This window comes from Bos grunniens, chromosome 21 (assembly GCF_055505025.1).
Source record: "Bos grunniens cultivar Pamir isolate PY7600 chromosome 21, Bosgru_T2T1.0, whole genome shotgun sequence".
In the NCBI taxonomy this organism is placed as follows: Eukaryota; Metazoa; Chordata; class Mammalia; order Artiodactyla; family Bovidae; genus Bos; species Bos grunniens.
This window is the reverse complement of record NC_141185.1, coordinates 36,680,634-36,743,310: the sequence shown is the minus strand read 5'-3', so window position 1 is coordinate 36,743,310 and position 62,677 is coordinate 36,680,634. Positions and strand designations below refer to the sequence as shown.

Sequence of the window (62,677 nt, the reverse complement as noted above, 5' to 3'; positions counted from 1 at the left end):
TCACCACACACTAAGGAATAATAAAACGAACCATACAAGCAGCACATCTCACCTACCTCCTGACTTTGAATACCTCTCTTCCTCTCATTCCCACTCGCCCAGCCAAATGGACCTTCTCGGGGAAGAATGAGGGATTAGTCTGGGCACAGGGGCTTCTTGGGGCATCTCCTACCACCACCACCACTGAAGTAACGTTAGAGTTCTTTCCTCACAGTATTTTTCACAGGGAAGAGAGAACTTAGATTGTTGGGACAGAGCACCCACCTCACCCCACCCTCCCCACATACAGAAAAATATATCTAGAAGGGAAACTAGGGTGTCTGGAGAACCTAGAACCTTTCACCCTTAACTCTTGCTTGTCTAGATCTAATAGAACTGATCACATATTATTATCTAGTGATAATCTGCTTTCTTCTAGACTATATGTCTAATTCAGCTTCACATTTCTGCCAGTGCTCAGCTGACATTCAAGCAGTAATAGCAGATAACATTTGTTTGTTATATACTAAATACAAAGGGCTTCCCAGGTGGTGCTACTGGTAAAGAACCTGCCTGCCAATGCAGGAGATGTAAGAGATGTGGGTTGAGACGATCCTTGGGTTAAGATCCCCTGGAGGAGGGCATGACAACCCACTCCAGTATTCTTGCCTGGAAAATCCCATGGACAGAGGAGCCTGGCAGGTTACAGTCCGTAGGGTCGCAAAGAGTCAGACACAACTGAAGCAACTTAGCACACATGCACAAATACTAAGCTAACCCTTTGCAAGAATTCTCAAGATAACCCTATGAGATAGTGAAAGTCGCTCAGTCGTGTCTGACTCTTTGCGACCCCATGGACTATACAGTCTATGGAATTCTCCTGGCCAGAATACTGAAGTGGGTAGCCTTTCCCTTCTCCAGGGGATCTTCCCAACCCAGGGATCCAACCCAGGTCTCCCGCATTGCAGGCAGATTCTTCACCAGCTGAGCCACATGGGAAGCAACGCTATGAGATAAGTACTGTCATTAGCCCCATTTTTTGAGATAAGAAGAATGGATGTCCAAAAGGTAACAGGTTCAAGAGCACAGAGTTCCAATCTGCTATACCTCCTCCCTTGTCGAATAAGTTAACGGGTGAATAAATGCTTGATGTCTCTTCCACAGGGAAGCATACAGAACCCAGCGGTCTTCAGAGATAAATGGGTGGACAAGGTTCACATTGGGGATACATTGAATAGAATTCCATTCGTTCTTCCTGGTCCAGCAATGTCCTAGGCTGGGCAGACAAGGTGGTGGCAGGACAGCCCCGTGTTGTGTGGACTGCTCTCCTCTCAGGCTGCAGACGGCAAAGATCTCTGCATGCTGCCTGTCACACTGTCATAGAATCATTGCCTCTTGGCCAGAGCTCCTAAAATCTTGTAATATCCTAAGCAGTGAGACTACTCGGAACATCTTTTGTTCTAATATTTGGTCTTTCACCCTGGTTCCTGACACAGAACCCCTAAATCCCTTGGAATTTCCTGGGTGATGGGAGCATCTTTTGTCCTAATGAGGCAACTGTTGGGGGGCTTCTGGATAGCACTGAGATGGGGGCTGGTCACCAGAAAGATGAAGCCACAATTAGAAGCTTTGAATCTTCAGCCACATCTCCTATCTTATAGTGAGAGGAGAGATTGAATTAAGGGTTGATCATGCCTGCATGATGACACCTCCCTGAACTGAAAGTCCCTGAACTGAACTTCCCTAGTGATCCAGGGTAAAGAATCTGCCTGCCACTGTAGGGGACAAGGGTTCGATCCCTCATCCGGAAGGATTCCACATGCTGCGGCACAGCTAAGCCCATGCTCTGCAACAAGAGAAGCCAGAGAAGCCTGCACACCACAAAGAAGAGTAGTCCCCACTTGCCACTAGAGAAAGCCCAACTGCAGCAACAAAGAATCAGTGCGGCCAAAATAAATAAATAAATAATTTAAGTCATAGTATTTAAAAAAATAATCCTGAACTGCTGGTTTAGAGAGCTTCAGTATTGGTGAATACATCGCCTTATCAGAAGGGTGACAAACCCCAGCTTTACAAGAACAGAAGCTCCTGCACTCAGAACCCAGACCTTGTCTTATGTATCTCTTCAACTAGGCATTCATCTGTATCCTGTATCACCTTCTTTACTATATATTAGGCTGATGCAAATATAATTTGTTTCAGATTGTGAACTCTAAGTCACATTGTTGTTCAGTCACTAAGTCATGTCTGACTCTTTGCAATCCCATGGACTGCAGCATGCCAGACTTCCCTGTCCATCACCAACTCCTGGAGTTTGCTCAAACTCATGTCCATCAAGTCGGTGATGGCATCCAACTATCTCATCCTCTGTCGTCCCCTTCTCCTCCTGCCTTCAATCTTTCCCAGCATCAGCATCTTTGCCAATGAGTCAGTTCTTCACATCAGGTGGCCAAAGTATTAGAGTTTCAGCTTCAGCATCAGTCCTTCCAATGAATATTCAGGATTGATTTCCTTTAGGATGGACTGGTTGGATCTCCTTGCAGTCCAAGCAACTCTCAAGAATCTTCTCCAACACCACAGTTCAAAAGCGTCAATTCTTTGGTGCTCAGCTTTCTTTATAGTTCAACTCTCACATCCATACATGACTACTGGAAAAACCATAGCTTTGACTAGACGGACCTTTGTCAGCAAAGTAATGTCTCTGCTTTTTAATATGCTGTCTAGGTTGGCAATAGCTTTCTTCCAAGGAGCAAGTGTCTTAATTTCATGGCTGCAGTCATCATCTGCAGTGACTTTGGAGCCCAAGAAAATAAAGTCTGTTACTGTTTTCATTGTTTCTCCATCTATTTGCCATGGGATGATGGGACTGGATGCCATGATCTTCATTTTTTGAATGTTGAGTTTTAAGCCAGCTTTTTCACTCTTCTCTTTAATTTTCAGCAAGAGGCTCTTTAGTTCCTCTTCACTTTCTGCCATAAGGGTGGTGTCATCTTCATATCTGAGATTATTGATATTTCTCTCAGTAATCTTGATTCCAGCTTGTGCTTCATCCAGCCTGGCATTTTGCATGATGTACTCTGCATGTAAGTTAAATAAACAAGGTGACAATATACAGCCTTGACGTACTCCTTTCCCAATTTGGAGCCAGTTTACTGCAGCGTAAAAGTCCATGCCTTGGGATTCGATGAACTCTTGGAAAGCATTTTCTGCCTCCTGCTGTTTGTGGAAGCATTTTCCCCTGCAAAAACTTGTCGAGATGCTTGAAGTGGTAGTCGATTGGCAAGAGGTCAGGTGAATATGCCAGATGAGGCAAAACTTCTAGCCCAATTTGTTCAACTTTTGAAGCATTGGTTGTGGGACATGCAGTTGAGTCTTGTCCTGTAGAAGAATTGGCCCTTTTCTGTTGACCAATGCCAGCTGCAGGCATTGCAGCTTTTGGTGCATCTCATTGATTTGCTGAGTATGCTTCTCAGATGTAACGTTTTTACCAGGATTCAGAAAGTTGTAGTGGATCAGACTGGCAGCAGACCACTAATCAGTGACCATAACCTGTTTTTGGTGCAAATTTGGCTTTGGGAAATGCTTTGGAGCTTCTCGGCCCAACCACTGAGTTGGTCGTTGTCAATTGTTCTATAAAATCCACTTTTCGTCATGTCAGAATACAGTCAAGAAATGGTTTGCTGTTGTTGAATAAGAGAAGACAACATTTCAAAATGATGATTTTTTTGATTTGTGGTCAGCTCATGAGGCACCCAGTTATTGAGGTTTATCACCATTCCAATTTGCTTCAAATGCCAAATGACTGGAGAATGGTCAACACTGAGTTCTTTAGCAACTTCTCATGTAGTTGGATGAGCTTTGATAATTGCTTTCAATTGGTTGTTGTCAACTTCCAATGGCCTCCCATTATTTTCCTCATCTTCAAGGCTCTTGTCTCCTATGCAAGACTTCTTGAAACACCACTGCACTGTACATTCTTTGGCAGTTTCTGGGCCAGATGCACGGTTGATGTTGCGAGTTTTAACTGCTACTTTACAACCCATTTTGAACTCAAGTCAGAAAATCACTTAAATTTGCTTTTCCTCTAACAGCATTTCCCTAGTCTAAAATAATAATACACAGCAAGTAATGCGGAGAAGGCAATGGCACCCCACTCCAGTACTCTTGCCTGGAGACTCCCATGGACAGAGGAGCCTGGTGGGCTGCAGTCCATGGGGTCGCTAAGAGTTGGACACGACTGAGCGAGTTCACTTTCAATTTTCACTTTCATGCACTGGAGAAGGAAATGGCAACCCACTCAGTGTTCTTGCCTGGAGAATCCCAGGGACGGGGGAGCCTGGTGGGCTGCCGTCTATGGGGTCGCACAGAGTCGGACACGACCGAAGTGATTTAGCAGCAGCAGCAAGTAATGTCATTAGCAAAAAAAAAAAAAAAATACCAACACACACACATACAAACATTAAGCGAGAAAAGCACATTAAAATGATGTAACATAAGCACATTTATTTAAGAATGTATTCCAGTATCAAACGGCAAAGTTCAACAATGCAAAACGGCAATTACTTTTGCACCAACCTAATGATAAGCCAGTAAATGTGTTTCTCTGAGTTCTAGAAGCCATTCTAGCAAATTATTAAAACTAAGGAGGGGGGTGATGGGGACCTTGATTTACAGAAGTACAAGTGATGACAGCCTGGGATTTGCAATTGGTCTCTGGAGTGGGGGCAGTCTTGTGGGACTGAGTGTGTACTTAAGCTGTGGGATCTGATGCAAAATCCAGGTAGATAGTGTCAGAACTGAATTGAATGACATCCAACTGGTGTCAGAAAATTGATTAGTGTGGGGAAAAAAAACCCCTGTATGTCTGATCACAGAACTGTTTTGTGTCACTAGTAAAGATGAAACACAAGTGTGCTTACACTGTGATTGGAGAGGTAGCCATGGGGGGTTAGGGGTAAGAAGTTTCTAAGGGTACACAAACATAAATCCCTCCTGTTCTTCCACTTGAGGATGTTTCCTGGAAAAAAAAAAAAGTTGAGCTGGACCCTCAGAAAAGTGGATGAGGTAAATAGTAAATATTTCATAATTATGAAATATCTGCTTGGTATCTGCTTGGTACTATGTTAGTGCCAGAAATACAACAGTGAGCAAAACAGATGCTATTCCTGCCCTTGTGGAGATTACAGTCTAGTGGGAGAAACAGACATAAATAACCATCTTTACACATATGTAATTACAATCTGCTATAGGTATTATGAAGGAAAGGCACAGGGTTTCTGTTGTGGGGGAGGGGCTGATATAATCTATACTGAAGAGTGGCTACTCCTGAGGAAGAGATCCATAAACCTGGATTTGAAGAATAAGTAGGAGTTAACTAGGGGATGATGAGGGCATGGGCTACGAGCATACCAAGCAGAGGGAGAGTCCAGTACAAAGGTCCTGAGACAGGCAAAGGAACAAATAATTTTGAGGACCTGAAAAGCCACTAGGAGGGCTGGGATGCTCAGGGGTGGGGTGTAGTGGAGGGGAAGGCACAAGAAGGAATGGGAAGGATTGATAGGTGAAGGGCAGATATTACAAGTCTTAGAGGTCAAACTAAGAATGTGGATCTTTATGGAAAATAACTGAAAGATTTTAAACAAAGTTCCGTAGTGATTTTGCCCCATTTGAATGGATCTCTGATTACAATATGAACAACAAAAGACCAATTAGCAGCCCTGTACTCGTCCAGGGGAAGGTATGGAGGAGTGGCTGGACTCAGTTACAGCAGAAATGTACAAAGACATGAATAAATAACTTGAGTTTGTGGGGAATGAGTCAGCCATTTCCCATATACTGATGGCTCTATTGCTGAACTCCCTCATTCATTTAATAAATGCTGGATGCCCAGGTTAATCCCAGCTCAGGCCCTAAACCTGTCTGAGCTCAGGGATCCTCAAGCCTAAGGCGATAAAACTTGACATCGGGGGTCAAGGCCTAAGAGAGGCAGGGCTCAGCTAGTATGGGGGACAGCTGCACAGTCCATTCTTCCGAAAAGATCCTCTCTGCTCGGCCCCTACCAACAGAACCCTTTCCTAGCTTGGTGAAGTCCTCTGGGTCGGGAATTCCACTCCCCACTCCCCCCGTTGGCTGGAACTCCTGTCCCCTACCTGAACCAGAGCGTATTTCCCAAATTTGACCTCCAAGAAAGCTGAAGGGGTTAAGTTTCCATCCCCACTTTTGGGAGTTTACTTTGAGGAGTTTCTAACACTATGTTGTAACCTATCTGAACGAGAGGCAGCTGGGAACGGCTCCAGCCACTCTTCCGTCTCCCAAGTTCCTCGGTGACTCGCCGACCACTGGAGCACAGACACACGGAATAAGCGGACGGAAGCGAATGCCCACCAGGCTCCACAGTGGGTTGGGCAGGAGGGCGGAGCGGACTTCTGTGATGTCATACGACCACGCCCCTCTGGGAGGACGTTGCGCCTGCGCCAGAACGGCTGCCTAGCTCCCGGAAGTGGAGGGCCTGCACGGAGAGCGCCGCTGGGTCTGGGTGCCCGGAGGCAGAAGCGCTCTCGGAGCTCGCTCGTCGGCCCCCGACCGCCATGTCGTCCTTCGACACCAACCCCTTCGCGGACCCAGTGGACGTAAACCCCTTCCAGGTAGAGCCCTCATCTTACAGCTCTGTCCAGTGCCCAAAGGCCGCCGCCCGGGCCTCTTTCGCCAGAGCCGGGAGACGTGGCGTAGGAGGGACGGGCTCTCTGCCCAATGGGAGAGCGGGCTTCTAGGGGTGTCCTATCGTAGCGCCTGGGGGGCGGGACTAGCAGCAGGTGGAACAGCGGAGGGGGCGGGGCGCTGTACTCTGGGAAAAGGGTGGGACTGTCTAGCTCCCAGGAACGTAGCCCTTCTAACTGGATACCGCCGGGGAAGGGGACTGGCGCAGACAGGATCAGGGAAGCCCCCAGCTTCAGGGAGATAAGCGGCTTCACCTGAGGGGAAAGTGTGACTACCACATCCCGCAGTCTTGAGGAGACGCTAGCCTTGAGTCACTTTAGGAGAGAGGGTGACAGCAACGTAATGAGGTGGAAGCCTCTAGAGGGATGGAGAAATGTCAGAAAATCCAAAGACCATCCCCCGCAACACACACACAGCCAACTAGTCTATAAGATATAGGAGAGCCCCTGAGATTTGTCAGAAAGGGAAGGCTGGTAACCCAAGTTGAATTATGGCCTTGATAACAATTTCACACCTTGGCCATGGATCTAGTTTGGACTGGGCTCTGGCTAGATGAGAGAGCCCAGGGTAGAGACGGGGGAGAAATGAGGAGCCTCTGAGGGGCTTGAAGTGCAAGGAATGTTGGTCTGATGGACCTGTGTGTGGTGACAGGGTAGATGAGATGCACTGATCTATGAGCTGGCCAGACCTTTTAACAATTGCCCAAGGAAAAAGAGACTTCCTTTTAAAAGCCGAAACCTTCCCGCCTTTGAGCAAAGAGCGTAGGGGTATTCTTTTCCATGATGGAGGGTTGGGACTCCTTTAACTCCAAAGCTCCGGTGCCTCTTGTTTTGTGTATGCTCAAAACCAGTTCTAGGGAAGCTTGCTTGTGCTGACTAGTGATTTATGAGTCTCGAGCTTTCTGCTTTGTCAGGATGTCACCAGGCATGTGAACTCTTCCTGCTTGTTCTTTATTTTGGTCATTGGCAACTTTAAAGTTTCCTGCAGGTGTAGGGGAAGTCCTTGGAGGGGGTCCTTCCTGCAAGACACAGCATGAGCTTTTCCACCTTGAATCCTTTCTTTCAAGGGTCAGAATAAACACAAAGGAGACTAGAATGAATGTCGGTTTACTTCTCTTTCTTGGTTTAAGGTGACTTAGCCAGTGGGAGCCCTTGAGGCAAATTTTGATAGCTTGGTAACATCAGGGAATTCCTAACATTCCTCTAGTAGCTTCATGCTTCTTGACAGAACTGTTTGGAGGACCTTATCTTTTATGTAAGGCAGTAATCTCTATTTGAGTAAAGAAAGAACATTTGCATTTTTTTTTTTCTTTTCCTGTGCCATTGTCTTCAGATAACTGTTTTGCTTTAGTTATAAAAATGCTGCATGATACTGGAGTTCGGGTGGCTCGGATGGTAAAGCGTCTGCCTACAATGTGGGAGACCTGGGTTCAATCCCTGGGTCAGGAAGATCTGGAGAAGGAAATGGTAACCCACTCCAGTATTCTTGCATGGAAAATCCCATGGACGGAGAAGCCTGGTAGGCTACAGTCCCTGGGGTCGCAAAGAGTCAAGGACACGACTGAGCGACTTCACTTTCAGAAGCATTTTCGTATGTGTGCTGTGTAATCATGTGCCTTTTTCTTTCTTTTTTTTGTACTCTCAGAATCAGAAATCAAATATCTGCTGCTATCTGAAAGAGGCAGTCAGATATCCAGAGATGCCGAGAGCTTGTCCTCAGTGCTAGCAGTGGGCTAGATAATTGGCCTAAATTTTGCCCTATATTAGTAGCAGCTTGAAAGTCTTAAACCACATCTCCAACCCCAGAAATGATTGTGCAAACTGTGGAAGAAGTAACTTCTACATTGAAGCAAGACAGTCTGTACATCAGGCAGCCCCAGGATATGGCAGGACAGGAAGCAGCTGTGGTCCTGTAAAGAGTAACATCTGGTGGGGAAGCCTGTGGGGGAAGGCGAGAGCCGGTTGGCTGCAATTCTGCTCCTCCTGATTCTGGGCTGGGTTTTTCCTCTTGGCACACAGCTGTGGAGGGAGAAGGAGCCTTGGGTGTGAGGCCCCCAAACTTCTTTTCCTGGAGAGCTGCCCTCCCTCTCCTTGTGATGGTGGTTTCTGCTTTTCTGACTGCCAGGGTTGGGACACTGGGAAGGCACAGCCCTTGCGGGGCTGGGTGTGAGCCCAACTTCATTTACTTAGGGTGTTGGCACAGAGCTCAGAAGAGAGAATGTGGAGAGGCTATAGACTCAGAAACTGTCACACCTAACTGGCCTTCAGAAGTCTTTTTTTTCCCCCTTCTCTCCATGGTGGTTTATGAAAATGTACTTAGTGTTTGGAGTTCCATGGTGGATTTTTAGAGCTGGGAACATCCTCAGAAATCTCTTCTAACCCTTTCGGTTTAGAGATGAGAAACCAAGAATGCAGTGAGGATGGGACATGGCCAGAGTCACTAGCTAATTGAAGCAGGAAGGGACTCAGATCTGGGTCTTCTTCTCTGGATAGTGCTGTTCTTAAGATTTTAAACTGCCTTGGCAGTTACTTAGGCCAGCTAAGGAAAGAATGTAACATCATCACCACTGTTACCATTCTTAAAATGAGAGTACTGGTAAGGGTGAAAGTAACAAATTAGGTGAGCTTTTTTGTTGTTTTTCAGTGTGTGGGGGTGGAATAATATGGATTGTATTTTGCTTTTTTTTCGTTAAGATGTATTTATTTTTGGTTGCTCTGGTCTTTATTGCTGTGTGTTGGCTACTCTTTGTGGTGGTGCTTGGGCTTTTCATTGTGGTGGCTTCTCTTGTTGAGGAGCATGGATTCTAGAGCGCAGACTCAATAGTTGCTTGACACGTGGGCCTGCTTGCCTCATGGCATGTGGTATCTTCCAGATCCAGGGATTGAATCCTTGTCCTCTGCACGGGCAGGTGGGCTCTCCTCCATTGAGCCACCAGGAAATCTCCTGTATTGCATTAGATGATATTTTAACATAGCATGTTTTCTGAGTAATGCCAGTCCTGAAAGGTGCTCAGGGTTCTGTGGTCAAATAAAGTCAGGAATCATTTTCCTGAAGGTTGACCAGGCTTGTTCATTTGTTAAAGGCTCCGAGAAATCCTGCAGTAAAGATATTTGCTCCACTTTGTTTGATCCAGCCTTTCTCAGAGTTTTGCAACCATGGAATCCTTCTTCTAATTCTTGCAATATCCCCTGAAGCTCCTGGTGTGCTTTTAGGTTAACTTCCTTATACACATTTTTTATCTTCACTCTGTTCCATCCCCACCTGAACTGTGGCTGTGGGCTTTTATGACTTCCTCCTTGTGTACAGTTATAGTGGGATTATTAGAAAACTTCCTGCAGAGTCGGACTGTAAGTGGAAAGTTGTCACAAGAGTGCAGCAGAGGTTTTTTACCAAACTCCTAGGAGGAAGCAGGAAAGTGCAAGCCGAGAGTGGCTGGTTTCCCAACCTCCCCTGGCACTCCCTAATCCCTCTGTGCATTATGGTGCATCTGCTGTGTACCATCTGGGTATTCTGCTTTCTACTAATTCCAGTATGTCTGTTCCCAAAAGTTTCTCAGAAAGTCTTGTTGGATGATGAAGAGGTTGAGGGCTCCAGATGGGTGTTGTCCTCCCCATTTTCTCTTTCAGCAGTCCACTGAAAATCAGCGGACCCCAGCAAGTGCCTGGGCTGCTTTGCCGCTTGGTGTTTCTGTTAGGTTACCCCAGGCAGTCGACATTGATCTGGGCGTGGACTAGCTGGTGGTTCCAAACAGAGAAAACCTTTCAGCCTTCGTGAGTCGCCAAATCACACCATATCACTTTCACACATTGTCTCCTTGCACTTAAAAGATAATCTTGGTGGTATGGCTGCTTCCCAAGGATTTAAGACATTTCTCTCCTGTGGGAGGAGAAAGTGATGGCAGAAATGTGATTTGGGCATGAACAGTCACATGGAGTTCCCTGCAGAGACACTGAGGGCTGTGTCACTTCCCCTGATAGGGTGGACTTCAGTTTGACTGCAGCTTTGGGAATTCTCAGAACCCCCAGTTGGACCTGGTAGAACTTTCCTGGGGAACAGGAGCATTGTCTCAAGAAACTTGAAAATGGCAAGGTTCATACAGTTTAATTGAGTCCACGCAGCTGCCCAGGTTGGAGTGGGGAGGGATTTTTGCCTTAATGGTTGGCACCTGGAGGTAGTCTGGGTGTTAGAAAGCCCTTGGCCAGTGATACAGCTGAACTTTGACCCTACTTGTCTATTAAGTTTTCTTTGGAGCCACTTGGAGTAGGACAATCCTGGGTTCAGAGAAACGGTAATATTTAACCAGGACAAACAAGGGGTACTTGCTGCTGGTCCAGAGAAGAGTGCTGTGCACATTAATTCGAAAGGTGTGACCCGTCCAGCAGTGCTCTTATGAGATGCTGACACGTTCATGCACATCACTGAGCCACTGCTGCTCTGAGGGCCTGTGCAGGAGACCAGGATAAATGGGCACATGGCCTGCTAGAGCTTCTAATCTGACAGGAGAGCTAAGAAACGCTCACTGATCATGACAGCATGCCCTGGCACGATAAGGGCAGTCAAAATTTGCCAAAAGGACCTGTGAGGGATCTGAGGGAGAACGGGGCAGAGTCCTATGGTAGGAGGTCCTGGGAGCAGAAAGCCTATGGCACGAGAAGGTATTCCAGGTGAAGGAGCACCAACTTAAGTCACTTCCGCACACTCTCAGCTCCACGCCCCCAGGCGCCACCTCACTGTGGACTCTCTGGGATCTGTGGGTCCGCTGCTTGTGGTGCACCAGCTTTTCTGACCAGTCTCCTGGAAGTTCTCTCTGTCCTTGGCCTCTTTATACTAATAACTCTCACCTCCTTCTGCCTGTTTTCTCTTCTTTTCTCCTGCATTTCAGGGTGTCCTAGAGTTCTGTCCTTGGCTTTGTTCTCAGTGTACCTCTCCGAGTAAGTCCTCCCACTTCCATGGCCTCAGAGTAGCATCCACATTCCAGTGGGCTCAGATCCAGAGCTCTAGCCCTCATCTTCTGAGCTCCAAACCAGTATTTCCAGCTCTTACCTGGACATTTCCACCCATTCCACCCAGATGCATTTTATCAATCTCTCTGATGCGAATCAATACCTTCCCAGATCCTCTCCCTGCTCCCACACCCCTGCTCCTGAAAATCCTGTTTCTCTTCTCCCATGACTGCCTGTCTTGCTCAGTGGTGGCACTGTTTGCTGGTCCCCCGAGCTGGCAGCCTCAGTCACTCCACCCCTTCCCTTCCCTTCCCCTCCCCTGTGTCCTTGTCTTGCAGTAACTCTATACCCCGACCATCCTGTGGAGTGGTCAAGCCCGTAGCGTCTACCTGAGGAGGGTCTCTGGAGCCCGTTCCCTCTTCTCCATCCTCTGTGTCATCCCTTAGCTCAAGCCTCACTATCACCCATGTGGACTCTGTGTCCCAGGCAGTCTTCCTGCCATCCTCCTTCCATGAGCACTGCAGTCTCCTCACTGCTGGCAGAGATGATCACTGCTCACAATCTCTGAGGGCTTCCCAGGTGGAGTGGTGGTAAAAATCCACCTGCCAGTTTAGGAAACGCAAGAGATACAGGTTCAATCCCAGGGTCGGGTAGATCCCCCAGAGAAGGAAATAGCAACCCACAGGGACAGAGAAGCCTGGTGGGCTACAGTCCACGGGGTCACAAAGAGTTGGATATGACTAAGCACACAGGCTTTGCACAATCTCTTGTTGCCCCCATTGCCACAGCCTGCAGTCTGGCCCAGCCATCTTCAGGCTGGGTCCCTGGTGCTTCTCTCTTTGTATATAACACTTTGCTCTGTAGTCTCCTGATCCTTGTCACTGAATGTATGCAAGGTCTTTTTAAAGACCCCATGTCTTTGCAAATGCTGTTCTCCTCTCCCTCTTGAGTGCTTGCTTAATTTCTTTCCTCTCTCGAGATCCAGCTCAGATGCCACCTCAGAGAAGCCTTCCCTGAGTCTCCGACAGCCTCTTCGCTCCCTCCTCTGTGAGCCCTTTGCCCATGCCCTTGTTCAGCACTGGTCACATGCTGTCACTTCTTGCCCTGGCTTCTGTTGTGTTCTCTGTCCTATTTGCTTCTTGAGGGCAGGAACCAAGGCCTTTTCTTGGTGCCCTCACCCTGCACTGGTTGGAATGGTTTGTGTAGGGAGTAGATAGACCGCGGTGGAAGGAGAGGGCAGAGGGCTCCATTTGATGGGGAACAGGCTGCACCTGGAGGAAAGCTGGTGCCAGGCCATGGAGCGCCTCAACGCCAGGCCAGGGACTTGGCCTCTCTTTCCTGGGAGCCTCTGTACATCACTGCTGTGGCAGGGAGGGAGGCCCCAGGGTGCACCTTGCTCATTTGATGGCTTCTCAGGCTCTCTTCTTAAAAAAGAAGTGTGTATGTATTTGTTTAACATCAGATCAGATCAGTCGCTCAGTCGTGTCCGACTCTTTTCGACCCCATGAATCGCAGCACGCCAGGCCTCCCTGTCCATCACCAACTCCCGGAGTTCACTCAGACTCACGTCCATCGAGTCAGTGATGCCATCCAGCCATCTCATCCTCTGTTGTCCCCTTCTCCTCCTGCCCCCAATCCCTCCCAGCATCAGAGTCTTTTCCAGTGAGTCAACTCTTCACATGAGGTGGCCAAAGTACTGGAGTTTCAGCTTCAGCATCATTCCTTCCAAAGAAATCCCAGGGCTGATCTCCTTCAGAATGGACTGGTTGGATCTCCTTGCAGTCCAAGGGACTCTCAAGAGTCTTCTCCAACACGACAGCTCAAAAGCATCAATTCTTCGGCACTCAGCCTTCTTCACAGTTCAACTCTCACATCCATACATGACCACAGGAAAAACCATAGCCTTGACTAGACGAACCTTTGTTGGCAAAGTAATGTCTCTGCTTTTGAATATGCTATCTAGGTTGGTCATAACTTTCCTTCCAAGGAGTAAGCGTCTTTTAATTTCATGGCTGCAGTCCCCATCTGTAGTGATTTTGGAGCCCAGAAAAATAAAGTCTGACACTGTCTCCACTGTTTCCCCATCTATTTCCCATGAAGTGGTGGGACCGGATGCCATGATCTTTGTTTTCTGAATGTTGAGCTTTAAGCCAACTTTTTCACTCTCCACTTCCACTTTCATCAAGAGGCTTTTGAGTTCCTCTTCACTTTCTGCCCTATACAGTGGAAGTGAGAAATAGATTTAAGGGCCTAGATCTGATAGATAGAGTGCCTGATGAACTATGGAATGAGGTTCGTGACATTGTTTATTATAAACATAACGTAATCACATTATAGAAAATTTGAAAGACAAAATAAACCATCCCTGTTTCTACTAGTGTTTTGCAGCCATTGTTTTGATGTGTGTTCTGTTACGAGTACTTCTGACAGAATCGTCATTTGATACTCGTATAACCGAGCTGTTTCCGTATTGCTGCCCTGTGTTCATAACTGTGATTTTTAGTGACTGTTTAGGCCATTGAGGGGATATGTACCAAAATGCACTGGAACTCACTGTCGCTGGGTATTTAAGTTGTCCCCTGCTTTTTTCCCCCCTGTTGTAAATACCAGCGCAGTGGATACTTTCGCAGATGCAGATTTTCACATGTTTTTGTCATGTTTCCTTTGGATGGCTTCTCAGGCTGTCTCAGAGAAACCAAGGTTAACCGTGGTGCCTCGTTTGCCTGGGACCGAGCCGGCCAACGTGGGGGTGACCGCTCCTTCTTGTGCTGTGACACTCAGCCTTGTCACTAAAGCAAACAGGACTTCACAGACGATCCAAAGTAGTGGTGACTCTTGGCCTCTCAGAGGGAGTGGCCAAGTTTTGTTTTTGTTTTTTAGTCTATGAGGTATTTATTTAATGTGTTTGTTTGAAGCCTGAAATAAACCTCACATTGAGAGCCTGGGCGGAGTGGAGGGTGGGAAAGCAAGGAAAAGTCGCAGTAAACTCAAGCACAGCCGAGACCTGGGAGATGCATGGAGAGGGGTTGCCAAACCAGTGAAAACAAGTATGTTTTTCAAGGCCCTCCCCCTGCCGCCGCAGCAGAACTCCAGCCCAGCTGTACCGCCTCGTTTTCTCAGCCCCTCACAGCCCAGCTCCACCCAGTGCCCCCTTTCCTGGAGCTGTATGGCCTGAGCTTGCCTGACCAGGCCTGTGCTCGCCTTCCTCCGAGCCCGCCCAGCCTCCTCTCCCCTCCCATGGTCACTCGTGCTGTGTGCTTGTCTCAGCTCCCAGACTGTGGTCTCCTGAAGGGTAGGAGCTGCACTCTGTTCCTCTTGGTGTGTCCCTCACCCTGTGTGTGGCTGCTCACTGCATGAAAGGAACTGAGACCAGGCGCGTTCTTCTTGTTATAAATTCAGGCAAGGGCATGAGCCGGTTGAGTCCTTTAGGCACTGAGGGGGTGTCAGCTTACTTCTTGGTAGGTGAGACTTAGCTTTCACCATGCTTTTAAATGCTTGACCCACTTACGAGCTGGCTGAGGCTTGGTGAGTGGGAAGGAAGATTCCTGCTGTTGGCTTATTTGTGACTCGAGGGGAAAGCTGAGGGTCTTCATTCAGGCCAGTCAGTGTGGTCCTTACTCACAAGATTCTCTGCCAGTGTCCTTCCAAGGGTGTTCACCCAGAAGGACTGCTTTGAAGTTCAGGAACAAATAGCCGAGCAGACCCAGTTGTCCTGGTTGACCCCTCAACCCCATGTTGACCGAGCATCTTCCATCGGTCAGCCCCTGAGCTAGGCTTTGGGGAGACTCTGCCCACACAGGTTTACCACTTGTGTTTTTGGAGAAAGACAGATTTGGATTCAAAATTGGGCTCAACCACTACAGTCCCTGAGGTCTTGGAGGAATTACTTCCTCTCTCTGAGCTGGGCCTTTCTTCATCCTCATACTCCTCCTTCACAGGATGGTTGTAAGGTTGAATGAGGAGGTAGGCTGTAGCTTTTCTCAGCCAGGGCCTCTCAGCTGAGCCGCAGAACACAGAAGCTGATTGGAACTACTGTTTTCTCCATTTTCCCAAGGATGGAACATCACCAGGACTGTTCTGATACACAGGAAAGAAGGCAGGTCATTGCAGACAGTGGATGGCCTGGGGCAGTGGGGCTTGACTCTCTCGAGGAACCAAGTTGAGAAAGGCTGGTAGAGCCTTCTTTTCTGGTGGTGTGACACAGTGGCTGGTTCTGGGATGACTAGCAGCAGTATCATTGCGTGATGAACCTGTGCGTGGTAGACACTCTGCGTGTCGGCTCCCGTGTCCGTCCCTCCTCCTCCCTTGCTCTCTCAGTGGGCCTCAGCTTCTCTTGAAACCACACACATCTGTCAGAAAGTGCCTAGTCTCCTCAGATGGAAAGCACCCATGTCTCCCAGTGTTCCAGGCTCCTTTCCCCAAGCAGAGTCCTCCTAGGCCCTGGGGCTGCCCCTCTGATGCAGGCGGCCCTCCCCTTCTCTGTGCCTTGGCGCTTGGGTAGCACCTCGTAGAGAAAGCAGAGAAGGGCTGTCAGCCTGCAGTCCTTATTCCAGACATTACCTGAGCTTCTTCTTGCATCAGGCCCTCCACCAAGCACTAGGAGCCAGAAGTATGAACTAGATACAGAGGCACCTGACTGCAGTTTACAGCCTGCTAGAGGAGACAGGATTTGTTTGTGGTGAGCCTGATTAGGGGTCCAGGGCCAAGTCCTTCAGATTGTTGAGAAAGAAGAGGGGTCAGTTTGGACAGGGTGATCAGTCCCCCCACCCTCCAGAATCCTCTTCTGGCTAACCTTGGTAAGAAAATGACATCTCTTCACAGGTATGGAGGCTGCCTATTTAAGGCGTACACCTCAGCCAAGCGGGTATGCTGGCTCCTGACACTGCTACCACGGCCGCCCCTCTGCCCTTGTCCTGTAGTGACAGACTCGAGTAACTCATCCCTTGGATGGTGGATCTGATTTCAATGACTTCAGCTCACTTACTGGGCTGTGACTTGATGTCTGCGGAGTTTGAAAGAGGAACAGATACTGAGCCCTAGATCCTTCTTGCAGGAAGCCAGCCCAGTAATTCTGGGAGAAATCTGCTAGTCGTTCAGCCAACAAAAAAACCTCAAGGCCAGTTCCTCCAACTGGCCTCTCGAGCCTCACCTTGTCACTTTGTCCAAATTGCAGGAGCCACCTGGCAAGGATGGTATCCAGCAGAAAGGACGCGAGGGAGACAGGAAGTGGGTTGAGGCTGTGTGTCCAGCTCTGGGCCAGGCCCTGGGGCCCTGCAGACACAGGCTTGCCCTCTAGGGCCTGATGGCCTCGGTGCGAAGATGGCAGAATGTGTGAAAGAGGCACGTTCTGGGACTTCCCAGGTGGTCCAGTGGCTGAGACTGAACTCCCAGTGCAGAGAGCCTGGATTCCATCCCTGGTCAGGGAACTAGATCCCACACGCCACACCAAAGATCCTGTGTGCCACAACTGAGACCCGGCACAGCCAAATAAATAGATATTAAAAAAAGAGAGAGAGGCATGTTTAGCGCTGACCCTTGGCTGTATAAATGTTCAGATAAGGGAGCCAGACCTGCAGGGTGGCGAATATCCATTTCTATGTTTGAAAATTGAGGACTGGCTCTCTGAGAGTCTGTCTACCATGAATATGTGTTTAAGAATCCAATCTGTGGAGGCTTGCTGCTGGAAGGGAAGCTGGGCAAGAAGGCCAGGAGCATCTGGATGAGCCGTGAGAGACTACGGGTGAGGTGTGCCGACAGGGGAGCCTCGCTGAGGCCTTGTAACGGGGCCTTGGCAGAGTCTGGGGGCAGCTGTTTCTCCCAGAGGCATCGCTGTTGGGCTGGACCTGAGCCCCATACCTGTTCTGTGTGGGGAAGGGAAGGGAGTTCGAGTGTGCAGGAGCTGCGTTAGGTGCCCAGCCCGGCCCCAGGCCAGCACCGGCAGAGAGGATGGCAGGGAGCCCTGTGTGAGGCCCTCAGCCTGAAGGGTTGGCCTCTGGGAAACGTAAGGATGAAAACTTGGGGAAAGGCTGTGTTCTGAGGACATTTTTGGATTTTTTTAAAAGAATGGGGGGGGGAAATCCCAAAACATCATTTTCTTGGCGTTTCAGCTGAGTCCTTCATATCTGTATTCCTCGCAAGTGTGCATGGTTTAATAAAATCAGCACTGGCAGCCAGCAGCATGTTTTTGTTCCAGAACTTTAAATTGTCCTTTAGAAAATGAGAGGAATAAATGCTTTCTGAAAAATAATAAAAATAACTAAACAGTATAGAAAGGTTATAAAGTGAAAAGTATCCATTCATACCACCTTATTTACCCACCCTCCCCCACCCACTTCCCCCACCAAAAAAACAAACCCTCCCCGAAGGTAAATACTTTAAACCAGTTTATTTTACTTTATTTTTTAAAAACATTTTTAACTTTGTTTCAAAGTTAAACTCAAGACACATTGGCTTCATAGGAAATCCACTGAGAAATGTGTTTCTAGGCTGAATACCTGTTTCCCCTTAGTCTTCCCTAACAGAGCATGTACACGTTAATCACTGTCATTTTATAATCACGCTGGTCCACCCCACGTAAACTGCGTGCGGTATTCTGAGTGTTCTTAGTTACACCCTCAGTTTCACTAACTGCACAAGGTTTTCTGGGATAACCTATCATTTGAATTCTTTGGCTACTTTTGAGGGTGAAATCCAAAGAACTCTTAAGTGAGTCTCCTCTAGGAGGTGGGGGTTATTTTATAGGTGTTAGCAACTGGTACCTAGGCTGTGCTGATCCCATCTGGCATCTCTGGAAGACCACCTGTAAAACCATAGTATCATTTGATTCATCAGTCAACCAAGTGACTCAAAACTGAAAATTAAATTTAAAGAAAAATAATTTAGAGGAAAAAAGACAATCAAGACAATCCTAGAGGAACTCATTCTAAGCAGTCAGTCAGTGTGTGTGTGTGTGTGTGTGTGTGTGTGTGTGTGTGTGTGCAAGGCACACCAGATCCATTCAGTGCAGGCTGGTGAGTCCCAGATGACTCCCCTTTCCAGGAAACAGTGATCTGAGGGAGCCGAATCTGGCAAGTGGCCAGTACCAGTAAAGAGCAGCCATAAAGTGGTGGGGACATTTATATTCAACCCCCCTCTGGAGTCAAACCTACAGGTGCCAGAATTCCCTGATGGTTCAGTAGTTAGGACGCAGTGCTCTCACTGCCAAGGGGCCAGAGTTCAATCCCTGGTCAAGGATCTAAGATTCTACATGCTGTGTGGGTACAGTTTTCTTTTTTTTTTTTCCCAAAAACCCAAAAAGACCCTGCTGGCTCCCTTGGGTCCCACAGAGCAGTCAGGTCCATTCAGAAGAGGACTGTAAGCTAGTAGACTTCCCCACCTACTAACACATCGTTTCACTTTGCTTTACTTCAGCCTGAATACTGCTTGGACTAGTTTTCAGGCTAAACCATCTTAAATCTCCTTTCTTTTTTGGGGGGGGGCCACACTGCATGGCTTAGGGAATCTTAGTTCCTCAACCAGGGATTGAACACAGCCCCAGCCTTTGGCCCACCAGGGAATTCCCTAAACATTTTGAATTTCTCAAGGGCTCCAAAGGGAACACCTGTGTTGTCTTTTCCTGGGCCTCAGAATGTAAACCTTGCTTGGGGTCTCTTCTGGCAAGTCATCTGGGCTGCAGCCCTCCTTTTCCAGCAAGGGAGAAATGACTGCAGGTGTGGTATGGCAGGGGCTGGGTACAGGAGCCTTCAGGAGAGGCTCTCCAGGACTCTAGGAAGGGCCATCAACAGCCTTACTTCAGCCAGGTAGCCCTGGGAGGGGCCTAGAGACGGTGGTCTCCCTCCCCATCATCAAGACTCTCCTTTTTCCCCAGCATCTGATGACTCTTTTCTCACCTTCTCAGGATCCCTCTGTGACCCAGCTGACCAATGCCCCACAGGGAGGCCTGGCTGAATTCAACCCTTTCTCAGAGGTTGGTGGGCATGCCCTCTTTTTGAGTCTCTGGGTTCTCTGGGTGGTGCTGGCATCTCTGGGTAAGGTGACTTGGCAGAGACAGAGAAGTTCTGTTCCTCAAAGATACAGTCCTAATGTGAACTCAGGGGGGTGGGGTACGGAAGAGGAACCCATCCATTGTCCCCTCAGGATCCATGAGCTGGGGCGCTCCCCGAAGAGGAGGGCCGGGCAGTGTTGGAAAGGTCTGGATCCAGGGTCCTGGGTTAGGCCTCACATTGCCCAGAACCTGAGGCTTGTTGGCCACGAAGCTACAAAGGCAGGCGCAGGGCAGGCCCAGAGGGAGCGCCCCTCACAGACAAGGGCACATCACTCTCCCGGCTGTGAGTCTGTCCCCACGTGGCCAACTGGGGGAGGCCCACTCACCTCCTTCTTCCACTCTGCCCCACGCAGACAAATGCAGCGACGACGGTTCCTGTCTCACAGATGCCCGGGGCCTCGCAGCCGGCAGTTCTCCAACCCTCAGTGGAGCCCACCCAGCCAACCCCCCAGGTACCGTTGACAAGATCCCTTTGGCCTCTCCTTTCCAGAAAGGGACACACCCAGACTGGTGGCTGAGCCCCGAGATTGAGGAGGGGCAGAGGGCTTTCATCCCGGGCTCCCCTTCCAGGGCCCTCTGGGTCATCTCCTGGGAGCTGGTCACTTGCAGGTGGAGGGTCTGCTCTACCAACCTATATCCTCTCCCCCAACCCCGTGACCACCACCCAAAATAAGCTGTACTCACCAGGCCAGGCTCCTTGGTGGCAGGAAGAGCATTTACCCCTATTGTGTCCTTCCAGAACCTCCTCCGGCCTTTGGTTCGTTCTCTCTTCCCCAGGGCCCAGAATCTCTCTTCCCCTCGCTCTCCCTTTTTTTTTTTAAACCTCATTTATTCCCGCCCGCCTTCCTGTGCTCCTCTGTCCCTCCACCAGTACTCTGAGCCTTGTGTGCTCTGTGCCCGACTCTCCCCTCCGTGCCTCCCAGCCCCACCGCCCGCTCCTCGTGGCCCCTGGTGAGCGTGGCCCACAGTGGAGCTGTGTGTTGCAGCTCCTGCTTAGACAGGCCAGCAGGTTCCTGCCCACCAGATTCCTGGCAGTGAGTGAGCTCTCAGAGAGGCAGATGCTGCTAGGAGGAGATAGTATTCTCAGAGACAGCTACCTGCGAAACCTGCCAAAGGTAGGCGAAGAGTAGATGAGCACGAGGGAGGGCAAGGTGCCCAGAGCCCAGCCAAGCTGGGCTGTGGGCGCCAGTGGGCCCCAGGCTGCTCCTGTCGTCTAACTGGACTTCTCTGAACGTGCGGCCCCTGCCCAGGCCCCTGGGCCCCACCCCTGGCCCTAGAGCTCTGTGGAGGTGAGGCGAGACTCAGAGGCAAGAGTGACTTCTGTCCAGCTGGGTGGTGGGCTATAGGGACCTGGGCCTACTCAGCTGAAGTTGCAGACTTGGGGAGAGGAGGCTGAGACCCCAGTGTGGTCTAGTGTGGCCACTTCTGGTCCTGCTTCTGCCCCCACTGCCTGAAATTTACCTCCTGGGACTTGCCTGGCGGTCCAGTGGTTAGGACTCCACACTTCCACTGTAGGAGGCATGGGTTCAGTCCCTGGCCAGGAAGCCAAGACTCCCCCCACACTGCCCCCCGCCCTCCTGCCGCCAAAACAAACAAACAAAAAATTTACCTCTTGAAGGCAGCCGTGGCCCTTTGGAGAATTCCTTTTAAAGAGGGAGAGGTGTGTGTGTGTTGCATGTGCTCACACACGCATGTGCAGGAATGCCTGCCTTATTATTCCATGAGATGACCAGTTTGATACCTGTTCCCTAAGGAGGACTGTAGACTTCAGGAGGAACCAGGTCCCAACAAGGGGAGCAGGGCCCTAGGCTGGAACGCCGTGCCCAAGCCCAGCTCTGTTCAGCCTTATGTGTAGTCTCCTAGCGCCTTCCCTGCTCTGCCTGGAGAGGGATAAAGCTTGAACTCTGCACACCGTGCAAGCAAGGCCAAGCACAGCCAAGCCTAAAGGGCTGCTGGGTTGTACTGGGGCACACAGTTCAGTTGTGCCTCTGGGCAGCTCCTGGGTGGGAGGACAGTGCTTAAATATAGATCCCGAGGCTCTGGGCGCACAAGGCTGCCCTCAAGTATCTCCCTTCCTCTCTCACTGCTGGCGGGTCTGCACTGTTTCCCCTTCACACACACAGACACACACACCTGTGCACGCACATTCCATGTTCTTCAAATGAGGCTTGAGTCTCTGGCTTTCCAGCTATAGGTTGGTCTCTTCTGAAGTCTTTTTCCCTTTGCTGTTACCTCAAAAGTCACTTTGAACTTTGCCTGACTCCAATATGGGGATAGTTCCCATCTCTTTCAAGCTGAGGGATACAAGGGAGAGGAGAACCCTGGTGATGGCTAAGGGGCCAGAGGTGGTGTGGAGGTGGTGGGGGGCAGGTCACCTCGGCCTCTCCATGGTGGTCTTGGGTACCCATGACACCTGGGCCTGGGACTGCCCCTGAGCCCTCCCTGCGTGGGGCACGGCCTCTCTGGCTTCAGCTCAGACCGCCACTGTCTCACTGTCTTCTGTGTCTGGCTGCCCTCCACCTCCTCTGCACCCTCCAGGCTGTGGCCTCTGCAGCCCAGGCAAGCCTGCTCCGGCAGCAGGAAGAACTGGACAGGAAAGCGGCCGAGCTGGAACGGAAGGAGCGGGAGCTTCAGAACACGGTGGCCAACTTACATGGTAGGGGAGGCCGTGCTGCCTGGCTTAGGACTTCCCTGAGCACGCTTGTTCCAGGGCAGCCTCAGAGCTTTGCTGAGCTCTGTCACGGCATTGTCCTGGGGAACGCCAAGTAAGGTGAAGGTCAGGAGACTTGCCATTTGGTCCTAATGGATGTAGGTTATTTCTTCACTCCTTCCCCACTCTGGAATTTACTTCGAGTGGGAGCCTTGGTCCCAGGATTCCTTACCCATGATGATGCCCCCTTGTGCTTACGGTCTGGTGGTTAATAAAAGTAATCACTTAGGCCGTCGAGCTCTGTGTTTCCCAGTGCATCTGGGGTCCATTGTATTGGAGTGAGCTCAGGGGTGTTTGTGTCCCGTCCTCTTTCCCCATCCCACTCCATATCCATACACCCTGAGCCCCGTCTGCTGGCACCCCCCGGGAGTCCTGCTTTGGCCCAGGGACTGGGCCCACATGTGTACCCCGCCACGCTGCTGCTAAGGCCGGGCTCACCTCCTCACCTCTTCCCATGCAGTGAGAGAGAACAACTGGCCGCCCCTGCCCGTGTGGTGCCCTGTCAAGCCCTGCTTCTATCAGGACTTCTCCACAGAGATCCCTGCCGACTACCAGCGGATATGCAAGATGCTCTACTATCTCTGGATGTGTGAGTCTTGCTCTGCCCCTTCAAGCTCAGGGTGAAGTGGGCTGTGACTCGAGCGTGCTGGCTATGCTCTGGTTGCTCCTCTTGGCAGGCTGCAGCCTCTCTCTGGGCTGGGCTGAGGGGTGTCTCTGCCCACATAACTGGCTCCCCACAGTCTGCTGCCTGTCCTGGGAACCTCCCCACAAGGGCCTGTCCAGACCCCATATCAGGTAGGGTGGGACTAGCCGGAGGCTTCAGAGTTCTTACAGAGCTCTCTGCACTGAACAGCCCTCCTTAGGAGAAGGCCTCTCCTCCCCATGGTCCTCTCGGCTCCTAGGAATGAGGAGCGAGGAGAGAAGACTTCTTGTAGCTCCACTGGGGGCTGTCCACAACCAGGGGAAAGCCTGCTGAAAGACTTCATTCCCCAAAGCTCAGCCCTTGTATCTGTATCCGCCCCTCCACTGCCACTCCTCAGATACCTGAGTTTTAAGATTCCCTGGTTTTAAGGTCTCAGAACACCCTGCCTGTGTACACACCAAGGTCCTCTAGTATTTCTGCAGCTGCTCTCACAGCGTGGACCTCATTTCCTCTTCAGGGGATGGTTTGCCTCAGTGGGGAGGCCTTCGGTCCCCTTGGCACAAGCCTCTCTCTCCCCACCTCTCCTTCCCCAGTGCATTCAGTGACTCTGTTTCTGAACCTGCTTGCCTGCCTGGCCTGGTTCTTAGTCGACACCTCCAGGGGAGTAGACTTCGGCCTCTCCATCCTGTGGTTTGTGATCTTCACCCCCTGTGCCTTCCTTTGTTGGTATCGACCCATCTATAAGGCTTTCAGGTGAGTGGGGCTGGGCAGGGGTGAGTAGTATATGGCTGGCATCAGGTAGCAGGCCAAAGCCCATCAGCCCTGGGGCCCCCTCCCAGTCTTAGAGCAGAATGGAATGGTGGGGAAATTCACTTTCCGATCCCCACCCTTAGTGAGAACAGGCAGGGATCAGCAGCTGTTTTCTCCCCTGTTGTACCAGAGGTCTGCTCTGGGCCCTGTCCTTGGACCAGGCTCGGGAGACCCAGAGAGGAAATCAAGAGCCTTCCTTGCCTTCCCCCTGCTCCCAGTCTGTCTGGTTCATTGGGATTTTAGTTCCGGGGAGAGGCTGTGTGTCTGTGATAGCCAGACAGAGTCTGATAAGAGTGAGATAAGCTCTCAATAGCTTTACCCCTCCATGCTCATGTCTGCCCCTCCCCCTACCTCCCCAGTAACCCTTGAGCCTCGATGAGTGCCAGTATTTGACCGGTGGCCCTAGAGTCAGTACTGTGGACATGAATGAATCCACCTCACAGACCCCTAGGACTTTTGGAATTGAGACTAGGAGTTGATGCTCAACTCCTAGTTGAGCCCAGCAGGGAGTGAAGAGAGAAGGGAGGAGAGACAGGGAGCCCAGCAGGTCCTGGGAAAGAGGGGGCAGAGCAGTGGCCAAACCCTCCCATGTACTCAGCAGGCAAAACCTGTACCCTCACTGTATTCTAGCCCTCCAGGGCGTGATGGAAGTTGTCAAACACCAGTTTTATCTGGTGTTCCCTACTCCCTAGGTGTCTTTTCTTCTGCCCAGGCCTACAGATTGATTCTTAAAGTTTTATTATCTTTATAACAGTCTTAGATTTTCTTACCTGTTATGAAATGGAGATAACTTCAGGAAATGGACTGTTAGGTTTGTTACATTGTCCGTGGGGTGAGCAACTTTATTTACAAGTTCTGTGAGCACTCAAGCATTGACCCCTTAAATTGGAAGGCAGCGGAAGGCAAGACCTTTTTGATTACGGGGGTGTCTGTGTGTCCCTGTCCTCATGGACAGTGTGGCTGACCCCTGGAGCTCTGTCTGCTCTGGCACCCTTCCTCCTGTCTCTTAGCGAGGAAGGTATCCTGGCAAGTGAGAAGGCTGAGATCTGAGCCCGAAGCCCTTGTGTGACTTCTCATTTCCCCCTCTCTCCACAGGTCTGACAACTCTTTCAGCTTCTTCGTGTTCTTCTTTGTATTTTTCTGTCAAATAGGGATCTACATCATCCAGTTGATTGGCATCCCTAGCCTTGGGGACAGGTGAGACGTGGGGCAGCACAGAGGGGACTAGGCCCTGTTCCCCTGCTCCCAGAAAGGCCCCACCGATGACCTGTCTTCCACCATGGCTGGGAGAGGGGTGATGGGTCAGCGGGGGTCTGCCTTCTTCCGCTTCTTCCCCGGTAGCCACTCACTGTTTCGCCTTGCTCACCCCTTTCCGGAGTGCTGTGGGTGGAGTTGGCCTGAATCCTTAGGCTCTCAGGGCTGTGTCCTGCACTGCAGGGCGCCCTTGTCCTTTTCTCCTGCCGGGCCCTCCTAGAGCCTGCGGCTGCTCCCACAGGCCCCGGACAAGCCCCGAGGCTTGGGCGGCTGCCGATGGATGTCTTGGCCTTTACAAACTGTGAGCTGTGACTTTTTCTGGAGGCCCTGTAACCTCAGGAGGTGGAGCCCTCACCCCTGGAGGATCTGCTCCTTCAGGCTGCTCTCCTTGAGCATCCAGCTGGCTTGAGAGTCCCGGCTGCTGCAATTCTCAGCTCAGAATTAGTCTCAAAGAGCAAAGCTGATGGCTGATGTTTTCCTTTCTGCTCCAGTGCACAGGGAACATTACAGAAAGGTCAGGCTGGCGCTTGGCTGAAAGCCTGAGCCTGGAAGGGCTGCACTATTTTGGTCCCCGCCCTCCAGTGGAGCTGGCAAGTCCCGAGTGGCGGGGAGGGGTGACTCACCTCACACCCAGTGCATGCTGCCTTCCTCCTCTCCTCTGCCTTCTTGCCTTGCTTTTTCTAACCTGGCCCCTTTTCTGTTTGACTGGTGACCCAGTTTCATTACTCATTACCCTCAGTGAGATCCTGGTAGAAGACTGTGATTAACAATTGCTGTTTATACCCTGGACTGGGAGCCAGAAGGCTTGAGTTCTGGTCCTGCTCCGCCCCTCACTGCCCTGCCTGGGTCTGCCTGGTTGAGCTCCGAGGCCTCCAGCCTCCCGGTGTCTTTCTCATCTCACCTCAGAACACCCACGATTGGGTGGAAGTCCTCCCGCCTCCCTTTTTTGTTACTGATTATAAAATACACATAAAATCTGTCATTTTGTTTACCACTTAAACCACTTTGTATAATTGAGTGGCATTTATTTCATTCACAGTGTCTTGCAGACATCAGCACTGTCTAATTCTGTATCACACTGTGACATTTGTATCACATTGTAAGGAAACTCCATGCCCATTAAGCAGTCACTCTTCATTCCCTCATTCACTGAGCCCATAGCAACCATTAAACTGTTTATGCCTCTCTGGATTTGCCTATTCTGGACATTTCATTTTAATGAAATCATATGTGGCTTTAAACAAAAAAAATTATTTATTTATTTATTTTTGACTGTGCTGGGTCTTCATTGCTGCATGGGCTTTTCTCTAGTTGCAGCGTGTGTGGGCTTCTCGTTGCAGTGGCTTCTCTTGTTGCAGAGCATGGGCTAGACACACAGGCTTCAGTAGATGTGGCACCTGGACTCTAGAACACAGGCTCAGTAGTTGTGGCGCACACAGGCTTAGTTGCTCCTTAGCGTATGGAATCTTCTTGGACCAGGGATTGAACCTGCGTCCCCTGCATTGGCAGGCAGATTCTTTACCACTGAGCCTAACATTTGGCTTTTGGTGCCTGGCTTCTTTCAGATCAGATCAGTCTCTCAGTCGTGTCCGACTCTTTGCCGCCCCATGAATCACAGCACGCCAGGCCTCCCTGTCCATCACCAACTCCCAGAGTTCACTCAGACTCAGGTCCATCGAGTCAGCAATGCCATCCAGCCATCTCATCCTCTGTCATCCCCTTCTCCTCCTGCCCCCAATCCCTCCCAGCATCAGAGTCTTTTCCAATGAGTCAACTCTTCACATGAGGTGGCCAAAGTACTGGAGTTTCAGCTTTAGCATCAGTCCTTCCAAAGAAATCCCAGGGCTGATCTCCTTCAGAATGGACTGGTTGGATCTCCTTGCAGTCCAAGGGACTCTCAAGAGTCTTCTCCAACACCACAGTTCAAAAGCATCAATTCTTTGGCACTCAGCCTTCTTCACAGTCCAACTCTCACATCCATACATGACCACAGGAAAAACCATAGCCTTGACTAGATGAACCTTTGTTGGCAAAGTAATGTCTCTGCTTTTGAATATGCTATCTAGGTTGGTCATAACTTTCCTTCCAAGGAGTAAGCGTCTTTTAATTTCATGGCTGCAGTCCCCATCTGTAGTGATTTTGGAGCCCAGAAAAATAAAGTCTGACACTGTCTCCACTGTTTTCCCATCTGTTTCCCATAAAGTGGTGGGAGCGGATGCTATGATCTTTGTTTTTTGAATGTTGAGCTTTAAGCCAACTTTTTCACTCTCCACTTTCACTTTCATCAAGAGGCTTTTGAGTTCCTCTTTACTTTCTGCCATAAGGGTGGTGTCATCTGCATATCTGAGGTTATTGATATTTCTCCCGGCAATCTTGATTCCAGCTTGTGTTTCTTCCAATCCAGCGTTTCTCATGATGTACTCTGCATAGAGGTTAAATAAACAGGGTGACAATATACAGCCTTGACGAACTCCTTTTCCTATTTGGAACCAGTCTGTTGTTCCATGTCCAGTTCTAAGTGTTGCTTCCTGACCTGCATACAGATTTCTCAAGAGGCAGATCAGGTGGTCTGGTATTCCCATCTCTTTCAGAATTTTCCACAGTTTATTGTGATCCACACAGTCAAAGGCTTTGGCATAGTCAATAAAGCAGAAATAGATGTTTTTCTGGAACTCTCTTGCTTTTTCGATGATGCAGCAGATGTTGGCAATTTGATCTCTGGTTCCTCTGCCTTTTCTAAAACCAGCTTGAACATCAGGAAGTTCACGGTTCACGTATTGCTGAAGCCTGGCTTGGAGAATTTTGAGCATTACTTTACTAGCGTGTGAGATGAGTGCAATTGTACGGTAGTTTGAGCATTCTTTGGCATTGCCTTTCTTTGGGATTGGAATGAAAACTGACCTTTTCCAGTCCTGTGGCCACTGCTGAGTTTTCCAAATTTGCTGGCATATTGAGTGCAGCACTTTCACAGCATCATCTTTCAGGATTTGAAATAGTTCAACTGGAATTCCATCACCTCCACTAGCTTTGTTCATAGTGATGCTTTCTAAGGCCCACTTGACTTCACATTCTTTCACATAGCATATTTTCAAGGTTCATGTTAGTACTTCATTACATTTTATGACTAAATAATATTCCATAGTTCTTGGAGATACTGCATGTTGTTTATCCACTCATCAGCTGATAGACATTTGGGTTTCCACCTTTTTGCTGTTGTGGATAGTGCTGCTGTGAACATTTGTGTATAGGTTTTTGAGTACCTGCTTTCAGTTCTTTAGGGTATGTATCCGAGGGTGGAATTGCTGGGTCGTATGGTGATTCTATGTATAATTTATTAAGGAACTGCCACACTGTCCTGCAGTGGCTGAACCATTGTATTTCTTTCTTTTTGGCTGTGCTGGGTCTTTGTTGCTGCAGGCATTCTCTAGTTGGGCCTGTTGGGGCTGCTCTCTAGTTATGGTGTGTGGATGTCTTGTTGCAGTGGCTGTTTGTTGTGGAGCCTGGGCTCTAGGGCGCTCGGGCTTCAGTAGTTGTGGCGCATAGGCTTCGTTACCCCACAGCATGTGAAATCTTCCTGGACCAGGGATTGAACCTGTGTCCTCTGGGTTGGCAGGTGGATTCTTAACCACTGGACCACCAGGGAAGTGCAGGCCAAACTGTTTTACATTCTCAATAGCAGTGTATGAGGATTCCAGTTCCTCCACATCCTCCCTAACACTTACTATTTTCCTTTCTTGTTTTTTTCCTTTTTTCTTTTATAGCCAATCTAGAAGTGTGGTAACTCGTGATTTTGATTGCTCTTTCCTGAACAATTATGATGTTGGCCATCTTTTATGTGCTTGCATATTTTCTTTGGAGAAATGTCTATTCAAATTGTTTTCTAATTTAGTATTTGGATTGTCTGTTGAATTCTTCATATATTCAGGATGCTGCATAGCTACTTGTCAGGTATATAATTTATAAAGTTTCTCCTTTCTGTGTGTTGTTTCTCACTCCTGATAATATCATTTGATGAACAAAGGTTCTTAATTGTAATGAGATCTAATAGTTTTCGTTCTTATTGTTAGGTTTGAGTTAGCTTTTCTATATGGTGGAAGTAGGGTGCACCTTCATTGTGTTTTTTTTTTTCCTTTTAATTTTTTTAATGTAATTTTAATTGGAGGATAATTGCTTTACACTATTGTGTTGGTCACCTTCATTATTTTGTATGTGGATATCTAGCCGTCCTGCACCATTTGTTGAAGAGGCCATTCTTCAACATTCAGTGGTTTTGGCACACTTGTCTAAAATCAGTTGATGATAAATATATAGATTTGTTTCTGGACTCTCAATTCTATTCCATTGATCTATAATATATGTCTATCCTGATGCCAGTACCATACTGTTTTGATAGCTATAGCTTTGTATTAATTTTTAAAATCAAAATGTGAGGCTGTCCCCTTGGTAGATGAGAACACTGGCTCAGGAAGGAGAGGTGACTGGCTGGAGGCAGCGGGGCTGTTCCTGGGCTGCAGGGTGGGGAGCTGAGGTGAGAGGATGAATGAAGTGGGTTGGCTAATGATCCTCCTTCCCAGAGGGAGGGCCCTCTGCAGTGAGCAGCCCTAGGCTTTCCATGTCCCCTAAAGGGCTCTACCCACCGTCACTCTTAACAGTGAAAGCAGCAGCCACATCCTCCCTTCCAGGCCTCACATGGCCCATAGATTCCCTATGGGCATTATGGGGCCTGGTGGCCTTTACAGAGGCCTGGCCTCACAGGCCAGGCTTTTGGCCCATAGGGCTCTGTGCTGCCCAGAGATGCCCGGGTGGTGTTCAGCACACAGTGGCCACTTGGAGAAGAGCCCCTCACAGGGAGCTCTGGGGCCCAATCCCACTGTGCTCTCCCCGGCCTCCTCCCCCTTTGCAGTGGTTGGATTGCAGCCCTGTCTACGATGAAGCACAACTTGGCTGTGTCGGTCATCATGATGGTGGTGGCTGGCTTCTTCACCCTCTGTGCCGTGCTCTCACTCTTCCTCCTGAAGCGGGTGAGTGAGTGGTGGGTGCTGGGCCAACTGCAAACCCAAGGAAGCCCCAGCCCCTGGGGTAGGCACCTCTCTCCTGCTTTCTCCATGGGGGATGTTCATCACTACAGCAGTTGTGTCTCCTGGGTCCTCAGAGCTCCAGCAGCTTCCTCCAAGGCTCTGGGTGGGAGGTCAGACAGGCTGGGGTCCGTGGTGGCTGCCTTGGGCCCATGAGCTGGTGGCCCCCAGGCGGGTGGACTTTTCTCACCACAGCCTCTTTCTGCAGGTGCACTCCCTGTACCGCAGGACAGGGGCCAGCTTCCAGCAGGCCCAGGAGGAGTTTTCCCAGGGCATCTTCAGTAGCAGGACCTTCCGCAGTGCCGCCTCATCTGCTGCCCAAGGAGCGTTCCAGGGGAATTAGTCCTCCTGACTCCTCCCTCTGCCCTGGCCTTCTCTCTCACCTGCCTTCTGAGCTGCACTTTCCATGGGTGCCTTAAGCATTGGGTATGCCCAGCACAGACCTGGGGAGGGTCTTGCCCATGGCTCTTCTTCCTCCCTCAGCAACCATCTCTCCCTTCCACCTGAGGAAAGGGGAGGGAGGGACAGGGACTTTTTTCTACACAAGAGAAAAAAAAAAGCTGTCTTTTCTTCTCTGGTGGTGGTTTGATAGGATTTTTTTGTATCTTTGGAAGCAATGGGACTGAAGTTCTCTTCTTCACAGATACACACATGTACTCACACACATACAAACACAAACACACACACTTGGGATCACTGGCTGTACTGGGCCCAACCACCTGGAGTCCTGAGATTCCACTCCTCCCCAGCAGGCCTGATGGGAATCTGGCTTCATGGACCCAGCCTGTCACTTCCACAGTCCTGCCCTTCCCTCCTGCTCAGACTCTGGGAGCCTCCTAAGGGCTCCCCTTTAGATGAACTGCAGTCTGGGCTCTTCCTCAGATCACTCTAGGGTGAACTCTGGGCTTCCAGCCTCTGTCCTGCCTTATGTTTCTAACAAACAGGCCATGTTTGTTTCGTAGCCCTTCAGGGCCCCTGCATCCTCCCGATGTGGGCAGTACGTGGTGCCCTCTGGGGCCCTTCTTAAGCCCTTCCCTCTTTAGACTTACTGAATGTGCAATGGGGTTGGTTAGGATTTGGGGATGGAGAGGGATAGAGGACACTGACCCGAAGTTGTCTTGCCCAGCTTTTGGCAGTCTTGTATTAGGGTGGGTCTGATTGTCCTGGTGTGGTTTGGCCCTATTCGTTTTGATTTCCTCTTTCTGAGGGACAGCTGCCCTTTAGCTTGGCCTCATATTCTTGCCTATCCCTGCCCCCCACCATCAGTAGTATCTAGCTTGTATGACTCTTAGGGAGGGCAAGGGGAATGAATTCAGAACTTCATTCTTCAGGCCACCTTTTTAAGGGTTCCAGACTAATCCCCCAGGGTTCTCCCGTACTCCCCGAGTCTAGATCACCTTCTACTAGTCCTGGGGATTCCCCAGGAGTTGTGTCACTCTAATGGGTGCTTAGGAGTTCAAGGTTAAAACCTGTATCCTGTGCTCCAGAGATGGTAGGAGTGGGTGGGTAGACTGAGGGGACTTCTCAAAAAGCTGTCCAACCCAGGGCATCTGGGGCCTAACCAGAGGCAGCCCTGAAGCTGCCAGCTGACACAGCCCCAGAGCCACTGAATGATGATGGCAGTGACCAAGGTTTTGTAAACTCCTTTCTGGTATTTTTTTTCTCTGTGTACAAATGTATATGTTATGTCTCAATTTTGTCCTTAAATAAAAACAAAAGACATTTTCAGACAATACTTGTCCTGATGTCTGCTGTATTTGGAAAGTTGGGAGTGTAGGGACTGAGGCAGGCCAGCCATAGGTGAGAAGATGAAGATGCTGTGTCTGGTCACTCTATTCCCTGGCCAGTCTGGGCAGGCTCAGTCCCTCACCCCTGGGTGTGAGCCCCTTACTGAGATTGCTTGTCCTCTTCCATGGTACTTTCTTGTTCCAGTACTTCCACATTCACAGTTGCTGGTCTTGGAGGAGAGGGGCCTCTTTGAACACACCCTATCCACGTCTTAGATGGAGCTTCTCTCCTATCCCATTCACATGGGCGATCTAATAAGATGCTGTCCAGCCTGCATGGGTTTTCCCGGGTGACCTCTGCTAACTCCCGTTAGGCCCGCGAGGACCTGCGTATCTCCAAATGGATCTTGCGGGTACTGGCGAGTCATCTGATTTCCTGTGCAGGTGAAGGCGGAGGCTCCCAGGAGCCGCACCTGGAGGGGAGGGGCGCGGGGGCGGTCGGGCGCCGGCGCCCCGCCCCGCCTGCCTCGCTGCACTTCCGGCGGGCGCCGCTCGGGGCAGTGTGGAGTCCGGTCCTACCGCGGCGCGCGCGCTCCCCTCTCGGCTCCTGGCCGGAACCCTGGCTCCGGGAACCAGGAAGCGTCCGGCCGCGGGCGCGGGCTGTCGGGATGGCGGGGTCCGGCTGGGGTCCCCCGCGACTGGACGGCTTCATTCTCACTGAGCGCCTGGGCAGTGGCACGTATGCCACGGTGTACAAGGCCTACGCCAAGGTGGGTGCGGGGCGCCTTGGGGCTTCTGTGCGAGGCAGCAATTGGGGGCTCGAGAACTTCTGAGGTTCTGGCCCCGGTGCCCGCCAGACGCTAAGCAAGCCCGGGCCGGGAAACGGGGAGAGGTTGAGACGGCGTGAGCTAAGGGTGCACGGCTTGGCCTGTGCCAGGTTGACCTTCTGTGGAGGAGGTGTGCGGTGACCGCCACATATAGGTCTTCAAAGCAAATAAACACCGCTGTTGTGCGGAGAGACGAGTGAAGACCTCGATGGAGCCTCGGCGTTAGTGGCTGAAGACTAGGCTCCAAACAGGGAGGATACCTGTGGGCTAGGAGGAGTCTGGGGCAGGGTTCTAGAAGGCTGGACCCACTTAGGAAGCAGAGTGGGCAGTTTAGAACAGTGAATAACATGCCTTAGCAGGGGCACTCTAGAATACAATGAAAGGGATTGTGAAGCAGAGAGGCTAGTGGGGAAGCCAGGATTCCAGAATCTGGGTGCCTTACTGGCCTGAGAGAGGGCAGCTGGGCAACCTGGATGCTGGTGTGAGTGGGTAGGCCCAGAGAGGAGGAGCAGGGCAGAGGGGACCAGAGCCTTCTGGCCATGCATGGTTCTTGGTCCTCTCAAGGCAGAGCCCTTGAATCTCCTGTCCCCACAGAAGGATACTCGGGAGGTGGTAGCCATAAAGTGTGTGGCCAAGAAGAGTCTGAACAAGGCATCCGTGGAAAACCTCCTGACAGAAATTGAGATCCTCAAGGGCATTCGACACCCCCACATTGTACAGCTGAAAGACTTCCAGGTGTGGGCTTGGGATGGGGTGACCACCGAAGGGGGCTGAGAAGGGCCACTCTCTTCAAGCCTCCTCTCTGCCTCTAACCCCAGTGGGACAGTGACAACATCTACCTCATCATGGAGTTCTGCGCAGGAGGTGACCTGTCTCGCTTCATCCACACCCGCAGGATTCTGCCTGAGAAGGTGGCTAGGGTCTTCATGCAGCAGTTGGGTAAAAGCCTCTGACCCCAGCCTGACGCCCCTTCCCATGATCTCTGCTCTCCCACCCCACCCCTGCCCCAGGCTTAGAGCTGTGACACTCTTAGCAGTTGCCTGCTATCCCAGCTTGGATTTGTAGGGCCCACCCTTCGTTTTGCCCATCCCTGGCTTAAGGATGCTGTGAGAGAGATGGAGAGGAGTCCCATCCGTGGGGAGTACAAGCTTCCACACGTGAAACATCTTCAGTAACATAAAGACCTCATGGAGCATTCTGAAGACCCAAGTGTTTTGTCAAGGAGAAGAGCAAGGGCCTAAAGGGCTGGGACATCTAGGGAGGCTTCTAGGAGGAGGGGAGACTTGTGAAGGAGCACAAGGGAGGAAGGAGGTCACTCGAGGTGGGCGTGAGGCAAAGTCTTAGCAGTGGGGGGGAGCCTGGTGCTTGTATGTAAAGCATTTGGTAGGGACTTTGCTGGTGGTTCAGTGGTTAGATCAGACTCTGCGTTCCCAACGCAGGGGGCCCAGATTCAATCCCTGGTCAGAGAACTAGATCCCACATGCTACAGCTGAGATGTAGCACAGGCAAAAAAAAAAAAAAAAAGCATTTGGTAGACCAGGCCAGAACTGGGGTTGGGCAGGCAGGTAAGAGACGGGATGGGAGAGAGGCTTCTCTGACCTGTCACTCTGCACGGTTCCTACTGCCTAGCCAGTGCCCTGCAGTTCTTACATGAACGGAACATCTCTCACCTGGACCTGAAGCCACAGAACATTCTGCTGAGCTCCCTGGAGAAGCCCCACCTTAAACTGGCAGGTGTGAGTCTGGAACGGAAGGTGTGGAGGTTTGGAGGGTGGTGTGCAGAGGGCTCCTTCTGCCTGGGCTCGCTCAGCAGCCCTGGTTCTCATGGAGCCCTCTGTTGAGTCATCAGACAGTGACAGGCTGGGATGTCCAGGGACGGGCCCCGTCACCAAAAGGTAGGGCCTTTCTCAGGCTACCGATGCTTGACTCCAGCAATGTGATATCCTGGGTGGGGTCAGGGTTCTAAGTGTGACCAGACTTAGTCCTTTATCCATCACCGACTATGACTCAGTCTGGGGCAGTGTTGGAAAGTGTGGAGTGGGAAAAGGGGTAGTTGTAGCCCCTGATAAAATTTGGAGAACTGACTTGAAGCTGGAGGCCAGAGAGGTCCACTGAGCTGAGTAGGACAGTGAGGGAGAGGTCAACCCCTAGTGAGCCCTTATCCTCATTGGTGTGGGCTTCCTGGGAAAAGGTGTGCAGGGGGCTGTGCAGGATGGGTAGAGTATATGCCCTCAAGGAGGTAGAAGGGTTTGTAGTGAGAGAAACGACATGAGCAAATTAGGGAAGTGGGGTTAATCCTGGTGAGTCTAAAGGGTGGGAGGAATCCCGCCCAGGAACCCACGGGTAGTCGGTAAAGCAGGAGCAGAAACTGAGCCTGCTGCCTGGCCTCTTGCCTGCAGACTTTGGCTTTGCACAGCACATGTCCCCCTGGGATGAGAAGCACGTGCTTCGTGGCTCCCCACTCTACATGGCTCCCGAGATGGTGTGTCAGCGGCAGTACGATGCCCGTGTAGACCTCTGGTCTGTGGGGGTCATCCTGTATGGTGAGAGCTCTGTCCCCTGCCCCCATGTGGAGGCCTGCACTGTCAGAGCATCCTCAGTCAGAGCATCACTGGGCCACTCCTGAAGGGTTTTAATGAAAACACTGACTCGCCTGGTCTGGGGCCCTTCTCCAGGAGTGGGCCAGGCCCAGCTTGACCCTATCCCCTCCCAGCCTGCCCTCTGCCTCCCTTCCACAGAAGCCCTCTTCGGGCAGCCCCCCTTTGCCTCCAGGTCGTTCTCAGAGCTGGAAGAGAAGATCCGGAGCAACCGGGTTATTGAGGTAGGTCTAGCAGGGCCTTCGAAACTGTGAGGCGCAGCGGGAGTCAGGGCCCTGAGGTGGCAGAGCTCACTGCCACCTGCACAGACTGGGGTGTGGGCTCCAGGCCACCACTGTGGAGCTGGGCACGCTCTAGCCTGACAGTTGGCTCCATGCAGTCCCGGTGACCCAGATCAACCATAGTGGGGAGCAAAAGGCCTGCCCTACAGCCTGTTTCAGGTTCCCCACAGGGAGAAGGGCTTCCCAGGTGGCTCAGTGATAATCTGCCTGCCAATGCAGGAGACACAGGAGATGCGTGTTCATCCCTGTGTTGGGAAGATCCCCTGGAGAGGAAATGGCAACCCACTCCAGTATTCCTGCCTGGAGAATCCCATGGACAGAGGAGCCTAGCAGGCTACAGTCCATAGGACCACAAAGACAGGAGCCTGGGGAGGAGGCTTGGCTCTCACTGGCTGTCACATTCTGACCTGTCACTCTTCCTCCTTGCCTCATATTCTCCATCTGTCAGTGTGTGTCTTGGGGGCCCCCCAGGGCAGGGTGGTCCTGACAGGCCTTGGGGGCTGGGGGCCAGGGTGCCAGAGCTGAGTGTGATCTGTTCCACCCCTACCCCCGCAGCTCCCCCTGCGGCCCCAACTCTCCCAGGACTGCCGAGATCTGCTGCAGCGGCTCCTGGAGCGGGACCCCAGCCGCCGCATCTCCTTCCAGGACTTCTTCGCCCACCCTTGGGTAGACCTGGAGCACATGCCCAGTGGGGAGAGCCTGGGACGAGCAGTGAGCAGCCAGTGGAGACGGGTGGGCTGAGGGCAGGTGGGGGGTTTCATCGACCCCTTTCAGTGGTTACCAGGTGACCTGCCCAGCAGGAGGCAGAGGGTGGGCTCAGGGTATGGATGACCCCTCGCGGTGAGTGTGGGGGGTAGGCATGACTCCCGATCTGCCCTCCGGCAGACCGCCCTGGTGGTGCAGGCTGTGAAGAAGGACCAGGAGGGGGACGCTGCGGCCGCCTTGTCTCTCTACTGCAAGGCCCTGGACTTCTTCGTCCCCGCCCTGCACTGTGAGTGCCAGGCGGGTGTGGCAGGACGGGGTCAGCCACAGCCACAGTGGCTGGGTTCCAGAAGCAGCTCCTCTTCCAGAATTTTGTGGGAGACAAGACAGTGGAGAAATCTGGAACTCATTTCTTTGGGGGATTCCAGAGGGGTTGGTGTGAGGCAGGGGTCTCCTCGCTTCAGAGGCCTCATTTAAACCCCCATTTTCTGCAGACGAAGTGGACGCCCAGCGGAAGGAGGCAATTAAGGCAAAGGTGATCAGAGTCCCCTGAGGACATGGGGAGGGGTCCCAGGGCCTCTGGGGGTTGGCTCTCCTAGAGGAACCTCCCTCCCCAGGAAGGGGTTCAGGCTGGCCTCAGTTGGCCCCTGCAACTGATGTTGCAGTTTGGGGCAATCACTGAGGACCCAAAGGGAGAACCTGGAGCTGGGTGCTGGCGAGGGAGGCAGTGGGGGACAGCCCTTCCTCAGCCCCTTGCCCTCCAGCAGGTAGGGCAGTATGTGTCCCGGGCTGAGGAGCTCAAGGCCATCGTCTCCTCCTCCAATCGGGCCCTGCTGAGGCAAGGGACCTCTGCCCGAGACCTGCTCAGAGGTAGGCCCTGACCCCCACTGACCACCAGTTCCCCGGCCACTTCCCTCCAGCCCAAGGGGGAGGGAGGTGGAGGTAGGTGTCCTGAGGTGAGAAAGCAGACGGCCCCTCTCACAGTGCGTCTTTGCCCCTCATCCCAGAGATGGCCCGGGACAAGCCGCGCCTCCTGGCTGCCCTGGAAGTGGCTTCGGCTGCCATGGCCAAGGTTTGGAGCTGCTGGGAGGGGTCTGGGCGGGGCAGGAGGAGTCCAGGTCGTCCCCCTAGACGACCTAGTGTCCATGTGGCTGCAGGAGGAAGAGGCTGGCGGGGAGCAGGACGCACTGGCCCTGTACCAGCACAGTCTGGGGGAGCTGCTGCTGCTGCTGGCAGGTAAGGCCCCAGCCCCACCTCCCCAACGGCCCCTGGCCACCCCGCCCTCACCACGCACCCTCCCTCTCTCTGCAGCGGAGCCCTCAGGCCGGAGGCGGGAGCTGCTTCACACTGAGGTGCCCACTGGGGTTGGGAGGGTCGGTGGGGATGGGGGGGTGGGGTTCCTCTTCCCCATTTGCCCTGCTTCCATGTGTGGGGACCTCCTTGGGTTCCCTCAAGGTGCCCCAGGTCTGGGAGTCAAACCTCACAGACTTGCTAAGTTGGTGACTCCCATGCACGTCATCAGGGCTCAGGTGCTTGGGTCAGGGCAGAGGGACAGGCAGGGTCTGGGAACTGAGCAGCAGTCAGGAGGCTTCTGGAGGAAGGGGCAGAGAAGGACTCAGGCAAGTTGTTCTGATGAGGCAGAGGATCCCAGGGAGCATTAGGAGTGAGAAGGAGCTTGACTTGAAGGCCTCTCCTCACCCCGCGTCCCTGGGCATGTCTTCCCTTGGCAGGTTCAGAATCTCATGGCTCGGGCTGAGTACCTGAAGGAGCAGGTCAAGGTGGGCATGTGGGGACCCACACTGGGGCGAAGCTTTGTGCGTTCTGTTCCTCTCTGCCCATGGCTGTCTGTCCCCTGCTCCCTGTGCTGTGACTCCCTCTCGTTACTGTCTGAAGGCCTCTTCTCACAGTCTGTCCTTTATGTTCTGCAGATGAAAGAGTCTCACTGGGAAGCCGAGACCCTGGACAAAGAGGGGCTGTCGGAGTCTGTTCGTAGCTGTGAGTCCTGCCCTGGGGCCTGACCCTTCACCTGAGGAGGGATGAAGACTGGGGCAGCCCTAGATTCTGCCTCTCTTGCCGGAGACCCGAGACTGACGCTCCCCACTTCCCCTCCGCAGCTTGTACTCTGCAGTGACCCTGAAGGATGATCGGACAGATCACTGGGAACTGGGGACACACCCCAGCTGGCCCCCAGAATTCTGTGGCCTTCAGCAACACTAAGGAGCAGGCTTCCTGGATGGGCAATTCTGGGACCCCCGCATACCACAGGATCCCCAGCACCCCTGGGCGACTCCTAACTCCCTAGAGAGTCTAAGAGCCCGTGGTGTGTGCCGGGAGCATGGGGCCTTGGCCTGGGGTGGGGAGAACTCTGGGAGAAGTGTGTTTTTGTCACGTGACTTTTGTTTGGTGGTTGCTGGGCGCTGAGCCTGTTGATTTCTGGTTTTGCTCTGAGATGAGGGCCAGGGCCCTCTGCAGGGCACTCCTGCTTTTTTCACTCCCTGCCAGCAGGCAGCTGTACCCACCCCTGTCTTTCCTGGGAGCCTCACCTCCCTCTGTGCACTGGAACAGGGCTTCCAAGACCCCTCAGGGACCATCCATCCCACCATATGCACTCAGCCCTGCAGAGCTCAACCAGTCTTCCGGGAGCTGACCCCGGCCTACCCTCTCGATATTTTAAGATTATCCTTCATGCATGAAAACAATATCTTTGGTAGAGATGGGGCAAATTTGAGAAACCCATGCCTTGTTCTTGCCCTGGTCTGGGGGGCACAAGGGGAGGGGTCCTCAATCCTCATCCCTCCCACCTTCATCCCTCTGAGGAATGCCGGTACTGACTGCAGAGCTGGTCCAGGCCTGGGACGGGGAGGCATGCGGGCCCCAGGGGAACCAGTGATCCAGGGACCTGGCCCTGGGTCTGACACGGCTGCTCCACCAGTGTGTGACCCCAGGCAAGCTCCTCCCCTTTCCCGGCCTGGGTTCTCCCCATCTCTCCAGTGGCACTGTCGCTCTCTCCTCAAGCCCCTGCGTGGGCTTTCAGGAGAACAAAGTGTCTTTAACCTGGAAAGAATATGTCTACCTGGAGTTATTTAGCCTTTTCTTTTCTAAACAATCAGAGAGGGTGTTAGTGATTTCTAATCCTTCTGTCCTTAAATGCCTCCTTGGGGCAAGAGTTGTCTGCCTTCCCTATAGGAGACTGGGTGTAAAGAATATAATTCATTGTTTTTCTATTAAATTATTTTCTGAATTTCTTCTTCTCTTCTTGCCTTGGGAAAAACAGCAGAGAGAGCCCCAGCTCACAGGCTGGGGCTAGAGGGGCTCCAGGAAAAGCTGGGTGGAGCGGGAGGCTGGGGGAGGTCATAGGCTGGGGGGAGTGAAAGCCACATCTGCCCCCTGCCCTCAGCCCCAGGGTTTCCAGGAGAGCCAGGCTGACCTACTACCAGGCCTCCCACCGTCCAGGAGAGCAGTGGGGAGCCGCAAGCGCAGGCCTCAGAGCCCAGGGAAGGCCCTTCCTGTCTGCACGGGGAGAAGGGCCCAGTGACCAGAGTGATTCTGCTGAATGTCTGTGCTGCACACTGCTCGTCCCAGACAGGACCCGGTGTCTCCGCCCCCTCTCACCCTGGGCCAGAGAGCCAGATTAGGGAAAGGGCATCCTCTAGGGTGTGTTGTGCTCATGCTCAGCTCCCAGGGCCCCCCAAGTTGGGGTAGTTTCCAGCAGCCCTCCCCCGACCCTCGGGTGGGAGGAGCATCTTTGGGGACTTAGGGAGATGGAGCTCGCCCCCTTGGGCAGCCACCAAGGCCCGAGTTCCCTTAAAGGGCTAACTTCTCCAGAAGCCTGACCATTGGGTGGCAGTGTGGAGCAGTGACCTGGAAGGCAGGAAGCAGAGCTAAACTCCTGGCCTTGATCTGTGGCTCTGAAGCTTGGGACCCATTGAGTAGCCTGTTTCTCAGTAAAATGAGGATGAAGGTAAATGCCCCGTGGGAACCTGAGAGGATTAAATGAGCCTGGCACACAGAATTCAAAAAATGTTATTTTCAGAGGAATGCATTCAGATTATTTTTGGGAGTGGGCTGGACAGAAAACCCTCTGAGTAAAATGAGAAGGAGGGAGGAGAATGAATGGATCCAGTTGTGTGGATAAATTGAGAGAAATGGATGGGAGGGAGAGTGGGAATGAGGAAGGATGGGGTTTGTGAAAGACTAATCGAATAGAAGGATAATGGGGTAAAAGCTTGGCCCTGGAGGCCCCAGTTTCTATTTGTGATGTCTGCATTGGCGATCTGAGGACAGGGGTCTGATACTATTCTACATGTGATTGTGGAGGGGAGTGGGCCCCCATGGGGGCACTGGGTATAGGAAAGACCTGAAGCCAGAGGCTGGCGGAGGAGGCCCTGGGGAAGGTGTCTAAGCCACCTGCCAAGGCGGGAGGCGGCCCAGCCAGAGGAGGTGGGGCTCCCCAGGACTTTCTTTAAATGACAGAGGCCTGTGGGAAATATGCTAATCTTTTTTAATAAGTTTTTTTCCCTAGGAGCAAGAGTTTCCATCTCTCACCTTTAACACTCTGAGAGTGCCCAAGACAGGGCAGGCCACCTCTCCCTCCCAGCCTCTGGGTGCTCACCCTGCCCTGCCCTCACCTCCACTAAGTCCCCCAGCCCAGCCAGCACTGGGCCCTCTGTCACCCAAGGGGCCAGCCCTGGGAGAAGCAGATGGGCCTCTGGAGCAGGTTGAGGGACCCAGGCGTCTGGCCGGCCTGACCAGCTAGGGTGAGGAGGACACAGAACCTCGGCTCCTGAGGGACGCCGTCTAGAAGATCTGCTGTCCTCAGAGGCCAGCTACCATCCAGGCCCTCCCTAAGAGGGAGGTGGCCTGACCCCGAGGCTGGGGTGTGAAAGAAGGGGGCACTTTCCCCAGAGCAACTCACACCCACCCCCGCCACACATACACAGATACTAACAGGCCACGGGCCACAGACACCTACAAAAACACTCACATCCCATGCAGACCCCACACAGACTTGCAGTCATGATCGAACAGACACAGGCACGGTTCTTGTTGGTTAGAGACAAGGCAGCCTCAGCGTTGCTGCTTCCCCAGACCTAGCCCAGCCTGGCTCCCTTGCTCCAAGCCTCACACGGATTCTGGGAACAGCGATTTCTGGCAGGCACCGGGTGGGAGGCGGGGCAGCAGGCTCCATGGTTCCCTCGTACTCCCCTCATGTGCGGCTCCCCACCCCCAGCCCAGCCTCAGGAGTCAGCTGGGTCAGTAGGCACTGCCAGCAGCTTGGGCTCAGCAAATGGACATCCCCCAGATGTCCCATTGCCTGCCCCTGCAGGGGCCTCCAGTGTTGGAGGAGGGACCATATGGCCACTGGGGGAAGGGAAGAGCCTCTCAACTCCAAACCCATCACCACCCTCTCCAGCTCCTCCCTGGAGATCGACTGGCCTCCAGAAAGTCATTTCTCTCTGTACCCCTCCTCCCTCTGGGAACCAGGCCTGGGCTGTCTGCAGGGGTGAAGGCAGAAGGGGGCTTGAGCCTGGCAGGGGCCAGGGGTCGCCACTTATCTCCCTGAAGTCCCCTGTTTCTGGAGCCAGAGAGCCTGAGGGTGGGGGTGAGAGGGAGCAGGCCGGCCAGCTCTGTTGTCTTCCTCCTGAAAGAGTGAGAGGGTTGGAGGGGCTGTCTTATCACCTGTCAGCATGTCCTGTATCCTCAAACTGCCTGCGGGGTGAGAAGGAAGAAAGGAGAGAACAGGAGGGAGGGGCCGGGAGAAGAATGATACCTTCCCTAAACTATGGTGCCCTAATGGTGGCACTTGCATCGGTCTGGAAAGTTTTGGTGGTGAGTGGCTTTGTGGCTGTCACATCACACCCGGAGGATGGACTAGTCATCAAGAAAGTGATGGTCTAAGTGGGAGTAGAAGCAGGATGGGAGGACTGCGGGGCTGAGGGCTGAGCGTGCGGCAGATGCAGGGGGCACTCCAGCTCGGCCAGGTCAGCCTCACGTTGAGGGCGTAGGTGTTGGGTGGGTGAGAGCCAGGAAGGAGACTGAGGGTTGGAGATGAGAGGGCCGTGGGCTGACAGGGAAGTTCAGAGAGCAGGGGAAGGAAGAGCGAGGTGGGGAGGCAAGCAGAGCCTGTGCACCCCTCAGCCCACCCTCCTTGCCCATCTCTGCCTGAGCCCCAGAGCCTTCACTGCCCTCTCCACCTCGATTCCAGGGACAGGCAGACAGGTCAGGGCCCCTCAGGGTTCTCAGGCTGTGAGCAAGGAGCCAGAATGGGGGCTCGGCCCCCTCCCACTCCCTAACCCCAGGCCCCAGCCAGCCCATTTTGTGAGGGTTCAGTGAGTGTTCACTCCCCGGCCTCCCCACGGCCCGCATCCCTGCTGTTTCGCTTTTGGTCCTGCAAACCACTGAGGGGAAAGGGTCTGTCCAGTCCCATTAGGCAGAAGGCCCCTGGAGGGCGGAGTGCTGACGTGGGCCTTGCTGCTGATGCTGCCGAGGTGGCCCATGCCCCACCCCCCACAACCTGGGGCCAGAACTTGGTCTCCTCTAGCTCCAGGAAGGTCAGGAGGGGTTTTTGTCCCGTGACCCTCCTTGGGGGCAGCCCAGGCCCCTTTCCCTGGGGTGTTCAAGAGAGAAGACCCAGCGTGACAGCTGAGCATCACTGCCCAGATCCGGGGCCTGCGTCCCTCCCTGCCCCCACAACCGAAACTGCCAGCTCATGGAGATTGTTGTTATTCCTTGGTGGTTTGATTTGTTCTCTTTGGGCTGGTTAGTTAAAGCTCCATAGGGTCTTCTCCCATCCTAACTCATCGTCCTCTCTTTCTCTCCCACCTCTCCCTCCCCACATTACCTACTGCACAGGTTTTATGTTTCTTGTTCTTATTTTACAAAGGAACCTAATGGAAGCTTTGCCCTTGAAACCAAACCCCAAGATGGCTCTTCTGCCTATAAATCTTGGCTGGCTTCTCTACAGTCCTGTGTGAAACAGGGGCACCAGGATCTGCCTGTAGCACCTTGCTCCTCGCAGGCCTCTGAGATGGCCTGCTTGCAGAGCCTCCTGGTTGGTCTCCTGGATAACCCCCACCCTCGGGACACACACATAGGTGAGCAGGATGAGATTTGGACTCTACACTTTTTTTTTTTTAAGAACAAGTTACCATTTATTGATATGGTCCATGTGCCAAGGGCTTTACAAATGGCCACCCTGTGAACCAGGTGTTACTATTATTGAGTGGGGCTCTTAATATCACAGCGAGGGAGGAAACAGGCTCAGAGAGGGAAAGGGACCTGTTCAAAGTCACACAGTAGTGCCTGGGCTGGAAGGCAGTTGCCCTGCCTTCGTTTTGTTACACCTTCGATGGCCAAGATGTGGAAGGGGATCGGCACAGGTGCCAGAGACAGCTGTGGTTGAGTCAGCCCCTCCTGCAGGCTCAGGTAATGCCCCAGAGGCCCTGCCTTCCCTGGTGCAGCCCATCTAGGTGACTGCTTGAGTATCTTATAGGAGCTGGTACTCCTATGAAGCTGTGGATGAGGAGGTAGAGAATACCCCTCCAAGGGCAAGGTTAGGGGCCTGTGAAACCTGAGACTCCTGGAGGTCAGTAAGAAGTGAAATAGGCAAGTCATTTGGAATTTTTATTTTTCACTGAACTAAGAGAGGAAATCCAGCTATGGAATCCAGAGAGAGTTCTACAGGAACAGAAAAGAAATTGGCTGGGCCCTGGGCCCAGAGACGGCCTGGAGCCTCCTGGGCTACTGTTCAGTGCCAGCTTCATCCTTGGCACTAAGCCCCTCACATAGCATCACTCAGCTTCCAAGAGCCAGAGCCCACAGTGGCAGCCGCTGGAGACTATGGCTGCAGCTGCTGCTCTACCCAAGGAGGGGTGTGGGGCTGACTCTCAAGGGTCAGGGAGGCCAAGCTAGGAAGTCTTAGAAATCACCCAGTCCATTCCAGTTGTATAGACGATGACTTGAGACCCAGAAAGGGTGGTGGGTTTTAAGGAGAGTAAATGTGGAGACTTGAACTCAGGCCTCCTGTCTGTTGTGAGTGTCTGCTTAAAGCTCCCCTGAGCATATCTGAGTGTTGGTGTCTAGAGGAGCTAGGCACCCAGGGGAGCTGGCCCGTGTTTGTGTCTCTGTGTGCCAGGATGCATCTGTGACATACCCCTCTGAGCACACCAGGATCTCTGTGTCCCTCTGTGTGTCCCTCTATGGGTTCTCCTGCGTGCAGGAACTTGGGGCCATGGTCAGAGAGGGTCAGGTCTATTCCTACAATCCTGGGAGACCTTCCCAGGCTGAGTAGGGATGGTGGGTCCTGAGGGGTAGGGTGAGGAATGGGAACTTTGCTCCCAGTGGAGAGGGTGAGAGCAGAAGGCAGACTGGAGCCCTGGATGAGAAGGGTCCTGGGGCTGGCCTGGGGCAGGGAGACAAAGCCAAGATGGGATATGGGTCCCTGGAAGCTGAGACATGCTCTCAGCGCTTGTGTGGGCCCAGCCCTCTGGTCACCCCCGTGGGTAACCCCAGGGGAAGTAGTCACATGATGTGGCACTTCTCAGCTGATTGCTTGAGGTCCCCCAATGTGCTCTGGGCCTTGTCCTTGAGTGAGCCGAGGTCCAAGCCAGGGAGGCTGGCCAGCTGCCCAAGGACCGAGGCCCTCTCCTCCTCCTCCTCTGTGTCCTCCTCAATCATCTTGGCCAGCTCCCGGGGCAGCTCCACATCTCCACCTGCCATCTGGATCTGGCTCTCGTCTGTCTCGTTCTGAAGGGAAGAGGGAAAGGGGTGCGATGGGGTTGCAGGTCTGTGGGGACTCAGAGTTGAGGGGCAAGGAGGAGCCTGGACTGTGTTCCAGGCCCCAGGATTCTGGAACTCCAGGTTCCAGTGAACTCAGCCCCCCTTCTCCATACCAGGATCAAGCTTTTGACGCTTGGATATGGAGACCTTGCCCTTTCACACGGCCTGACTTCACCCTGAGATACTGAAGGTGAGACACTAGCGCAGTGAGTAATGACAACATAAAAATACTTCGGAGTCAGACTGAGTCAGCTAAGTTGTGTGTTGACTGTCATTAACTACACTGAAGAATGTTACCCATCACAGTGATGGATTCCATTCATCCAACACCTATCACATGGCTGACACTGAGCTGAGTGCTTTTAATGCTCACAACACCACTGTGAGGTAGGTGTTATTTTCTCCATTTTACAAATAAGGAAATTGAGGCTCAGATAACTTTAGTAATTTGCCCAAAGTCACAGCACTAGGAAGTGGGGGAGCTAAATGTAAACCTGTATCCCTCATTCCAACGTCTGTGTCCTCTTTGCACAGCACCTACCTACTGATGTTCATTGCACTTCCCTGTCCCTTTGGGGGCTCTTGGGCTTTCCACTTTATGTCCTACTCAGTTACAGCCAAGTCTTCTCTCTCCTAGGGCACTCAGAGTTCTCTGATGGCAGAGTTGTTTCTCTTATACCCTTAGTGCAAGCATTTGAGGAATGATCCATTCCTAGCTGAGTTTGAGTCTTCCTTTGAGAGATTTTCAAAAGACTAGTGCCCTGTGGGAAATCAGAGGCAGCCAGGGGCTCAGTAAACATGTACTGAATGAGTGAATATGACGTTCACATATCTAATCCTCCAATTCAAGTGGAAGATCAAGTTCAGGTGTAGCCTGTGCTTCCTTTTCTCCTCAGACTCTAGCTTCTGGGCAGGGGGAGTGGCCTGTGCCTCAGTTCCCTCCTTAGGCAACAGGAGCAGAACTCTTACATGATCATCTGATGCTGCAGAGCCTAGAGGAGACATCCTCCTAGCTACTTGGGCAATCAAGGGGGTATTTTACTATCTGCAGACAGACTTCATACTTTGGAAGGAACCAGGGGTCTGGGAGCAAGTGCAGGCTCAGCACGTACGGGCTTGATCTCTTTTCCCACTCCCATCACTCTCTGGCTGTGTATGACCATAGCCAAGTCCCTTAATCTCTCTGAGCCTCAGTTTCCTTATCTGTAGATGTGGGTAGTAGCTACCTGGCAGAGTTACTGAAGGGTTAGGTAAGGGCATGAAGATCAAGCACACAGAAGGTGCTGCCTTCTCTCTGTCCACCTCCCTCCCTGGGTGTTTAGAAGTGCCAAGAGATTTTACCCCTGAGGTAGAATCTACTGCCTTCCAACTCTTCATCTGCCTAGGCCTGACTCTGGGTTGGGTGAGTGGGGGTTGGAGGAGAGAAGGGGCCTGGATTGACTCCAGAAACACAAACCCATCTGGACTGGGCTACCTGTCAGCGTCAAGCCCTGGCCCTTGGCAGGCACTAATTAACCGTGAATGAGTGAAGGAGTGAGAGAATCGTTAATTTAATCAAACACTCCTTGAGCGTTGCAGTGCCAGGAGTACGGCAAAGGGGTCCGGAGCCCACAGCTCAGGGTCCCGGATGTGTCTTGCAGCCCAGGGTCCTAAGCTTACCTTGGGCAGCCGATATTTGTCTCGGAAGTGGCTCCGCAGCGTGGCCCGCTCTGCCTTCCTCTGCGTGAACTGCGCGTCCCGCTCCATCCTGTGGGGGCACCGGGGGCGGAATCACCGCCGGGGCTGAGAAAATGGGCGGGGCCTGCGAGGAAGGCGGCGGGAAGGGTCTCTATGTCCTAGCCGAAGTTTACTTGGCTCCCACCCCCGCCGGCCGGTATGTTGGGTGCTCTGACCAGCCAAGATCAATCTTCACTGTCTCTCCCTGGTATCACAGTGCCCTTTATTGCCTCCACACACGTCGCCCTATGCAGCTATCAGGGCACGTCTGTCTGGCTTTCCGGACCCTAACATAGGTGGCATCTGACTCGGTCTGTCTTTTCTTTTTCTGACAGGTTGTGTCAGTGTGGGGAAAAGTATTTGGGACAGACACGGGTTCGCATCCTGGCTCAGCTACCACTTTTTGTCTTTGAGTAAATCATTTATTTTCCCGTTTTGTAAAATGAGGATAAGATTTTGCAGCTCACAAAACTGTTATCATGATTAAGTGAAATAATAGCTAACATTTAATGGTTTGCCATGTGCCAGGTGTCTTGCTAAGGGGTTTATGTGCATTAAGTATTAACCCTCATAAACATATACGGCATGTTTTATCACCACCCACATTTTACAGAAGAAGAAACTGAGGCACAGAAAGGTTAAGGAACTTGCCTAGGGTCACCCAGCAAAAAAGAAGCGAAGCCAGGATCTGACCCAAGCAGCCTAGTGTGGAACTGAGCCCCTAACTCCACTCCAGGTACATCTCTGTCCCAGCATTGTCCGCACACAAGAGTGCCCTCATCTCAGGATCTGTCTCCATGACTGATTCTCCCTCAGCTGCAGCGCTTTTCTCTGAGCCTCAGGCTGAGAGGAGCTCCAGTTGGAAGACACAGACGGCTGAGACCAGATCGGATTAAGGGATTACTTGTTTCGTCAGAAATGCACGTGCCCCCACATCGTCTCAGGCCCCTGTCGCCCCTGCCCCCACTCCCTCTGGGCCCGAATGTAAAAGTGGAGCGGGGTTCTAGGTTAGACATGGGGTGGCTCTGGGGGCAGCCTAGAGGGCCCGGCCCTTACCTAGTCTGGAAAAGTAGGGGAGGGGCTCGGGGTCTGAGACTGCCCTAAGGGTGGGCCGGGGGCCTCTTGGGGGATGGGGAGGGCCATTGGAGCCAGGAAGGGATGCCACTCACTTCTCTTCCACCAGTTGCTTCTGATACTCCTCATACTCCTCTCGGCTCATGCCCTGCGCTTCGGCGGCCGACTTGTCCCCGTCCCCCTTGTCCTCGCCGCCCCCCAGGCTCCCAGTGAGGTTCTTCAGCTGGCCGCCCACCATGGTCTTCACCATGAACGCCATGGTCTTCGCTGACCCGGGCACCGGGCGCCGGTTACCACGCGGCGGGCACCCAGGCACGTCCGCTCCTACTTCAGCACTAGGTCTCAGGGACAGCTCCCGCCGCAGGCAGGCGCCCCACGCTCTGCACCGCCCACCGCCCGCCCCTGCCCGCCTCCATAGCCCCAAACCCCTCCTCACAGGGGGCGGGGGGCATGCACGGGGCTGAGCAGACTGGACCACGTGTCCGCGCCTCACTCCCGCCTCCCCAACGTGCCTCCTTCCATGCCAAGCTCCGCTGGGCACTGCTGACAACGGATTGGGGCTGCCGTTAAAGGGGGGGGGGGTCGCTCCCCAGGGGAATGACTTGTGCTTTTATGCGCCCCAGAACCCTGCTATCCCTACTTCCTTCTCCCCCGGATGGCTGATAACCAGGATTTCAGCTGGGAGGTGCGAGTAGCCCTGGGCTCTGCCCCAACCTTCTTTCCAACCCGCCGCCCTAGCAGCTGCCCAAAGAGCTTGACGCTGAGAAAGGGAGGGAGACCAGAGAGTGGGGAATCCCAATTATGGCTCCATTGGTTGCCTCTCAGAGTTCTCGGTCACGCGCCTGCCCTGCTGACCCCTGGAGCTCCAGGGAGCAGGGAGAGAGTTGTTCATTGGTGATGCTGGCTGGGCTGGACCAGGAAGGGCACTTGGAGGCACCCTTCCTTGTTTTGGGTGAATTTGGGGACAGAATTATACACATTAGTGATGCCATCTCCCACCATAGTCCTGAGTTCAGGCCTATGGGGTATCTGGTTTTTTGGCAGTCAAGCCAGCCCTGGGCCTCCTTGCCTGCTTGGAGCCCACTCCCAGTGACCATCTGGAAGAAGTTGAAGTCTTCAGAGATTAAGGTGATACTGGAAGGTAAATGAGCATATCAAAGCATGGGAAGAGAGAAATTGCCTTTAATAAGGGTGGATGTCCCCAAAAGCTAAGGTGTGGGTAGGAGCTAGGTACCCAGAGGCAGAAGACACCAGCCAAACCCTCTACCCCCAGGTACATGTTGACTTCCTAGTGATGAGAAGTGGACATTTCATCAGGGCTTCGAAGGAGGTCACGCCTGTATGCTGGGGGAGAAGGGCTGCCTCCGAAGAGCCCCCAAGACCCTAGGGATTTGTGGTGTAGAACTCAGAGGAAGGCTGCATGTGGACAAATAGTCCTGAAGGCCCTTGTCCAGCTTCTGCTTGCTGCCAGGGAGAGAAGACAGTCACTTGGGCTTCTCCCTTCTGGGTTCTTGAGACCAGGATCTTTATATTTACTGCACTCACCACCCTACACTCCCTGGACCACAGCACCCCCTGCTCTGAGAACTTCTATGACACCTTGGTCTGCTCCATCAGTACCACACTTTCTTCCTGGTATTCAAATTCTGTCCAGGTGGCTCCAGCCTTATGACTACCATCACACTCCTGTGTAACATAAGCCTGTCATCATTTCCACCCTCATACCTTTGCTGTTCTGCGCAGCTGCAGGCCATCTCCTCTCCCATTCTGCTTTTGAAATTCAGCATACTCCACTCCTCCTCCAGGACCATCACAGCCTGCACTGATTCCTTGTCTTGAAAAACCACCGACAAGGACTGCCCCATTTCTGAGCTCCTTAGCACATCTTACATCTCTAAATGTCTTACTCGTTTACAAACATTCATCAAGCATAAACTGTGACATGCCCCCAAACTTTTAAATTCTCTTTGCCCAGTTTCACAAACATTTAGCTCTAGCAGTACCGAACTTGCCACTTTTTCTCCAAAATATATATATATTTTTTCATGCTTCCACGTCTTTTCTCATGATGTTTCCTCTACATCAATGCTTTTACTTATCTTGTTGGGCTTGAAACATTCCTAGTTGCCTTGATGATCCATATGAAATATCCCTTCCATGTGATTACCTGATCTCCCCAAGCTGGCTCTAGTGCTTTTTCAAGCACTTTTTAAGCCCCTGAGCTTCCTGCTATCATGGCCCTGATCACAAAGGATGTGACTGTTAGCTACTTGTCAGTTTCTCACATTAGAGAGTGAATTCTGTGAAGAGAGGACTCAGATGGGACCAGCAGCTGAGCAGGTAGTCCACATCTCTATGGAAAAAATGGGCCCTAACTTGGGCAGTGCTCCTTGCCAGCTGGTAAGTCATGTGGATCTCCCCACGGGAATCTTAGTATCCCCTCTCTCAAACTGAATCTCTGTGGTCCAGACCCAAGAGATGCCAGGTAGGTGTGGGAAGTCCTGCGCATGGGAATGCCCACCTGAAGTGTACATAGCAGAAGAAGCCTACAGTCTGGATGAAGAGGAAGAACAGGAAGATGCCAGGCTGCAGGCACGAGGAAACCCTTGGGGACCTGCCAGGTGAGCGAGGGTCCTTGGCTGCTGCTCTCTGAAAAGAGATGTTCTAAGATCTTAGATCAGCTTCTTACTCAGAAGGAGGGAGGGGACCTAGAATCTGGACCACTGTGGGGTTTTGTTTCCCTCTCTCAGTGTTGGGGTACCCTGGCTCTCATCCAGGGAACTCGCAGAGGGGGCAGGGTACAAAGCTGCTTCCCCACCCCAGGTCCTATGTCCCTATTTGTGGGAACAGCCAGGAGGGCCTGGGACCTGGGATCTTCAGGGGACCGAAGGCTCTAGAGATAAGTGAGAGAGAGAAATACAGAGCAAAAGACAAGGTGATGGAGAGGGCAAGGAAAAGAGCAAGATGGAGTAGGGCACAGGAAAGAGCGGATTTCACCACTAAGCTTTGAATGATCTTGGGCACAGCCTATTCCCATTTATCTTCTGGTCATTGTGGGAGTTGGACCAAGTGATCTCCAGGGCCCTGCTGGTACTGACAGTCTGTGGGACTCTCCAGAGAGCAGAGAAGGCAGAGAGAAGATGCAGTCCTTGTGCCTGCATGCCCGTGTGCATGCACACACAGACACGGACACAGGTGTGCCTGACAGGAGTCCCAGGGGGGAAGGGCAAAGGCAGGAGGGGCCTGGGGCTGTGGAAGTGCTAGAAGGAGGCTGAGCCCCGTGGTCCTCGCTCCTGTCCCTCTCACCGCTGGGCCCCGCAGGTCCTTCTGCAGGAGGCTCAGGATCTGGGCCAGCTCTGAGAAATGATGCTTGGTGCCCACAGGCAGGTAGAAGACCTGGGCTCTTGAGGCCATGTGAGCAGCTGCATCCCTGATACAGAGTGGAAACCGAGGGAGAGAACCCATTATCCCTTCTGATTGCACCCAAAGTACCTAATTATGGATTTCCCATAATCCTCAAAGGCAGCATCTGGGTGAGGAACAGGCACCACCCATAAGGCCCCTTTTGGGGACTGGTGGTCCTCCCCCCAACCCAGAGCTTCTCCTTGAGACACTTTAGCTCAGAGAAGCATCTCCCTTAAGCTGTCCATCCCAACCCCAGGCTCCCTGGGCTATGCCTTCCGTCCCTGGCCCCCAGGGATTTAGATTCTCTTCCTCCTCATGTTCCCAGCCCCAGGGAATCTAGATGTAGAGAGGAGGGCTGGGGTTGGGGTGCAGCCACAGCATATGGCCTGAAGCCCCTCTCCTCCCATGGCATCAAGGTGACCCCCTGCCCCTATGGCTCCATGGGTAACTCCAGAGGCCTGGGCCTAGAGTGAGATGCTAAGGGGCCAGAGGGGGGTAAAATGAAGTCAGGGACTGCCCATCCCCCAACTGGGCTGGCTTTTGGTTGTGTTCCCTCCAAGAACCTCCTCAAAATGTCCCCTCCTTCCAGAAGCTATCACTGAAGGAAGGCTCGATTTTACTAACCCTCCCTGGGGTGGGAATGTCTCAGGGAGTTGTGTTTAAACCAGGAGTTTCAAAACTTTAAACTTGATTCAGTTAAATTCAGCTCAGTTCAACAAACCTAACTCTGCCCCACGCCCCTCCCTGTTTTCCAGGCTTTGTGCTTGCTGCTCAGGAGATGATGAAAGCATTAAAGGACTGATGGGGGGTCTTCCGGCAGAGAAGCAAGTTGGTGGGTGGGGACTCCTCTTCCCTCTCCCCCAGGACCCTCCTCTCTGGGTGCCCTTACCTCATCTCTTGCAGGTCTTGCAGCAGAGTCCGCTGTCCACGGAGTAGGGCACTGACCTTGGCTGAGTCCTGCAGGGGTACCAGCCTCTTCTCTAGGGCCCAGGGCACAGCCCCTCTGAGAAGAGTTCACCTTCCCTGGGGATTTGCAGCCCTCTTCCTTCTAGAGGCCTCACTCCATTACCTGGGCCCTCATTTGGGATACACTAGGTTTATCTGACCTTTTGCATCTGGGCTTCTGATTTTCCCCTCCTCCCAAACCCTTCTCCCTGAGAAGTCCCCTTTCCCCCTCCCTCCCCATCCCCACCCCCTACCCGGGTCCCAGCCAGTCAACTCCCAGTGCTTGGGCTGGCATCTTGCCCAGTGACCTGGAGAGGGAGCCACCTCTCTCAGGGGTGGGTGGAGCCGGGCAGGGGGAGTCCTGGGCCTGGCAGTAGGATCAGGGAGACGTGGCCTTGGAGGACCTGGTGCCTCCCTTCTGCCCTATTCCAGCAGCCCAGGCTTGGCTGCTCTGTCCTCAGCTGCTCTGTCCTGAGGACACGATTCAAACCTCGAGCTGCCAGAGCCCAGCTCACAGGAGCCGCTGGCCTCTTCTGCCGGGCGTCTAACATCTTGACTGAGCTGAGCTCTCAGGCCCCAGGCTGGGTCTGCCATGGGACGTGATTCCCGGGGGGAGAAGCCAGGATGGCAGTGGAGGGGAAACGAGAATTCTGGTGCATCTGAGCATTAAGCAAGCGTATGTGAATCAGATCACATGTGGAGCTACATGCAAATAAGCACCCAGTCTATTTTTGTCACTTGTCTAGAGATCCGCGTCTAAATACCTGGCAACTCCTTTCCCCAGCCCCAGCCATGGGCTCTGTGGGCCTTTGCTTGTGCCAAGCCCCCCAGCCCGCACCTCACCCCCCTGCCTCGAAGATCCACGCCACCCTGCCAGTTGCAGCATTTCACCCCTGCCCTCCTTTCCCTCCAGGGCTTCCCAGGTGGCACTAGTGGTAAAGAACACACCTGCCAATGCAAAAGACACAAGAGACGCGAATTCAATCCCTGGGTTGGGAAGATCTAGAGAAGGGCATGGCATCCCACTCCAGTATTCTTGCCCCATGGACAGAGGAGCCTGGTGGGATACAGTCCATGGGGCCACAAAGAGTCAGACACGACTGCAGTGACTAGGCACGCATGCACGCACTCCTATCTCTCCAGACCTTGGGGGAGATGAGTTCCCGGGTAGTGCTTGCCCCTCTTTCTGGACAGAGAGAGCTCACTGGTGCCATCAGATCTGGTGCCTATGGAGCTCGGCTTCTCAGGGCCTGTAGGCAGACCCTTGGGTGCTCGAAGGACCACTCACCCAGCCTCCTTCAGGCCTGATGTGGCCTGGGGACCCCAGCTGCTGCTTCCATTGCCGCTCAGCCTGCATCAAGTGCTTGGAGAGGCCCTGGAGGGCCTGAAGGATCTGGCTGTGTCTGTGCAGTGTCTCCTCCAGGCCGAAGCTTTGTTCCCCTGGGGATCAAGGCAGAGTGGGGGCAGGCAGGCCGCTGGGGTGGGCAACAGAGCCTGTCTTTTGAAGCCACCTTGGAGGGGCAGAAACGTGTGGCTTCTGCCTCCAGGACTCCCCTGGAAAGATGTGTCTGGGTGGTGGGGCAGAGCCTGCTTAGATACGGCCTCCTCAGGCGCCCCCTTCCCGCTGGTTAAAGGGCTCTTGGTTTGAACGGAAGAGGATACTGTGACCCTCAGTCGAGTCCCTGGCCCACCTGCCTGTTCTCTGGGTCCCTACCCTCTTCCCAGACTCCATAGTTCAGCTCTGGAGTCATGTCTTCCTTGGTGCCCAGGCCCAGCCTTGCCTGCAGCCCTTCCAGCTGCTTTGCCAGGCGGAGCTGCTCCGTCTCCAGGAAGGGCTGTGAGGGAGGCTGGAGAAAGAAGACACAAACTCAGGCCCCAAACCCAGAGGAGTCTTCCCACAGGGCCTCCCTCAAGCCCTGTCCCCCTCCCTGACCAAACAGCCACCCTGGCATAGACCCAGTCCTCCCAGCCCTGCCGTACCTCCGCCACACGTGCACACACACACACACACACACACATGCACACACACTCACACACACACCTAGTTCTCCCTCAGCTCAGCCACCTGGCCCAGTCCTCCCAGCCCTGCTGCACTGCCAATCTTTACACCCGTCTCTCCCACTGTGGCCCAGACCCCAGCAGCTCCCTCAGGCCTGTGTCTATGCCACTCCCTCTGTTCCTTCAAGCTCATCTTTGCCATGCTCCCCTGGCTGGTTAGGACCCCTCAGTGCTCCCACAGCTCTTTGAGGACAGGGCCTGGCTCTGGGTCTCCTCTGGCCCCCAGCACTTCCCTGCACAAGGCTTGGCCTGAGTAGAGCTCTGCAAGCAGGTAGAGATAAGCGTTGGAATGACAGGTCTGACAGCTGGACGTGAGCAGAGCATCCGGGAAGGGGAGGGATCACTGGGCTGCTTCTCCCCCAGCCCTCCCCCGAGAGAAGGCCCAGCTTCGGCGTTACCTCTGGACCCGGTTCCCACAGACTGAAGGTCAGGAAGGACAGGACATCATGGTCATCTAGAAAGCAGGGTAGCGAAGGGAAGGGAACTCACTCCCTCAGCCCTCACCCCCGGCCTCCATTATGTTCCAGGCAGGCAAGAGATCTGGGTGACTTTGAGCAGCTCTGACCCTCATCTTGCCTCTCTTCATAGGAAAGGTGTGAGGATCAGATGAGCAGACGGGTGGGCTGTGAGGGTTGACTCCAACAGAGAGGTAGAGGGGGACCCCCAGTGAATGGGAAAACTGGATGTTCCTGACCTAGAGCCATGGCCACAGGCAAAGCAATACCCTCAGGCCCAGAGCCTGGCTGCTACTGGCAGAAGAACCACACAGGGGCCTCCTCCTCCTCCTCATGACTCTGACCACGTCACTCTCCTCCTTAGAAACCTGCCATGGCTCCCCAGCGCCTAGAGTCTAAACACCGAAGTCCTGGCGTTCCAGGATGCCACCTCTGATTGCACCCTGCTCTCTCTCTGATTGCAGCCTCCTCCACAGGCTGTCTGTTACATCACATCCTTTTGCTCCATTTCCTAGATGTCCCCCATGGCCGTCCCTCTTCCTCTTGCCCCACAGATCCCAGCTAGGGACCCTTGTGGAGCCAACAGTGAAATGGAAGTGACTCGTGTTTTACTCCATTTGAGACTTTCATCAACTCTGCAAGGCAGACACGACCTTCCCCAGATGGTAACAGAGGTCCAGAGAGAGTTTGTGGCTTTCCTGTGTCCCACAGTGAGGAACTGGCTGGCCCCACCCTAGTGCTTCTTAGAAGGGGTGTTCAGTGGGCACCACTCCTCTGCCCAGAAGGCCCTCACCTGCCAGGATACTCGTGGCCGCCGAGACCCCAAAGAAACCTCCGGGGGCCAAAAGCAAGGGCCCCACATCAACACAGACCTCATCTGGGTCACTGGGAGTGAGGCCGCTGTTCAAGGACACCTGAGGGACACAAAGGGCATGAGTCCCTCACAGGGGGAGCCCACGTCTCTCCCCCAGCCCCAGCAGAGGCAGTGTCCCCACCTGACTCACTGGCTCCCTGACCCGGAAGGTGGGCGGGAAGCTTGGAATCAGAGTGATGTGGAGGGGCTCGCACACCTGGGCTTGTGCCAGCTCTCCCAGGAATGTGCTGGGGGCAAGTTAGGAGTCTGTGTAGAGAGCAGGGATCCCTATGGGTGTTGCCTGCGTGTGCCAGGGACCACGTGTGCTGTTACAGGTGTGTCTGTGGGATCGTGGGAATCCACAGAACTCTGAGCCCTGTAACCCGCACTTCCTGCCCAGTAGACCCACAAAGGCAGGAGGGACGACTCACACGCAGCCTCTGCCCCCAGTAGGTGATCCGTGCTCTGAAGGGGTACGGCCGGTTCCGGAAGTCCTGGCGGCAGGAGCCCAGCAGCAGGCTGCCTCCATCCCTGTGGGCACTTGGAATCCAGCCAGGCCACACAGGACCCAAGGCCTAACCAGTAGGGGTGGTCCCAGAGGCCGTGCTGCCCAGGCCTGCAGTGCCACCCGCCCCCAATGGTACTGGTCTAGCTCCAGCCTCCATTGCTGTATTCTGCTCTCGCAGCAGAAGAGAGAGGAGCGGGAAAGCGAGCCTTGCCTGGCAGAACGCTGGGACTTGGAATCCACAGAAGAGGCCGAGGCCCGCCCTGAGACGCTTCCCTAGGGCTCAGCCTGGGCCAACAGTGGGATTTCTACCCACAATTCCCCAGGCCCACCACCGCCTCCTGGTCTCCCACTGGCTTCCCTCTGGGTACGGCTTCTCTTTCTTCTCCTTTCTGCCACTCTTGGCCCATAGCAGGACAGACAGCACGAGACCCACCCTAGCAGCCAAGGACAATATAACCAGCCAGCCTCCCCGCGGGGGTGAAGCAGCTGGTCCAGAAAGTTAGGAGTGCTGAGACATCCTGAGTGTGTCTGGGCTCATGGACACACAGAGGCTCTGATGGCAGCGAGCCCGTCACTACCGCCTTCGGCCGAGAGGGGGCAGCACCGAGCAGGGGACGGGGCCCCGGGGGCGTGTGTTTGCCCTCTGAGCCCCTGTACCTTGGGCAAGTTGCCTCACCTTTCCAAATCCGAGTTCCTCCATCTTTAAAATGAGAATAGTAATTGAAACTACCTCATAACCTTGTTATGAGGGTTAACCAAGCCATGAGCGTGAAGTGCTTGGCGCAGTGCCTGGCGTACAGTAAGCTCAGGTCGTAAATGTTAGCAATTATTCTAATTGTTATGAGCTAAGAGGGATGTTTGCTAAGAGACACTGATGAACTGGCCCAGCTACTGAGGAGGCATGCTGGCTACAGAGGGATGGGGAGCCACGTCATCGGAGAGAAAGGGACAGTGCTGGCAGGCAGGCAGGCAGCTGGTGCGGGAAAGGGTGTGGACCCTCCACCGGCAAGTCTGTCCTCAAATCTCAGCTCCGGGCACAGCTGTGTGACCTGGGGCAAATCACTTCTCCTCTCTGGGCTCAACGTCTTCACCTGTAATTGGGGCCTAACAATCCCCACTTCTCAAGAGTGTCAAGAGGAGATGATGGGAGTGAAAACACTGACCACGGGCCTCACTCTGCGTCATTTCACTACCCCCGCTGCCCTGGGGCTGTTGGGTTCAGTGAATTGAGGACTCCGTGGAGTAATTCCCAAGAAGAGCAAGCCAACCCTGGTCCCAGGCCCTGGAGGAGGCTTGGCTGGGACCTAGTGAGAGGGGGGCCCTGGGCAGTGTCATCAGCTCAGATGTGAGGGCAGCAAGGAGGCACTGCCCTAGGAGGGGGGCTCTCTGTGTGTGGACCACCGAGCTCCTCGCAGCCCAGGAATGAGGTAGGGGTCAACCCAGGCGGGCCCTTACCCAAGCGGCTCGTAGAGAGTGTGCCTGTCTCTGGCCAGCACATAGATGGCAGGGCTGTTCTGTGTGGGAGGTGACAAGCAGCCTGAGACCCGGGCACAGGGCGGAGGGTGAGGGTGTGGGCGGGACAACGGGCAGGAGACCACCACTCACCTGGGGATCTTGGGCTGAGGAGTCGAAGAGGATCCCAATGCCGTCCCCCAAGTCCGGCTCCCCCAGTACAGGGCCTACCTGGCCCCTGCCCCGGGTGTACCACACGCCCTGTGGGTCCGCAGCTGCTCAGCTCAGGGGTCGCTACAGGACCCTGGAACCCCGGGCTCACCACCAGGTCCTCTGACCCACCCTTCTGCCGGACCTTCGTGGGGACCACTTACCATGCCCTGGGCTCCCCAGCGCCCCGGCCCGGTCACCCTCATCTGTATCTCCACCTCCCAGGCAGGGAAGAGGACGGGGTTTGTACTCCACACGGCGCCACTCCGGTTCCGCATGGATGGGGCCAGCCGTACTTCCTCCAGGCCCGGGATGGCATCTGCGGGCCAGGGCAGCTCAGGGCCTGGGCCCCACCAGCCCCTGCTCCCCCATCACTCTCTCTCACTGGTCTAGACTGGGCTCCAGAAGGAGGAAGGAGGGAACATCACAGCCAATAGGTCATAAGCTGGCTGGTCAGACAGTGGAATCCACCGAAGAAGTGGGGATTGGGTCTTTGCCAGGGGGAGGGAAGGTGAACGAAGTCTCCAGACACACATGGAGCTCTTTACCTGCATTCTCACATAAGCCTCATTGCAAGTCTGTGCAGCTTGCTTTTATAGGGCCCCATTTTATCTTTTAATTATTTATTATACTATTTTTGGCCATACGGCACGGGGGATCTTAGTTCCCCAACCAGGGATCGAACCCATGACCCCAGCAGTGGAAGCTTAGAGTCTTAACCATGGGACCACCAGGGAAGTCCCAAGGCCCCATTTTATAGATGAGGAAGCTGAGGCTCAGAAAAATTAAGGAACTAAATGAATGGGAACCCAGCTCCCTCTGACTCCAAAGTACAAGTCATTTCCACCATGAGAGAGATTTGTGTCCAAAGGGAATGGCAACCCACTCCAGTATTCCTGCCTGGAGAGTCCCCTGGAGAGAAGAGCCTGGCGGGCTACAGTCCACGGGGTTGCAAAGAGTCAGACATGACTGAGCAAGTGAGCATGGGAGCGTTGTGTTTCTCAGAGGAGGAAAGAGAGGCCTATGAGGGGAAGGACAGGCCGGAGACCATGAACACAGGGGAGCAGCACCCTGAGAGAATAACCAGGCAGAGGGCCAGGACTCCAGGCTGTGGATACACGGGTATGTCCAGACAGAGGTGGGCCTTCCTGGTGGGGGCACCTAGGGGGCATCCCAAGGTGGGGAAAGCACGAAAGCAGAGGTGGGAACTGGCCGTGAGGGATGGAGTGAGTGTGAGAATTACCACTGATGTGAGTGGGATGGGGGGAGAGGGAAGGAAGGAGTGAGAAACTGAGGCAGGTTTGGCAGGAAATGGAGAAGGGAGACCAGAGGCCCTGCCCCAGCTGCCTCCACTCCCCTGCGGCCTGCCAGCCTGGAACCTGGCCCAGGGCCCAGACCCTGCCAGCATGTCCTGGAGACTGCTAATCCAGCCTGTTTGCTCAGCAGCGGCCAGAGCTGGGGGTAGGGAGGCTCAGAGGCTGCAAGGCCAGGAGGGCTGGAGCCCTTGGGAGCCACCACCGCCTCTGAAGTGGCATGCAGGAGGCAGAGGTTGCCCATGTCTGCCCCACTTCTGCGCTGGGCCTCCGGTGGATTGTTCAGGGGACCTCACTGCAGACTGCAGGATCCTCGAAATTGACTCAGCCCTGTGTCTCTGGGCGGGGCACAGAGGACATGGGGGTGAGTCAGATAAAAGGATGAATGAGTGAATGGACAGTGAGCATATCTCTGAGTGACCTTGAAGAATGTGCCTCTGCTCCCCCATATGTCCTGGAACACCCCAGACTTGGCATGGCCCAGAACAATGAGTGCGGTCCTGCCATCCTGGGCCCGAGGCAGGGCCTGCTCCGAGCTATGGGGAACAGCCTCCTCCTTTGTTTACCTCCTGGGGCTTTGTGAGGGAGAACCGGGCCTAAACCTGCTAAGAAGGCCTGTCTTCTTAAAGGGATATTTGCTCTAGTCTCAGGAATGATGCTGTTTTTCAGACATTACATCTCATAGACACAAAAATACACAATGGATCTGCTTTCTCTCTTTGGTTTGGCTGCTAGGAGGCTCTAAACCAGGTTCATGGCTCAACTCTGAAGAGTGGGCAGGCTTAACAGCATATCTTTTGGCAGCAAGCCATGTTCCTGGACTCATTTCATGCCTCAGTCCTAACACTATGTCTCATTCTTCTGGCTCACTCCTAATTTAAATTCCTCTCAGTTGCATAGGTCCATATAAGTCCTCAAAAATCTTCTTAGAACAAGATGGAGTAAAAGACAGATTCTTTGTAGGTCTGGGTTTCGAAGGCCTTGAATACAACGTATGGGCTAAGATGCTCTCATGCTTGCTTCCGCCCAACACACACACAGGGCAGGACTGGGGCCCTCTCTGGTGAAACAGCTGGCCACGTGGCTGCCTCCCTCCAGGCTGCCCCAGGTCTCCTGGATAGCCCCAACCTGACAGTGTAGCGCCAGAGGATCGGCTGTGCAGATCCAAGCTGCATTGCGTCTGTGAGTCCGAGACTCAGCCTATTAGCATGTGTGTGTATGTGCACAGGTCCATGAGGCAGGGTGGTGAAGGCTTCTCCAAGGAGAGGTAAGAAGAGAAGGAGAGAGAGAAGTCCCAGGGCAGAGAAGGGGAGAGGCAGAGAGGAGAAGCTGAGGCGGACAGGTAGGGGTGGGGCTGTGGAGGTGGAGCAGGAGACAGGTCGGGGTTGGGGGGTCCTGGGGCCCCTGGCACTGTCTGCCCCAGGCCTGGCCCCGTCTTGGGCAGTGGCTGTACTGGCAGGCCCACTTCCCACCCAGTCACGGCCACCCAGAGCCTGTCAGCCTCTCCAGTGTTCTGAGGAACACTGGGAATGGCTGGTCCTCACCCGACATTTTACCTCCGTGATGGCTCCAGAAGGGTATTCCAACCCCAGGCAATGCCAGCCTCGGTCCTTTGAAGCTGAGCTTGTACTCAAATCTTCGCTGAGGCAGATGGCCCATCTCGGGGCTGTGGGGGTCCAGGAGTACAAGGAGGAGAAGGCAGAGCAAGGGATCCAGGCCACGGACCACCCTCATTGCGAAGGGATCTAGTATCCGAGCCCCAGGGTAGATTTGCAGCTGGGAGGATAGGGAGGGGCTCCTGGGCTAGGGCCAGGTGGGGAGGAGCCAGGATGACCCAGAACCTGGGGTTTTGGCACTGTCCTCTCCCTCCCTCCCCAGCACAGACATCCTGTTCCTTCCAGGCCTGATCTCAGGCCCCGCCCCACCCTTTACCTCCAGCCCGTTGAGGCAGCCTGACCTCCTGCCAACCTGAGCTCTGGCCATCCTTCCTCCTTCCTTCTGTCCCTGTGGCTGCAGGGCCTCAGGGGGATCACTGGGACTAGCCACCCCCAGCAGCTCTGACTTTCCTCCCTGCCTGGGATGGGCCCTGGCGTCCTGGCTCCTTCCCATAGATGGCTGTCCCTGCTGTCTGGCCATCACCGCCCCCCATCCTTCCCTGTCCTGCTCTCACTGTCGTGATTCTCAGCTCTCTCCCATATTCCAAACGCTCATGCCTCCGAGCAACCAGGTTTCCTCAACAAAGAAATTATGTGAAAATAAATAAAAAAAAAAGAAAGGAATTATGTGAAAATAGAAAGGGAGTCTTAAGAGACAGAGCAAATAAATGCAATGCATGGACCTTGTAACGGGAAAAATGAGATGGGGAAATTTGATCAATGGATATTTGATTAAGGGATTCTTATTAGAATTTTTAGGAATAATAATGGGGTTGTGGTAGAATGTCTTTTTAAAGTCTTATGTCTTCTGGAGAAATATACTAAAGCTTTATGGATGAATTGATATAACATTAGGATTTGCTCCCAAATCTCCTAGAACTTGGGTGGGAGGAGGGGAACAGGGTGTGCATGGCCGAGAATTGGCCTTGAGTTGATAACTCTTAAAGTTGGGTAGTAGGGACGTGAGGGTTCCTTGTATTCTAATCTCTACTTTTATATGTTTGATAATTTCCATAATGAAAGAAGTTTGTAAAAAATTAGAAATCCTGGGACTCCCCTTGGTGGTCCAGTGGTTAAGAATCTGCCTAGCAATGCAGGGGACGTGGGTTCGATCTCTGGTCGGAGAACTAAGATCCCACAGGCTGCAGAGCAGCTAAGCCCACGTGCCACAACTAGAGAAGCCTGCATCTTGCAACAAGAGATTCCACGTGGTGCAACTAAGCCCTGAGGCAGCCAAATGATTTTTTTTTTTAAAAGCTAAAAAAAATCCTGTATCTCAAATATTTTCATCCAAATAAATTTTGGTTTTCCAGAGTGGCTCCAAGAATTCTGGATAGCTTAAGTTTTACTGTACTTTGTAAACCCCCAGTAGAATTAAGACACTGAAGCTCTACAAGTTAATTAAAACCATGGCTGCAAATGGAAAATTTTAGGACATGCTAAAAGAAGAACTTCATTTCTCTACACTGAGCCCTCAACCACCTCCACTCGCTTCTCCCCCTTCCTTTTCGCAGCCGAGCTGTGGAAATGTGGGCTCCCCTCCAGCCCTGCTTCCTTGCCGCCCCCTAAGTGCTCCCAGCTCCTGCACGCCCCACCCCAGTGCCCCATGAAAACTGTTCCAGCAAGGCCTGACGATGCCCGCTCTCTGCGTCCAGTGGACACTTCTCAAACAGCCTCTGCAACGTGAAACGCTGTGGACACCCCTCCCTTCCCCCTGCTCTGAGAACCCCCACCCCAGCGCTCACCTGCCTCTCTGCTGCCCCCAGCCAGCCCAGGAATTGCTTCTTGGTCACTCTTGTCCCTTCCTGGTCCCTCCCATCTCTCCAAAGGCTCCACATGCTACCTGGCCAAGCTCGTCCACACCATGACACCTTCTCTGTGCCCATGATCCCCAAATCTCTGCTTTCAGCCCAGCTTCTCCTGGAGTCACAGGCCCAAATAAACAT

At 53.1% G+C, this 62,677-nt stretch overlaps 3 protein-coding genes and 1 long non-coding RNA gene across 7 annotated transcripts; 2 read left to right on the top strand and 2 right to left on the bottom strand.

Annotated features, from left to right (window-relative positions):
• Window positions 1-4,462: 4,462 nt before the first annotated feature.
• Window positions 4,463-6,431, bottom strand: LOC147349396 (uncharacterized). The gene is made up of 2 exons (XR_015149801.1): window positions 6,129-6,431; window positions 4,463-4,996 (listed from the first exon to the last, which is right to left on the bottom strand). It is a non-coding gene; the product is annotated as an uncharacterized LOC147349396 (long non-coding RNA).
• Window positions 6,432-6,467: 36 nt separating this feature from the next.
• Window positions 6,468-31,908, top strand: SCAMP2 (secretory carrier membrane protein 2). 3 transcript variants are annotated; one of them, XM_086363815.1, is made up of 10 exons: window positions 6,468-6,623; window positions 19,537-19,605; window positions 20,037-20,135; window positions 20,670-20,798; window positions 22,222-22,339; window positions 22,854-22,982; window positions 23,630-23,789; window positions 24,942-25,043; window positions 30,004-30,121; window positions 30,384-31,904. In XM_086363815.1, exons 1-10 carry the CDS (start codon window positions 6,567-6,569, stop codon window positions 30,516-30,518), a joined length of 1,116 nt encoding a protein of 371 aa, XP_086219941.1. In that variant the 5' UTR covers window positions 6,468-6,566; the 3' UTR covers window positions 30,519-31,904. The 3 variants fall into 3 exon arrangements, with proteins under 3 accessions (XP_086219941.1, XP_086219939.1, XP_086219940.1); XM_086363813.1 differs by lacking the exon at window positions 20,670-20,798 and having other exon boundaries at window positions 30,384-31,908; XM_086363814.1 differs by lacking the exons at window positions 20,670-20,798; window positions 24,942-25,043 and having other exon boundaries at window positions 30,384-31,908.
• Window positions 31,909-31,916: 8 nt separating this feature from the next.
• ULK3 (unc-51 like kinase 3) lies at window positions 31,917-39,550 on the top strand. Its single transcript, XM_086363812.1, has 16 exons — window positions 31,917-32,672; window positions 33,324-33,464; window positions 33,548-33,668; window positions 34,359-34,463; window positions 35,129-35,272; window positions 35,468-35,550; window positions 36,163-36,318; window positions 36,493-36,598; window positions 36,804-36,844; window positions 37,077-37,179; window positions 37,317-37,381; window positions 37,467-37,545; window positions 37,621-37,661; window positions 38,040-38,087; window positions 38,238-38,304; window positions 38,424-39,550. The coding sequence occupies exons 1-16, from the start codon at window positions 32,571-32,573 to the stop codon at window positions 38,438-38,440; spliced, it is 1,419 nt and encodes a 472-aa protein (XP_086219938.1). The 5' UTR covers window positions 31,917-32,570; the 3' UTR covers window positions 38,441-39,550.
• A 4,369-nt stretch (window positions 39,551-43,919) lies between these two features.
• Window positions 43,920-60,837, bottom strand: CPLX3 (complexin 3). Of its 2 annotated transcripts, XM_086363811.1 has the most exons (14): window positions 60,633-60,837; window positions 57,928-58,082; window positions 57,707-57,814; window positions 57,557-57,615; window positions 56,025-56,124; window positions 55,534-55,654; window positions 54,684-54,739; window positions 53,942-54,074; window positions 53,516-53,667; window positions 52,172-52,239; window positions 51,169-51,307; window positions 50,399-50,526; window positions 46,747-46,834; window positions 43,920-45,054 (listed from the first exon to the last, which is right to left on the bottom strand). In XM_086363811.1, exons 1-14 carry the CDS (start codon window positions 60,808-60,810, stop codon window positions 44,830-44,832), a joined length of 1,710 nt encoding a protein of 569 aa, XP_086219937.1. In that variant the 5' UTR covers window positions 60,811-60,837; the 3' UTR covers window positions 43,920-44,829. The 2 variants fall into 2 exon arrangements, with proteins under 2 accessions (XP_086219937.1, XP_086219936.1); XM_086363810.1 differs by lacking the exons at window positions 50,399-50,526; window positions 51,169-51,307; window positions 52,172-52,239; ... (7 more) ...; window positions 57,928-58,082; window positions 60,633-60,837 and adding an exon at window positions 47,973-48,285.
• Between the last annotated feature and the right edge of the window lie 1,840 nt (window positions 60,838-62,677).

What these genes read in the sequence shown, in the direction of transcription:
- ULK3 (XM_086363812.1), top strand. Translation starts at nt 32,571, where the DNA reads ATGGCGGGGTCCGGCTGGGGTCCCCCGCGACTGGACGGCTTCATTCTC. An exon ending in TACAGCTGAAAGACTTCCAG is followed by an intron (nt 33,465 to 33,547) that starts GTGTGGGCTTGG and finishes CTCTAACCCCAG; the next exon opens with TGGGACAGTGACAACATCTA. An exon ending in TGCCCGAGACCTGCTCAGAG is followed by an intron (nt 37,180 to 37,316) that starts GTAGGCCCTGAC and finishes CCCTCATCCCAG; the next exon opens with AGATGGCCCGGGACAAGCCG.
- SCAMP2 (XM_086363815.1), top strand. Translation starts at nt 6,567, where the DNA reads ATGTCGTCCTTCGACACCAACCCCTTCGCGGACCCAGTGGACGTAAAC. An exon ending in AATTCAACCCTTTCTCAGAG is followed by an intron (nt 19,606 to 20,036) that starts GTTGGTGGGCAT and finishes TGCCCCACGCAG; the next exon opens with ACAAATGCAGCGACGACGGT. An exon ending in CCACCCAGCCAACCCCCCAG is followed by an intron (nt 20,136 to 20,669) that starts GTACCGTTGACA and finishes TGTGTGTTGCAG; the next exon opens with CTCCTGCTTAGACAGGCCAG.
- CPLX3 (XM_086363811.1), bottom strand. Translation starts at nt 60,810, where the DNA reads ATGAGGGTGGTCCGTGGCCTGGATCCCTTGCTCTGCCTTCTCCTCCTT. An exon ending in GGCCACGAGTATCCTGGCAG is followed by an intron (nt 54,740 to 55,533) that starts GTGAGGGCCTTC and finishes CCTGCTTTCTAG; the next exon opens with ATGACCATGATGTCCTGTCC. An exon ending in TTCTGCTATGTACACTTCAG is followed by an intron (nt 46,835 to 50,398) that starts GTGGGCATTCCC and finishes GTGCCCCCACAG; the next exon opens with GATGGAGCGGGACGCGCAGT.